The 72,089-nt window shown below is 46.6% G+C and overlaps 1 protein-coding gene and 1 pseudogene across 1 annotated transcript; one reads left to right on the top strand and one right to left on the bottom strand.

The window, feature by feature from the left end:
- Positions 1–14,357: 14,357 nt before the first annotated feature.
- LOC147891592 (pentatricopeptide repeat-containing protein At4g39530-like) lies at positions 14,358–54,243 on the top strand. Its single transcript, XM_087387997.1, has 4 exons — positions 14,358–15,176; positions 15,853–15,979; positions 50,160–52,552; positions 54,150–54,243. The coding sequence occupies exons 1-3, from the start codon at positions 14,422–14,424 to the stop codon at positions 52,545–52,547; spliced, it is 3,270 nt and encodes a 1,089-aa protein (XP_087244123.1). The 5' UTR covers positions 14,358–14,421; the 3' UTR covers positions 52,548–52,552; positions 54,150–54,243.
- Positions 39,681–45,777, bottom strand: LOC147891593 (uncharacterized; annotated as a pseudogene).
- Positions 54,244–72,089: the final 17,846 nt, after the last annotated feature.

The raw sequence follows: 72,089 nt of genomic DNA, 5'->3' as shown, positions 1-72,089 counted from the left end.
ATATCTTGATCCTGAAAGATAGTATGATAAATCTTAAGGATGAGGATAGCCAAAATCCTCTCTAGAAAAGATCCAATCATACTTGCAAAATCAAGATCTAGAGAGAGAAAAACTAAATCTAGAGAGAGAAATACTAAAAGCCTACACTTTCGGAGGTCCCTCCACTTTGTGTAGAGACCCAAAAGGTCCCCCCACTTTGTGTAGAGACCCAAAAGGTCCCCCCCAAAAGTGGAGAGACCAACATGTATAAATATCTCTCAAATGGAATGAAGCTCCCACTCTTTAGGATTCAGTGTTCAAGCTCACTATTGTGTTCATGTGATTGATGTCCATTGCGTCCATGCTCTCTTACACTATTGTGTTCTAACATGCCCTTACCCTTGCACTCTCTACCCTTGAACTCCCTCCTCCTCCTCCTTCCTTCCTCTTCCTTCCTCCTCCTCATCCTCCTCCCTTCCCCTCCTTCCTCCCTCCCTTGAACTCCCTCCTCCTCCTCCTCCCTTCTCCTCCATCTCCTCTTCCTCCCTCCCTTCTCCTCCCATCTCCTCCTTCCTCCCTCTCTTGAACTCCCTCCTCCTTCTTCCTCCTCCTCCTCCCTTCTCCTCCTCCTTCGAACTCCCTCCTTCTCTTCCCTCCCTTCTCCTCAACCCTTACCCCCCAAATCCGCAAAGGAGACTAGCTCTCCACTCCTCAACCTTGGACTCCTCCTAAACCCTGCAACCCCCTCTGAACCCTGGAACTCCTAGTTAACTATCTCAACCCTGTCCCCACTTCTAACCCTGAAATCCCCTTCTAAACCCTTGAACTCCCATGGAGGTGAGAGCCTCCATCAATCATTATAATCAAGCCCTCTTTCTCATTCATGTACGCATGAGATTTGCTTTCCATGCTTTAGCCTACACCTCTCAACAGAACATGACCCGAGGACCTATGCTAGAATTGTGAACACCTATGCTACAACGAGCAACAACACGACTGTAGGTGACCAAAACCCTCGGAACTTGCACTTGGGTAAAACAGAGACAACATTTGGCACCGCTGCTGGGGAGGTTAGTGCCTGAAGTGAAAGTGGAGCACGTGCTTGCATGTGAAAAAAGAACCCCCTACGAAAAACCATACAAGATACATCCCTCAAGGCAAAGGAGTGGGAAAATGCTTCCAAATAATGCAAAAGGATAATGTTGACTTACAAAATCACATTAATACACTAAAACACCCAAAATTAAGCCTTAATCCCCCCACATTCTATAAAAGCAACAGCAACCCCCCTCATTTCTTTCTCCACCCTTTTGCTTGCCACTCCCTTCTCCAAATTCTGTTAAGCTGCCATAATTTTCGTCTTTCTCTATTTTCCGTCCACCACCACCACCACCACTTTTTCCGTCACCCCCCACTTCCATCTCCATCTCCACCTCCCATCATCTTCCTCCCCACCACCTCCACTATTTCCTTCCATCCCCCATCTCCCCCACTCAAGGTAACCATCCTTTTTCCCTCCACCATTTCTCTACCTCTCTCTACACCCCATCTCCTCTTATTCCCCTCCCCCTCCATCTCCCATCTCCTCCACCACCCCCCAATCTCCACCATCTCTCTACCTCTCTCTACATCCCATCTCCCCTTTTTTCCCTCCCCCTCCATCTCCCATCTCCTCCTCCACCCCCCATCTCCAACTCCCTCCACTCCACTATCTCTCTACCTCTCTCTACACCCCATCTCCCCTTATTTCCCTCCCCCTCCATCTCCCATCTCCTCCACCACCCCCCAATCTCCACCATCTCTCTACCTCTCTCTACATTCCATCTCCCCTTTTTTCCCTCCCCCTCCATCTCCCATCTCCTCCTCCACCCCCCATCTCCAACTCCCTCCACTCCACTATCTCTCTACCTCTCTCTACACCCCACATCCTACTCCCCCCTCCCCCTCCATCTCCCATCTCCTCCACCACCCCCCAATCTCCACCATCTCTCTACCTCTCTCTATATCCCATCTCCCCTTTTTTCCCTCCCCCTCCATCTCCCATCTCCTCCTCCACCCCCCATCTCCAACTCCCTCCACTCCACCATCTCTCTACCTCTCTCTCTACACCCCATCTCCCCTTATTCCCCTCCCCCTCCATCTCCCATCTCCTCCACCACCCCCCAATCTCCACCATCTCTCTACCTCTCTACATCCCATCTCCCCTTTTTTCCCTCCCCCTCCATCTCCCATCTCCACCTCCCCCCCCCTTTTTTCCCCTTTTCCCCCATTTCCACCTCCACCCCCCTTCCCTCTTTCCCACCCATTTCCACCTCCACCCCCCCTTCCCTCTTTCCCCCCCATCTCCATCTCCACCTCCACCCCCCCCTTTCCATCTTCCCCCCCATCTCCACCTCCACCCCCTCCAACCCCCCCTTTTTTTCTCTCTTTCCCCCCCCTTTACCCCCTCCACCCCCCCTTCACCCCCTCCACCCCTCCCTGCATCCCCCTCACCCCCCTCTCTCTTTCCTCCACCCCCTTTCTTCTCTCTCTCTCTCTCTCTCTCTCTCTCTCTCTCTCTCTCTCTCTCTCTCTCTCTCTCTCTCTCTCTCTCTCTCTCTCTCTCTGCTCCCCCCTCACCAGCCCTCCCCCTCTCCCACTCTCTCTAAACCTCGCCAGCCAAGGTGGCGCCCGCACACGGAGCCCCGCGCCAGCGGCGGCGGTGCTCGCTTAAGGCAGAGCTCGCTCGTGCACCACGTGGCGACGGTGCTCGCCCAAGCGGAGCCCGCCCGCACCACCCTTAAGACCCCCCCTGAATTGGACTTAAAGTCCATTCACACCACCCTTAAGACCCCCCTCCCAAAAAATGCAAAAATTACCCCTACTTTAACCCCTCGTAACTCATCCGTTTGGGACCCAAACTGGTGAACCAGAATTTCACACACAGAAATACACGCTATGGGGTATTTTTCCAGCCCATCGCACACCATTTTAGCATCCCTAGCACTCGCTCATTTGCACCTCCGTGTGGGCCTCGTTTCGCAGATTCGCTCGTATCTTCACGCCGTGACCTCCGATTAATGATCCGTCTGCACCGGCACAATTCCCTACACACATAGGACAATCTTAGGCACATTATTAACACGATGGTCCCTACACAAACTAACACCACTCTAACCCTTCAAACAAAACTACATCAACACCCGCACTTACGGCGGAGACACCCTTTGCAAATCTCGCCCAATCTGCATGCAGCTACGTTCCAGCCAATGCCTCCAACTCCAACGCTCACCAAATCCACATACAACTAGGCTAAAACCACAGCCCTCGACAATCCTCTACCCCAAATCCCCCCCTGAGATTCAATCACTCCCTTTAACTCCTCCACGCCACAACATGGCTTGACGCCGTCGCGACAATGATGAGGATATCAACCTCGATGTAGAGGCTGACAATTTCTTTAATCAAAGAAATAATAACACTCAAGGCCAGTGCCCCTTAGGAAAACTAGAACTTCCCAAATATAATGGTAGGGGAGATCCAACCCGATTCCTCTAGCATTTTGATGCCGCATGTTGAGTAGGTGGAGATCTCAATCCCATGAAACCAAGGTGGCTTGGTTTCCCATGGCCTTAATTGATGAAGCATCCGAATGGTACTTAGACCTTCTAGTGGAAGAGCGCACCACATGGGACCTACTTCAAATAGAATTTAAACGATGCTTTCAAACAAAGAGGCTACAAGATGATCCTGCTCTCCAACTAAGCAAGATCGACCAAGGCCTTCGAGAAGATGTACGCACGTACCTGGGTAAGATGAAAAGATTAATTGCCAAATGTGACCCACGCCCCGATGCGAGTTATAGATCTCTGTGTGTTGGATTTCGTCTCTCTGTTATGCATTTTTCATTCTAAGGTTTTGAAACTTTAGATTTATGCCACATGGCAGTGGATAAGTGTTGACTCCCATTTCTCACTCATCGGTTGGGATTTCAGAGTTCCGGCAGAAGAGAGATATTTGCAAATTTTATTGCTGAGTCCGATTATGCAATGGCACCCATGTTTTGAGGCATCTCAGGTTCTATTTTCAGTAGCGGTCATTACCGTGGGACTATGATTTTTTGAGCATACCTTACACAGATCACTTTGGTTGCAGTTTGAGCAGTGTGCGCTCATTTGTGGTGTGCATTGGGTTGCAGTGGATGATTTATAGGCCATTTGGATGCATTGCGGTCCTTATTGGATGCGCTGATAGGCCCAAATTGCCTTGTGGGATGCTATTTTTATGGACGCTTTGCACATGGATGCTATTTTATGCTAAGGGACAGCTTTGACACATTGCAGGTGATGCACTGATAGTGCTATGCTCTCTTGGATGAGATATTATTAATGCATATGCCAGTGGATGGTGTTTATGCTTGAGTCATTTGGCACTTATTGGCATTTTGGATTGCCATTGCAGTTGGCATTTTCTTTTGGGCCAAATTTGCTCATATGGATGCATAGTATATGCACATGAGTCAGATGCTTTGAGACATGAGTTTTGGTGATATTTCACTCTATTGTGGCATACACATTTGGGTGCACCTGGTATTTGGTGTGATTCTCTCTTGTAGGCACTAGCATTTGGGATTTTTGGTTCATTTGCATCATGGCATCCTCTTCCATGTCTGAAAAGGAGTTTTTAAGCAATAAAAAGTTTAATGGGACAAACTTTTCTTTGTGGAAAGAACAAATAAGGGATGTGCTTATTCAAAAGAAGCAGTTTAAACCCTTGGCAGGGATTGAAGCTAAGCCTGCAAATATGTCTGAGGATGATTGGAATGAGTTGGATGCATTACCAAAATCTACTATTAGACTTCATCTTGCAGAGTCAGTTTATTTCACAGTAGTAAATGAGTAGACTATGGAAGATTTGTGGAAGAAACTGTGTGCCACTTATGAAAAGGAAACTGCCTCTAATAAAGTTTACCTCATGAAGAGGTTGTTTGAGCTGCAGATGAAGGAAGGGGTCTCCATTGCTTCTCACTTGAATGAATTCAATATTATTTTCAGCCAGCTTTAGGCTCAGAAGATGAATTTTGATGCGGAGACTAAGGCAATATTTCTCTTATGTTCATTGCCATCCTCATGGGATACCTTCCGTACAGCTGTCAGTAACGTTGCACCTGGTGGAGTACTGAAATGTGATGATGTTGTGGGTAGCTTGTTGGCCGATGAGATTAGACGGAAGTCTATGGATGGCAACAAGCAGGATGTAGCCTTAAATGTGCAAAGTGGTAGATCACAGTTCAGGAGGAAGTCCCAAGAAAGAGTTAAGTCTCGTAGGAAATCCAAGGCATAGAACATTGAGTGTTACCACTGTGGCAAGAAGGGCCATATGAAAAAGGATTGCTACAAGCTGAAAAGAGAGCAAAAGGATAAGAAAAAGAATGCAAATTGGGGTGCAAATCAAAAGGAAGAGAGTCCAAGGGAGGACAAAGGAAAAGTGAAGATCGAGGAGATCAATGCAGTCACACATGATAGTGACAATGACGTTCTCTTCATGTCTAGTTTATCTGCAGAGTTGCTTACCACTTCAGATGATGCATATTCCTAGGATTGGATTTTGGATTCTGGTGCTTCATTCCATGTTACTCCCCATAGGGAATGGTTCTCCACTTATGACAGTGGAAAGACAGGTTGTGTGCATCTTGGAAATGACTATGCATGTGACATAGTGGGAGTAGATGACATAAAGTTTTCTTTTGCAAATGGGTCTGCATTTATTTTGAAACATGTGAGACATGTGCCTAAGTTGACCAAGAGTCTTATTTCAGTGGGTCAGCTAGATGATGCTGGTTTTCACACCACTTTTGGATTTCAGAGTTGGAAAATTCAGAAGGGCTCTATGCTTTTGGCCAGGGGTGCCAAGTGTGGGACTTTGTATCCCTTACATGTATCAGGGGTATTTGATCATGTTGTTGCAATAACCGAGCAGCCAAGCACTTCTTTGTGGCATTGCAGGTTGGGGCACATGAGCCAGAATGGAATGAAACTCTTATACCGTTTGGGTTATGTACCGCATTTGAGTTTCTTTGATTTTGAATTTTGTGAGCATTGTCTCTATGGGAAGCAGACTAAATCAGCCCATAAAAGAAGGGGAAAGAAAGAGTTTGAAAAGCTTGATTTGGTGCATTCAGACGTACGTGGTCCCATGCCTACACGGTCATTAAGCGGGGCTGAATACTATGTGACATTCATTGATGATGCAACTAGGAAAGTGTGGGCTTATGCTATAGCTCTGAAGGGATGTGTTCCAAGTATTTTAGAAATGGCTGGCCTTGGTTGAGAATCAGTCAGGTAGAACGCTTAAATGCCTACGAACTGACAATGGTGGAGAGTATCTCTCTCATGACTTTCAGCATTTCTATGATACACGTGGGATTAAGAGGGAGCTCACATCCCCTCATACTCTAGAGTAAAATCTAGTTGCAGAAAAGATGAACCGTAGCATTCAAGAAAGGTTGCAATGCATGCTTTCCAATGCAAGTCTTTCTGGTGGTTTTTGGGCTGAGGCAATAAAGACTGCAGTGCATGTGATCAATAGATCACCTGGTAAGAGTTTGGATGGCGATATTCCTGAAGAGGCATGGAGTGGCAAGAAGCCCTCTTACTCTCATTTGCGTATATTTGGGTGTGAGGCACATGCACATGTGCCAAAAGAGCTTCGAAAGAAGCTAGATCCTAAGTCTAGGAAATGCATCTTTCTGGGTTATGGTGAAAGTGGAGAGAGGGGCTATCGTGTGTGGGATCCGGAAGCAAAGAAGATCATACGCAGCCATGATGTAGTCTTCAATGAGAAGAAGATGCATAAGGCACCCATGAGGGATGTGGAAATGATGAGAATCACTTTCCAGGATGTGAGTCCACCTGCATATGTTGATAGACAGCAAGCTGTCCATGCACCAAATGTGCAAGAAATGGTACCACCAAGTACTCCCACAGGTATACAATCAAGGGTAGATGATGAATCATCTATTAGTGGAAATGATGAGCCAAATATGGCTGATATGCAGGTGGGACAACAAGTTGAAATGCCCTTGAGAAGATCATCTAGAGTGTCTAGACCACCTGATAGGTTTGTTCCAGGGGTAGACTATGTGATGCTTATTGATTGCAGGGAGCCTGCTTGCTACAGAGAGGCTATGATGCGCGAGGATCAACGCAAGTGGGAGTATGCTATGCAATCAGAGATGAGTTCACTTATGAAGAATAAGACTTGGGACTTGGTTTCTTTGCCACATGGAAAGAAAGCATTGCCATGTAAATGGGTCTACAAAATGAAGATCATAGGTGATGATGTGCCTAGGTACAAGGCCCGTTTAGTCGCTAAAGGGTTCAAGCAAGAGAAGGGTGTGGACTTTGATGAGATATTCTCTCCAGTTGTGAAGATGACCATACTTAGATGCATGCTTGGACTAGTTGCATTAGAGGATATGAAGCTTATGCAGATGGATGTCAAGATAGCTTTCTTGCATGGGGATTTGCATGAGGAAATTTACATGGTGCAACCGGAAGGCTTTGAAGAAAAGGGCAAAGAGCATTTAGTTTGCAAGCTGAAGAAGAGTCTCTATGGTCTTAAGCAAGCGCCTAGAGAATGGTATCAGAAGTTTGATGCTTTCATTTGGTCCCAAGGTTATAGAAGGAGTGAAATTGATCACTGCCTCTACACTAAAAGGGCTAAGGATAATAGCTTGATACTCCTGACACTATATGTGGATGATATGCTATTGGCTAGCAAGAATACTTATGAGCTAGATGCATTAAAGGCCAAGTTGCATGAGGCCTTTGATATGAAGGATTTGGGACTTGCAGGTCATATTCTTGGTATGCGCATCACGCGTGATCGGAGTAGGAAACTCCTTTGGCTTTCACAAAAAGAGTATGTTACAAAAGTATTGCAGCGTTTCAATATGGAGGGGGGGAAGGCAGTGAGTACTCCATTGCCTCCATATGTGAAATTGAGTCATACAGATAGTCCCAAATCAGATGAGGAAAGGGCCATGATGGCCAAGGTTCCTTATGCATCAGCAGTTGGGAGTCTTATGTATGCTATGATAGCTACTAGACCAGACATTGCATTTGCAGTGGGAGTTGTTAGCCGGTATATGGCTAATCCAGGAAAGAGGCATTGGGAGGCAGTTAAGTGCATCATGAGGTACATGAAGGGTACCAAGGAGATGTGCATCTGCTTTGGTAGAGGAGACATGCATATACTTGGGTACATAGATTCAGACTATGCAGGGCATGTGGATAGTAGGAGATCCACTTCTGGTTATGTGTTCACCTTTGCAGGTGGTGCAGTGTTGTGGATGTCTCGCGCACAGAAGTGTGTTGCTTTGCCTACCATAGAGGCTGAGTATGTTGCAGCCACAGAGTGTATATGGCTTGATCGGCTAGTGGGAGATTTGGGGATTCATGCAGGTGTACCGACATTGCATAGTGATTCCATGAGTGCTATTCAGCTAGCATAGAATCCAGTCTTTCATGCAAAGACCAAACATATTGAGGTCAGGTACCATTTCATCAAGGAGGTACTTGAGGACAAGCGCATAGAGCTTGTCAAGGTCCATACAGATGATAACCCTATAGATATGCTGACGAAGAGTCTACCTAGTCAGCGGTTTGAGTATTGTCATGTATTGATGGGCATTGGATAGTATGCTCATTGATTGTTCTCCCTTAAAGGCACATTGTCCTTTAAGTGGGCGGTTGTGGGGGTTAACGGTCATTGTGCCTTTACCCCGGTTATGTACAATACTCAAACACATATATAAATGAATGAAAAATAAGATTAGGGTGTACTACACCCACCAATAACTTGTGTGGCTCTCTGTTTCTCTCTCTCCCTCTTTCGTTCTGCTTCCATTGAGAGCACTCTCATGGACAGAGTGTTAGAATTAATTAACAAATCCAAGTAGCAAAAACTTTACCTTCTTCTTGAAATGGCCTAAGTGGAGAGGATATAACCATATGAGGTTTGGAAACTCATAGAGAACTTGAAGACTATGAGTGACTCTATTGGAGATAAGATCGAGGTATTGCAAAGCCGTACTATTTGTCAAAATTGTTAGGTAGTACCCATACATTTGTTGTGGGACAGTACACAACTACACACCAAAGGGGGGGGAGGGGGGGGGACACATGAACATTCACACTGCCCCCTGGGGATAAGAATTGGGTGAGTAAAAGTGGACCTAATGGGGATGAGAGGCCTCCAAAACAACATACACTTTTTGAGCACTTTTGCTTTGTTATAGGCGCTATTATATTAGCTAATATTGTGCACATAGACAGCGACACAAAGCCCTAGGGTAGGGAGACAAGAACAACACACACACCCAAATACATACATGCAAATACAAGCACACACACTGCCTTGGGGAGAAGAGAGAGGTGTTTTATAGTTCAAGGGTTTTTGGGGGGGCGATCTAGGAGAGATGGGAAGAGAATGGGGAAGCGGAGGTGCATAGACAATATATTTTGATATTACAAAAGGCTTCCAAGGGGAGGTATATTAAAGACATCAAACAACTATGTTTTAAGATTGCTAAAGTTAGGTTATGACAAGCTGTTAAAAAGTAATTGAAGTCCCTTCCAAGTCTTTGTCCCCTTCTTCAAGCATCACTAGTGGGAAGCACGTGGCAAACCACGGAGTAAAGCCATTGCAGCTTAGGTTCCATCCTTGTAGCAGGCATCAAAATTATAACGCTTCGTTGAGCTGTTCAGGAACTTTAATCCATCGACTCGATCAGAAGCTGGAATAGTGCAAGGGCATGCCTGTTAGGTGATCTACAATCTATCTAATGAGATGAAAACAGAGCTGTGAAGTATGATGCAATGCTGAGGAAACGGATTTACTTGCACCATGCAATCATAGAAAAACAAGTGCAATGTTGATGGTGGAACAATGTCTGTCAGGGATGCCCATTGATTGATGGTTTGAGTGACAATAGAGACCACGTCGAGACACGTTTGTTGGTTTAATTCAGTGGAAAGCCCTTCGATATTGCATACGAGGGATTCTATATTATTTGCTCCTCGAATTCTCGTGAGGTTTTTCCCCTAAATTGTGAACCTGGCCGCTCTCATCTTCTTCTTGATGATGGAAGATTAACATGGCTTCAAAGTGAGCAGCAGGATGTCGACGAATGCAAAGCAGAGATGCAATGGGGTGATAGAAGAAACTGCCAAAAGCTAAACACCCAATTAACTGCCCGTTCATATAACGATCCAACGATCATAAATCAATCTCCCAAATCGTTATAATCCAACGAACTATATTAATCCAATCGTCCTCCCCCAAAGCTCTCCTTAAGAGAGAAAAAGATTTGTCTTTGATATAGATTCTAATTGAAAGTTACCATCTTGAGCCCCTTTTCTTTTAAATAGTAAATATAGAAAAAAGCTTACACACGCACACGCACACGCACACGCACACATAGATGCATGAGATATCTACAATGCTACGAAAAACTTTTTCCCAACTGAAAGCAATAACAAGGCCTAACATAGATCCAACTTTAAAATTCCCTAAGAAGCATTTAGATATGGAGTTTTATAAATAAAATCTTAAATTATTTCCTTGAAATGAAAAGGAGTGTATAATCCCAACCTTGAGACCTGACGGAGTGGGTCTCTAACCCGTCGTACATGGGTCATGCTACTCGTGTCTTTCATGGAGATGTTAATCAAGTAGCTTCCACTAAGAGTCACATAGAAATGACGACACATCAAAGGTTGATAAAAAAGGGACTTCAAGGGAAGAAATATACTATTGAAGATTATTAAGTTCCCTACAAGGGTAGAGTATATGTTGTAGTTAATAATGGCATTTTCTTAGTTCTTTATGAATGTCATGATAATCCAAAGCTGCACATCCAATAATTTAAAAGACTTATGTGCATGTAAAAAGGTAAATTTTCTAGCCTGAAAGGAATAGGGGAGCATCTTAGAGTAATTTTTCTTGCTTTATCTGAATAGGGCCATCCAAGACCACGTATTGAATTGTTAAAATGGCCATGTCAATAAGGTTGAATGCCTACAAGTAGGTGGGTTATTACATCCTTTGGAGATCCCATCTAGCAAATAGGAGTTTCTTTATGAATTTTGTTGTAGGATTACTTTGGACACAAGGAAGCATGGCACAATGTGGGCAATTATGGATTGATGTTCCAAATGAATCGTCTTATTCCAACTAACATAGAGGCAAAAAATTGTGAATTAACTAGATATTCATGGAACATAAGTTTATATATATGGGCTACCAACTTGGGATCACGATAATAAATACAAATCCCCAATAATTAACTAAATATATGGCCTACTAACTTGGGATCATGATAATAAATACAAATCCCCAATAATATGGCCTACCAAGTAATATAATTGGGGATTAGTAAAGACAAGCTAATTGAGAAAAATATCTACCCATGAGGTTTAGGTTGGCAGCTAACTGGAAATGAGGGGTTCTAGGTGATACTTCAGGTTTACCTTCCACACTAGTGGCTTATTGGTAGTACATTAGAGCTACGGTGACAAAGGTAGTTTGGTCAACTTGAAATAGGATTTGCATTGGAAAGCTATCTCCTCAAGGATTTACAGATTCAGCTTTGCTGGATTGTTGTAAGAGTACTCTGCTTGATTTTGCGAGTATCTCAGGCAAAAGAGATACATCGGTGGCTCAATCGTTGCAGGAGATTGCGGGGTTTTAACATGTATAGTGCATGCCCTCGTGGTAGTTGGGAATGTCTTGCCATACTTAGCGTAGGCCACGGGTGTTGACCCTTTTAGTTGGCCATTTTCCTTTGTAAGGGGATTTTGTTTGGGAGTTCCCCCCACCCGTCTTTGCAATATAAGTCTGCTTTTTTGGTTATTTAAAAAAAAGAGGCCTGCTCGAGTAAATTGAAAGTTGAGAAGAAGCAGAAGGGGAGCGAGAGAGAGAGAGAGAGAGAGAGAGAGAGAGAGAGAGAGAAGGGGGGGGAGAAAATGATGGGGCTGGTAAATGGAAATTTAGCTTCTTAGAGAAAACGCCATCAATTTGAGGGAGAAAGAGAGAGAGAGAGAGAGAGAGAGAGAGAGAGAGAGAGAAGGGGGGGAGAAAATGATGGGGCCATAAATGGAAATGTAGCTTCTTAGAATTAGGCCACTGCCTAGGCAGGCCAGGCCAATAAAAACTAGGAATTTTGCCCATCTCCAAGAGGAACTTCACTAAGGCCTACCAAGAGGAAGGCAGAAACCTTCACAATTTTGTTTATGTGAAAAACCACCAAATGAAGGAAGTACGAAGATTGTCGGCTTGCTCTAAAAGACAAGCCTAAAAACTACGAGTAAGCTCTCTTATAGAAGGACTCGAGTGTGTTGAAAGCCAGAAATGAAGTAATCGACAACAAGCACCCAACAACAAAGCCTGTTAATCGAAGTCCTCAAGACCGTCGTTGCTCAGCACAATGCAGACCGGCCTCAGATTTCGGCCTTGGGCTTCAACAATTTGCTGCAAACGGGCGAAGGAGTTTGATATTCTTCTGGATGACGTTCATCTCTCTTATGGACCAGCGTTCTCCAAGACAAAGCAAGTTGTCCAGCAAGAGGCAGAGAGGTCCAAGTTCCTTCCGGGCAAGCGGAGCAGGACCGGTGGCGGGCTGCCATCGTCCGTGGCGCAGAGGGCGAAAGGGATACAAAGCTCTGCCAAGCCATTGCCAAGGCCGATTGAGGCTGCACAGGAAATTTGTTTACGTTCGACCCAAAAGGTAAGCGATCTTTAAACAAGGTGAAATTTTCACTGGGGCGTGCCAAAGGAGATGTGACAATCTCACCCTTGTCCGTTTTGTTGGTTGAAAGATGGCGTGTCAGTGTGCTCGGCAATATCTGGAGATTTTTGACAAATTTTCGAGTTTTGGGCGGTTCACCGTGTCATCTTTCATTTCCGAAAGCCTCCTTAGACTTGCGGAAATCGTTGTTTTGGTCTTCTCTTCTTCCTTGATCTAGTACGTTCACAAGGCCAAAAACCAACCGAAATGGGGCGTGTGTTAAATGAAACAAATACTTTAAACTGTGCTCCACGTAGCATCAAGCGCCAGCTGAATTGACTCACCAGCAACAGTAGGGAGCTCTCTTGAAGCATCACTTTCTGCTTCGGACTTACGGAGATTGACATTTCTCTATCTCAATTACCAGCGAAGTGTTTGTATTGATGCTCATGAAATAATGTGGGATGAAATGTATATTCCCTTGATGCATTTTGGACAGCCATGAACAATTTTCGCCCTGAACAGAATCTAAAACTGTTTTGCCGAGACATTCGCCCAGAGATTCCAGCCTTTCTCAAGCTTCTTGGATATTTTATAGAAACATTAGAATCAATAGGGGGAATGCAACATTGATACGTCCAAATCGTCTGAAAGCATATCAAGAAGTATCCATAGCGCTTACAATTCATTTCCGGCAGAGACCTTCGCCCAGAGATTCCAGCCTTTCTCAAGCTCCTTAGATATTTGGCCTGCACCATATAGAAACATTAGAATCAATAGGGGGAATGCAACATTGATACGTCCAAATTGTCTGAAAGCATATCAAGAAGTATCCATAGCGCTTACACTTCATTTCCGGCAAAGAACTGCTATATATATATATATATATATATATATTGCTGCCACGGCAGCACGACGCCTTCCCCTCCCCCCGTCACCCACCCCTTCCCTCTCCTCTTAAAAAATCATTTCTCCCCTCCCCTTTCCTCTCCCATCCCCCTTCCTTCTTTTTTGTGTTAAAATTCTTGCTGCCGTGGCGGCGCAAGAGACCTCTCCTCCCTTCTCTCCTCCACTTTCCCTTTCCTCTCCTCTCTCTTCCCCTCCCCCCCCCCTCTCTCTCTCCTCCCCTTCCGTTCCCCCCTCCTCCCTCTCTCTCTCTCTCTCTCTCTCTCTCTCTCTCTCTCTCTCTTTCCCCCCCTCCCCTCCCTCTCCCTCTCCCTTCCTTTCACGAGAGCTACCCTACCCTCCCTTCCCTCTCCTCTCCCTCTCCCCTTCCCTTTATTGAAATGTATGTCAAATGTGGGAGCCTTCAGCATGCACAATGGGTATTTGGCAAACTGCCTGAAAAAAATGTTGTGACATGGAGTTCACTGATTGCGGGATATGCCCAAGCTGGGAATGGCCTGGAGGCCTTCCAACTGTTTCATCAAATGCAAAAGGAAGATATGGAGCCTAATAATGTCACATTTGTGAGCCTTCTGAAAGCATGCTCCAGCATAGCAGACTTAGATCATGGCAAGCTTACTCATGCTTTTATCATTAAAAGAGGCTGTGAGTGGGATGTCTTTGTAGGGAGCACCTTAATTGACATGTATGCCAGATACTACAGTCTCAAGGATGCCCGCAATGTCTTTGACAAATTGTTGCAGAGAAATTCTGTAAGTCGGAATGCAATGATTACAGGATATGCCAAGGATGGTCAGGGTCAGCAGGCTCTCCTGCTTTTTAATCAAATGCAACAGGAAGGTTTGAAGCCACACAATGTCACATACATCAGCCTATTCAAAGCCTGCTCCAGCATAGCAGCCCTGGATCATGGCAAGTTGATCCATGCTCAGATCATGGAAAGTGGATGCGAGTCAGAGTTGTTTGTGGGCAACACCCTTGTAGACATGTATGCCAAGTGTAGCAGCCTCAAGGATGCACGCAAGGTGTTTGATATATTACCACAGCGAGACGCAGTAACATGGAGTGGAATTATTGCAGGATATGCGCGACATGGCCTTGGTCATGAGGCTTTACTGCTGTTTCAGAAAATGAGACTGGATGGTCTGCAGTCAGATAATGTTGTATTTGTCTCCATCCTACAAGCATGTTCTAGCATAGCCCACCTTCGCCAAGGCAAAGTTGTTCATTCTCTTATCGTGGAAAGTGGTTGCGAGGTAGATGTCTTTGTTGGGAGCACTCTCATCGACATGTATGCCAAATGTGGGAGCCTTGAAGATGCACGTGAACTTTTTGACAAACTACCAAAACGAACTGCAGTAGTATGGAGTGCAATGATTTCAGGATATGTTCTGCATGAACTTGGTCAGGAGGCTCTCAGCCTTTTCCAGGAGATGCAACAGGAGGGTCTGGAGCTAGACTGTGTGACTTTAGTTAGCATTATGAAAGCATGCTGTAGTGTAGGTGCCCTACATCAGGCCAAGTGAATTCATGGTCATGCCATTGAGTGTGGTTTTGAGTTGAACTTATATTTTGGGAGTGCTCTCGTTGACATGTATGCCAAATGTGGGAGTTTGAAAGATGCTCGCAAGGTGTTTGACAGACTGCCAATGCGAAGCATTGTGACATGGAATGCAATAATTTGTGGATGTGCCCAATGCAATGATTACAAGTTCGCCTTGCAATTTTTCAGGATATGGTACAAGAAGGCTTGATGCCAAGTGATGTGACATTTACTTGTCTGCTCTCTGCTAGCAGTCAGGAGGCTTTTAGTTCATGATGGTTATCACATCTTTAAATCGATGCAAGATATTGGTATTAAACCAAACCCAGACCACTATAACTGTCTGGTTGACCTTCTTGGCCGTGCTGGGCACCTGCATGAGGCAAAAGACCTAGCCAGTGCAGAATATATGGAGATGCGGAAGTAGGACTGTGCTTTGATCATGTACTTATGCTGGATCATAGACATGCTGCTGGTTACATACTTATGTCATGCATTTATTCTAATGCTGGCATGTTTGAGGCAGAGAGAAAAATACAGGAGCTGAAGACTTGTGCACGTGCCTGGAAAATGCCAGGCAAGGCTTTTATTGAGATTAACAACAAAGTCCACAATTTCACAGTGGGAGATGGAACCCATCCTGCAACAGTTGATATATATGCATTGCTGAGAAGGTTGAGTGTGGAAATGAAGGCACATGGATACATACCAAAGTGGGAAGTTTAGGGATGCTCCCCCACCACAGAAAATGCCACACGCTGTTGTGGAATGTAAGAACTCAGGTACAAGCTCTGACTTGGAGTGCCATTTTTGAAAACATGGCTTTGTTCTGTTTGTAAAAAATTTGCAGAGCCCACAATTTTCTTGATTTTACATTGAAAGTAATCTGCACCAAGAAATCAACAAGAATTTGCATCCTTTCTTTTCCTTAGCACATCTTCTCAGATGCAATCAATATGTCATTTAATAGAAAACACAATAATTTTCAACAGTAGTAAAGGAATGAATATTTTGGCAAATGGCAAGAGTTTCCTCTCCGTTTTTTGCTAACATACACATAACCAACCAAGACAGTTTCCCGGGTGAAAGTTTGATTTCCCAAAATTTTCTTTTACCTTGAAGGCATCTCAATGTATGCCTCCTTGAAACATAAAAATCTATGGTTCTGTGTAAAGCAAAAACAAGTCTCATCTTCAGAGGTTCGTCCATCTCTAAAACTGTATTCTATATGTCTTTCACAAATGTTATTCATTTTATGCATCAGTGAACTTGCACTAGTCACTGACGTGATCATGTTGGGACCACAATGCTCTTCGTCTCCCAAGTGACCACAAAGCTCATGGTCACCCAAGTAACCAACACAAGACCAATGGAAAATTTGGTCACCCGAGTGACCAAAAAGTGCTGTGTCACCTTAGTGACCAGCATGAGACCAAAGGAAATTTGGTTACCCTAGTGACCATAAAGTGTTTGGTCACCTAATTGACTAGCATGGGACCAAAGGAAATTTGGTCACCCGAGTGACCACCAGTCACTTGAACACTTAAGTGGCCACGAGAGCAAAAGAGAGTTCGTACATGAATCACCCAACTCTATTCCTTATCATGCAAGTAACTTCAGCCAACTACGTGCAATGGTTGCCCCTCAAGACTAATGAACCCATGTTCGCAACCATACAAGTGGAGATACAAATGTAGTGACCAGCAATTCTTGAAACCTCTCCAAGTAGTTGGTCTCTGAGGCGAATCCCTCATGTATCGCCACCATGTGTAGGCATAGTCTTGCATATTCATACCTGGCAAAATGATGCGCTCCTCCTCAGACTTGGGGTAGTCTTCCAGCTTCATGAGCCACTCCTCCAACTCACTGGGAGTGCGAGTGTCCCCTTTAAACTCATGCATTGTGAGTTTGTCCTTGATATCCTTGGCTGCATAATTCTTGTGTGTGTAACCTCCAGAAGTGCGGGCATCATCGCGCCTGAGGTTCACATAATCGGAGAAGGGCATCTCAAGTTTGATGGCCTCAGGTAGGGCCCTGTATGAATGCAAAGAATCTGTCAAAAGTGGCTTGCTGCCCACCACCAACTCCCTGTTGCGTAGAAGCTGCTGCCATCAAGCTTATGTCTCAGCTGAGATGGTACATGGACATATGCAAGAGATCCAAAAACTCTCATTTGTGAAAGTGAAGCTTCCCGCCTTTCCATGCTTCATATGGTGTAACAGTCCATGCTAGGAGCTGCAAGCTGAGCTCCCTGTGAGCTCCTGTCGAGCCGCCGCGCCCCACCTTGGCTGCCCCGCTGCCTCGCCCCGTCCGCCTTCCTCTACTCCCCCTCTGTACGCCCTCACCCTCTCCGCCTCCCCGTTTGCTCCCGCCTCTCCTGCTTCCACCGCCCCTTTAGCTCCCACCTCCTTGCCCCGCCCGCCCCTCCCGCTTCCGTCTATGCTGCCCCCCCTCCGCTTGCTGCGCTCCTGCCAGCCCCGCCCGCTTCCGCCACCCCCATCTCCTCCTCCTCCTTTGCCTCCATCTCCGCCACCTCCGCCAGCCCTGCCCACTCCCTCCACCTCCATCTCCGCCTCCTTTCCTCCACCTTCGTCCCCCCCGCCACCTTTGCCTCTTTCGCCCCCGTGTCCTCCTCTCCCCCGTGGGCTACCCCCCCCTCTCCTGCCTCCTCTCCGCTCCCTTGCCCTCTCATTCCCTCTTTTTCTCCCTCTTTTTCTTCCTCCTCTGCCTCCCACCCTCCTTGCCCCCCTTCTTTCATTTCTATCCTTGCCCCCTCCTTCACCCTGCCTCGCCGCTGCCTCCCCCTTTGACATTTCTCTCCTGCACCCTCTTCTTCTTCCTCCCTGCAGCGGGAGCACTTGTGCTTGTTAAGGCGAAAGAAGAACCTTGGTGGTGACCCTTGGTCTGGCCAGAGGGGCTCTATGGCAGCACCCTCGAATCCTACAGCCGTTAAGGTTCTTCTTTCCCCAACTGACAAGCAACAGGTACAACAGGCAGTTCAATCCCTCCAGGACAAGGTGCTTGTGGGCAGAATTGTGGGCCTCATGCCTACACGGAGACAGGTGCGAGAGTGGATTGGCGAGCTTGGCATTAGAGGGAGACCACATTCAGGAGGTCACCATCTATGGATGAGGCGTTTTTCTCATCGAGCTGAGCTCCTCCGACACTGCCTCGACACTTGTGGAGCAAAGCCCATCCTCCTTGGCCCGCATCTTGTGTACCTCTTTCCCTGGTATCATGGGTTCACAGTGGAGGACATGGATACGACACATCATGTTCCACGTTTTTCGGTCACGCTCCGTTTCCCAGGGCTCCCCAAGGAGTATCGTGCCATCCTTCCTTCCATTGGTTGGGCATTTGGCACAGTGCTCGAGTCCCCGCTAGAGTCGGCCGCTTCTATTCTAGCATATGATGGAGTCCCCAGGATCAAGCTGGTGGTTGAGAGTCCAAAGTCCCTCCCAGAGTTGATCCTTCTCGAGACCCTGGAAGGGGGCACACTTCGCCCGAGGGTGGAGATCTTCGGGTTACCAAGCCAGTGTCTTTGGTGCAGACAGATGGGTCACCTCGCCAAAGATTGTCCCTATGGCCTCCCTCATGCGCCTCCTCCCCCTTCTCCGTAGAGTAGCCAGAGTCAGCAGGCTCGAGTTCAGCGCCCTCTCAGGCAGGAGCAACAGGAGTCTCAGACCCCATGGGTTACCCCCTTAGAAGGGAACTGGACACAAGTCAAAACGAAAAAGAAACCAAGCAAGCAGGCCCGCAAGCGCCACAGGCAAAGGGCCAATCGTAGAGAGAGGGACAGGGTTGACTGAGAGGCCTCGAAGGAGGAACAGCAGGAGCCACCTCCTAGCAGGGGCCTCCGCCCATCCAGCCGTTCCTCCAGCTTTGGAGGTTCAGCCTCCGCACCCACCCTTGCAGCAACAGCGAGCCCCAGGAGCTCCAGATGCGGCGATGGCGAATGCCACAGACGCTAGTCCAACGAGGGCCGCAGAGGAGCCGATCCAGAGTCGTGGCGAGCCTGATCAACAGGGGGGGCTTGAGATCGTCCTCTTCCCTTCTCCTCCCCCCCCCCCCCCCCCCCCCCCTCCTCTTCACTTCCCCCTCCCCCTCCAAGGTTCCCTCCGCCTCCTCCCCCTCCCTCAGCCCCCCCTTCTATGGTTACTCTCACCACCCATCCCCCTCCCTCTGTCCCCCGTGTCCCTACCCCTCCCTCTCCTGCCGCCCCTCCCTTCACTTCAGCAACAGCTTCTTCCACTTCGTCACCCCTACCATCCGGTAAGGGAACGATGCCGCCCCCTTTTGCTTCCTCATAGCAGCAGCAGGTCCGCTCAGAGAGGGATCCTGAGGGGCGAGGCTCATCCTCCCGGTCAGCAGCTCCTAACCTCCAGCCTGGGCGTCCCTTACCACGGGACTTCTAGAGGTTAGGACCCTAGAACTATCTGGAGATTCTGGACTCATAATTTCTACCATTGGAGGTAACGCTCATGGTCCTTCAGCCCTGGAAGGGGGGTTTGATCAGTGCAGTGGGATCTCAGACACACCCCGTTTGGAGATTTGCATTTGCCTCCACAGGGTTGGGTTCTCGGAAATGTTTGATGCTATTTTGGGTAACCAAATTACACTCATGATGGACAAGTGGATGGGGCCACAGGGACTAGATCTTTGGTACGCCCATGGCACGAAGGTGAACTTTCAGTTGAGCTTCACGCGCGAGGAGCCGGTGTGTGGTTTGGCGACGTGAGTTATCAAATTGCTGCTAGAGGCAAAGGTGGAGCAGGCACACTTCTGGCCCCTCCAGAAGTGCGTGGAGTTGTTCAGGGTGGAAGTCTCCTTCATGATGAAGTGGGCACGGAAGATCGGTATTGAGCCGGTATCCACCCTAGTACGGCGATGCACAGACACTGACTACTCGCCCTCTAAACCCTCGGCAAAATCACACAAGACAATCTTTCTAGGATAGGCACCCACTCACAGGAGAGCCTTGTTCTCGACTCCCCCATCCTCATGAGCTGGACCATAGTCAGTACACGGGCTCCACGATCGTGTTCGTAGCCAGCCGCAGTACTTGATACTCCGGCAGGAGTTGTAGAGGGCAGTGGTAGGGCGGGCAGTGGACATCCTTATGATTCAAGAGCACATGTTTTCAGCCTTAGACATCAGACGATGCCATCACCTTCTCCTAGGGAGAGGTCCAGAGGTGTGGTTCCCCGCAGTAGGACGGAGTGGAGGGGTCTGCATCTCAGTCTCATAGACTTTGGCTTCAGAGGTCTACGATCAGGGCGAGCTCATTCCAGGACGGGCAATTTGGATGGGAGTTCGGACGGGAGAGTCTAGGATTGGGATCCTGAGTGTGTATGCGCCAGCGTGTAGACAGCACCGCCCGGCCTTTTGGAGGAGGTTGTCAGAGTGTCTCCCAGACGTTGACTCTTGGATTGTTGGAGGTGACTTCAACAACCTGGAGTTTGGGGAAGACAAGCAGGGCGACACCTCGTTCTCTAAGATGCCAGCAGCAGAGCGTAGCACTTGGGAGCAGTTCATTTTCGTGATTAGTGACAAAGACCCGTGGAGAGAGCCAGAGTTCAGTAGGACTTCTAGCAGCCTTCTCTTCTCCTTTGGACAGAGGAGACACGATGGATTGCTAGAGAGATTAGAGCGCTTCTATGTTGGGGATTGGGCACTACACAGAGGCGGATCTACCGGGATTCTGGCAGGTACCACGATGTCAGACCACTTTCCAGTGGTACTTCACCTGGATCAGCCCCGCCGAGGTCTCCCCCAGAAGGGGGTCCGCATTCCAGAGGACCTCTTGTAGGACGAGGAGATTTAGCAGGTCATGGCAGGGATTTGGGAGCAGTCAGAGATGGCACCGTATGAGGGCTGGGCTGCGTGGGTGGCCGATGCGATTCAGAGGAGCAGTGAGGAGCTGTAGGCTCACGCCCTTAGGCGAAGGAGGACCCTTTAGGAGCGTGAGTGGGCTTTGCGGAGAGACCTTGCCTCCATCGAGAGGCTCAGGGAGCAGGACCCAGCTTCCTAGTGGCTTAGTGACAGATTTGAGAGTGCTCGTCTCGAGCTTCAGGACACGGAGCTGCGGCGGTTTGAGTTCTCCTATCACGCCTCCCTGGCCCGTTGGGTGCATCAGGGGGACAGGATGACGAAGCCGTTCTTTCAGACCATTGGGCCCCGATCGACAGGCACACAACTACAGCATCTCCGAGACTCGCAGGGTATCATGCACACTGACCCGCAGGAGATTCTTGACTTGACCACCGGTTTTTACAGCCAGCTCTTTCAGACGGAGAAGATGACTCCAGCTGGTCTTGTGGCACGAGAGCTAGTTTGGGATCATGTTCCGACAGTAGTCTCGTAGGATTTATGCAGCAGACTTGAGGAACCTTTCACAGATGAGGAGCTCTTGGAAGCCCTCAAGGTGCTCCTGACCTAGAAGTGCGCGGGTGAGGATGGCTTGACTCCGGCCTTCTTCCGGAACTTCTGGGAGATTATCTCCATCCCTTTTCGGTTAGCTTGCCGGGAGATTTTTGACACAGGCCTTCTCCCTCAGTCCTTGAGCAAGGGGTGGATTTGTTTGATCCTGAAAGGGGGAGATAGGTCAGATATCCGACAGTGGCGGCCGATCACTCTGCTTGATACCGCATACAAGATCTTGGCCAAGGTCTTAAGTATGCGGTTACGGCCCCATCTTACCGACATCATCCATGACACACATACTGGGTTTGTCCAGGAGCGCAGCATCTTGGACAACATCTTCACTTTCTAGGAGGCAGTGGATTGGTCCAGGGAGGAGTCATAGCCGCTGGCCGTCCTTCTCTTGGACTTCGAGAAGGCCTACGACAGGGTGGAGTGGTCTTTCTTGGAGGGCACCATGAGTAGATTGGGTTTCTCAGACAAATGGGTCAGAGGAGTTTCAGCAGGGAGCTCTAGTCAGATGCTTATTGGAGGACACACAGGCGAGGCCTTTCCTCTCTCTCGCTCGGTCCGCCAGGGCTGCCCACTAGCTCTCTTCCTCTTCTTGTTTGTGGCAGAGGCTCTGGGCTACTATCTGAGATCACAGGGTTGAGGCTCCCAATCAGACAGGAGGAGGAGCTCCTTGACTCGGAGTTTGCAGATGACACGGCCTTGTATGTTGAGGGCACCACAGCGAGTCCAGAGAGAGTCAGAGGTGCCCTGGCTATCTACTGTGAGGCCTCGAGGGCATGGATCAACTGGAGGAAATCCATAGGCTTCTCCACGGGCTTTGAGGAGACACAAGAGATCTGGGAGTGACTTTGGCTTCATATGGATACTGCGGGGCCAGACAGCGAGATACCTCAGATGCCAGGTGGGTATTGACATCATAGCAGAGCAGCAGATTGCCCCGGTCCTTGAGAGTGTTCGGCGCAAGCTTTTTTATTGGAGCTCAGCCAACCTCTCCTAACAGGTCGCACCTTAGTGGCAAACCAGGTCCTTGCCACGGTCTGGTATATTGCCTCCTGTTGGTGCTTTCACAGAGGATGCATTTGGCAGCTCCGACGGTTGGTACGGAACTTCCTCTTGGCAGGTTCAGGCAGCACGAGGAACACTAGGGCCCGAGTAGCTTGGCAGACGGTGATCATGCCGCAGGCACTGGGAGGCTTGGGTATCATAGATCCGGAGATGCAGAGCAGGGCCCTTCTAGGCAAGTTGGTGGTTCATGGCCTCACCCTAGGTGCAGAGCCTTGGAAGCTCCTCTTACAGCGAGGGCTTCTGAGGAACACCCCACGCACTGGGGGACAGTGGCAGCCTTCACATAGATGGATCTTCTCAGAGGCCCCCCTTACGGGGAAGGGCTCCCCCTTGATCAGGAGTCTTCACAGGGTTTGGCAGAGATTGGCAGGGGGTCTCATCCGTGCTCCGCTCAGATGCAGAGAGGAGTTTGAGTGCTAGCCCCTTATGTGGCACCTAGAGGTCAGAGATTAGGAGGGACGTATGCTCGGACAGCGGACTCACATTGGTTGGGCACAGTGGGACAGTGGTCTGGCAGGGTCTTTTGGTCGTTGGAGCAGACTACCTCTGGAGACAAAGGTGAGGCTTGACGCCCTAGCACATCTGCGAGGGGCAGGGCAACGGATGGGCGAGATTGACTTAGCCATTCTTGAGTCTTGGTGGGAAGGACTTCATGTTTGGATAGACAGAAGATGGTTGGGGCAGTTTTCCCGTACTGGTGCTCCCTTGAGGATGTTGATGCAGCGCGGCAGCATGCACCCCGGCTTCTTCCGTGTAGGACCTGGAGGCCTATTTCAGCCACTCACTAAGAGTGACTCTGAGATGGATTGCTCGTGCTGCATGCTACTCTCGTCCAGTACCCGGTGCCCGCTGTGTGATCACCACCATCCACGTTGCGTGCCGCCTTCGTCTCGCCTTTCGCCTCCTGCAAACCTTAGCCAACAAAGTTCTAATTCTTAGGTTAGATTTTAACCAGGGTTAGTTTAGTTAGTGGGTTAGGTTTATGTTTAGTTAGTTGGACCTAGGTTAGGTTAGCGCTAACTAGGGTTAAAGGGATGGTTAGGTTAGACTAAGTGAGTGTACTAATTGTCATAGAGGTCTTAGGTTAGTGCTCTCCTAACAGTCCTAAAGCCCGCACTTCTGGAGGTTACACAAGAATTATGCAGCCAAGGATATCAAGGACAAACTCACAGTGCATAAGTTTAAAAGGGACACTCGCACTCCCAATGAGTTGGAGGAGTGGCTCACGAAGCTAGAAGACTATTTTCGCTTCTACCCAAAGTTTGAGGAGGAGCGCATCATTTTTGCGGGTATGCATATGCAGGACTATGCCCACACATGGTGGCGATACATGAGGGATTTGCCTCAGAGACCAACCACTTGGAGGGGTTTCAAAGAATTGATGGTCACTACATTTGTATCTCCACTTGTATTGGATCAATACTTGGCTGAATTTTATGCCTTGTCACAGACTGGCACGGTCCAAGAGTACTTGCAGCGTTTTTGGAGGCTTTCCCTGTTTGTGCAGGACTTATTTGAAAAGGGAAAACTGTTGCGTTTCATCCATGGGTTAAATTCTTCTCTCGCTGCAGATGTGAAGGCACACAACCCTCAAACAATTGAGAGGGCAGCTCAGCTTGCAGAAGTATTCGAGCCTAAATATGCTGGCAAGCACAGAAATGCCATGGGCAGCTCGCATGCTACGGGGTATGACGTTGAGTCAAAGCCTAAGTTTGCTGAGTGGACTGACAAGAAATCTGCAGCAGCACCATTTCCTCGCTTTCCTACTGTCTCAGGTAGTAAGATGCCGTATGCCTGGCCTTACAGGTATCCTGATGCCAAGCCTGGAGGCAAGCCTACTGCTGGAAATGAGCAGGCTGAGATAAAATAGCATACACAGGCAATAATGGACAGCAGAAAGAAGGCCAATTTATGTTTTAAATGTGGTGAGGAATGGACTCCTGAGCACAGGAATGTGTGCAAGATGTGCAACAGTGGTACTACCAAGCTCAGCATGATCATTGACCTCTCAGACGAGGAATTGTTTGATGCCCTAGGTTCTTTGGATACGTCTCAAGATGAGATGGCAAATATACATGATGTAGATTGAAAAGATATGCACAATGCAGTGTGCAAATGTCCACAAGATCACGTGAGGGAGAGAGGGAGAGAGATTGAGCGAGATGTAGAAGGTGAAGCGTAACTGAATTCCACGCTCCAAATTTTCTATTACATGTATGTTTTGCACCTTAGACATTTATGGCCTTAGTCTTAGACTCATTTAATTCACACCACTCTTGTACCTTATAAATTGGTACTCACATTGTTCCACACATTTATTAATGTCCTTGCACATTGTGCACATTAGATTGACTTCATTAATTCTAACACTCCCCCTTAATGATCAATCTATTTTCTTTTACACCTAACACATTTCTGAATTTTTCAAACTTATCTCGCGCCAATGCTTTGGTGAGAATATCTGCTGCCTGCTCTTCAGTGGAACAATAAATCAGCTCTATTTCCTTTGCATGCACCTTCTCCCGCACAAAGTGATACTGGACTTCAATGTGCTTGGTGCACGCATGAAACACTGGGTTCTTTGCTATTTGAATACAACTTTGATTATCACAATAAATTGTTGTAGGATCATCCTGTTTCTTCATCATTTCATCCATTATTCTTCTCAGCCATAAAGCTTCACACGCAGCAGTCTTTGCTGCAATATATTCAGCCTCCGTTGATGACAAAGCAACGGTAGGTTGCTTCTTGCTTTTCCATGAAATTGCTCCACTCCCAATCATGAAGCAATAACTTGTGGTTGATCTTCTATCTTCCACACTTCCTGCCCAATCTGAATCACAGTATCCATACAAAGTAAGATCACAAGCTGATACATATTCAATGCCATAGTTGAATGTACCTTTCAAGTACCGTAGTACTCTCTTTGCCGCCTTCAAATGTGACTCTTTAGGATCAGCCATGTATTGGCTGAGTACTGTGACTGAAAATGAGAGATCCGGTCGTGTTATGGTTGCATAAATAAGGCTGCCCACAAGCTGCCTATATGTTGTACCGTCCACCTTCTGTCCATGCTCATTCGTTGTAAGCTTTTCATTCACTTCCATGGGCGTTGGTAGTGGCTTTGAATCCATCATTTCTGATTTTTCAAGCAATTCCTTCACATACTTTGCTTGAGTAAGAAACAAACTGTTTTCATTCCTCCAAACCTCAATGCCTAAACAATAGTGAAGCTGGCCAAGATCTTTCATGTCAAATTCCTTTGAAAGACTCCTCTCGATCTTGTCAATGAGTGAGCTATTTGAACCTGTAACGACTAAGTCATCCACATACACGATCAGCAACAACATGTCTTCATTATAATGAAATACATACAGGTTTGGATCATTTTTACTTCTCTCAAAGCCATCAGAAAGTAGAAACTCATCTATTCTTAAATACCATGCACGTGGAGCTTGCTTCAATCCATACAATGCCTTCTTGAGCTTGCAAACTTGCTCTTCTTTTCCTTTGACTTCAAAACCTCTTGGCTGCGTCACATACCCTTCCTCCTCAAGAATGCCATTAAGAAAGGCACTCTTGACGTCCATTTGCTCAATCTCCCAATTGTTGTATGTTGCAAGTGCCAAAACAGTTCTGATTGTGTTCATCTTTGCCACAGGAGCAAAGGTCTCTTCATAGTCCACTCCTTCTTGTTGTACATAACCTTTGGCAACCAATCTTGCCTTGTACTTCTCAAGAGTACCATCTGCCTTATACTTGATTTTGTACAACCATTTTGTGTCAATTGCTTTCTTCCCTTTAGGTAGATCAACAAGCGTCCATGTTTGGTTCTTAATGATGGAGTTATACTCCTCTTCCATTGCCTGTCTCCACGCTGCGTTTTGACTTGCTTCCTCATAAGTCTTTGGCTCTTCATTACTTAGCACTCGTGACACAAGTGCTAAATTGACACATGCTGAATTCTTTTGCTTCAACCTTTGACTTCTTCTTTCACCATTAACACTTGACTCGGGCTGCTGCGGTATTATACCTTCTTCTATGGTCTTGATGTACCATTTTGGAAGCTTCTTCACTTGCATAGGTGCTGGTTCACCTGCCAACTCACCTCCCCCATCAATGGAGGTCCTTTTGAGACTGTTTGGGACAGCAACTTCACTTTCTTTAGTGACTGGTCTTTCTGGTCTTTTATCACTTTGCTGAATATCTTCCTCTAATTGTGTACCTGTGTCTTCATCTACCTCATAGAATATGAGGGGGCCATCAACTTCCTTCAATTCTTCTTCATGGACAGCAAACATATCTTCATCAAACTTCACATCCCGGCTGATTATTATCTTACTATCAACAGGGTCAAATAACTTGTAGGCTTTGGAGTTAGAAGCATAACCAACAAAGATACACTTCTTAGATTTATCATCAAGCTTTTGTCTTCTTTCTTTAGGTACATATGCATAAGCATCACACCCAAATATCCTCAAATGAGATACATTAGGCTTGTAACCGGTATATACTTCATGAGGAGTTTTACTATCCAAAGCTTTTGTAGGTGCTCTATTTTGAAGGTACACTGCAGTATGAACAGCTTCTGCCCAAAATCTTGATCCCAAATTAGCATCCTTCAACATACTCCTTCCGCCCTCCACAAGGGTACGATTCTTTCTCTCAGCCACCCCATTTTGTTGTGAGCTATATGCGGTAGTCAATTGCCTAAAAATGCCATGCTCAATACAAAAGGAATCAAACCTTTCGGAGTTGAACTCGCCACCACGATCAGTCCTCAATCTTTTTATCTTCTCTCCTGTTTCATTCTCCACTTGTACTTTCCACTCTTTGAATACTTCAAATGCTTCTGACTTGTGCTTCAGAAAATACAGCCAACATCTCCTTGAGTAATCATCAATGAAGGAAAGAAAATATCTTGAACCACCCAATGAGGTTCTTTGGGATGGTCCCCACAAGTCACTGTGTATTAGTTCCAATTGCCTGAGCTCTCCATGAGCTTGCATGAGGAAAAGGTGTCCTTGAGTGCTTGCCGAGTATGCATGGCTCACACATTCTTGGAATTGCTTCAATAGGAGGTAAACCAATGACCAATTTTTTATCAAACAAATATTTCAGAGCATCAACATTAAGATGCCCATACCTTCGATGCCAAAGCTTAGTCACTTCACTCTTCTTTGCCATGAGAGCTTGCTGCACGCTCATTCCCATGAGCTTGTATAACCTATCTTCACTTCGTACACCACAAGCCACATCTTCTCCTTGCTTCTTGAGATCCTTTATGACAAAATGATCATTAAAAAATTCAACTGACATGTGCTGGTCTGTTATACAGCCAACACTCAAGAGATTCCTTGCAAGTTTGGGTATCCACAACACATCTTTAAGTGTGCCTTGATCACCATTAGAAAGCTGTATTTGAACATCTCCATGTCCTTTAATCACTTGGGTGCTGTCATCACCTAAAACCACTTTACTTGGACTGTTTTCTTCCACATAATTGACAAACCAATCATTATGGCAAGTCATATGAGCTGTAGCACCGGAATCAACGTACCATTCACTCTTGAATTGTGACTGAGTTGAATCAGCCATTAACAAGAATTCTTCTCTGCTTTGTCCTTCATAATTGTGAGCATCTCTCTCCACATAATTGCTGTTTTGACTTCTTTGGTAGTTGGAGTAACCTCTCCCCCTACCTCTCATGTTTTGTGCATGTTGCTTAATTCTACATTCTGCTTCAATGTGACCATCCTCTCCACAATAAAAACAAGGTCCTTTACCTCTTGAGTTGGAGCTAAATCCTCCTCTTGAGCCACCTCTAAAATTGCCTCTTGCACTTCCTCTATAGTTGCCTCTTCCACGAGCATTGAATGGTCTTCTATCATTCCCAAAGTTACTTGATTCACCCATTTCTTCTTGGCTGGTGGACTGATTTTGCCTCTCTTGATTCTTCCAATTGCTTCCTCTTCCACGGCCTCTCCATTGCTTATTTCTTACATTAAGGGCTTCATCTTTGCCTTTGACCCTCCTTGTGCCGCTTCCTTGCCTTCTCAGCTCTTCTTGAAGTAGAAGAGCACTTAGTTCTTCATAAGTTGGAGTAGTCTCTTTTACCATCAAAGAGGTAGTTAATTGCTGCCATGGAGAGTTAGTTTCATGTGATGTAAGCCCATTAATTGCAATGCTTACCATATCAACATCACTTACCATTTCTTGAACGGAAAGTAGTTGATCACATATGTCCTTCAAACGTGTCAAGTAGCTTGTGATTGGCTCTCTTGACTCCCATTTGAATGAGTGCAATTTCTGTTTTAGGAAGAGCAACCTTGTTGTATTCACTGACTCAAACAAGCTTGACAAAGTAGTCCATGCTTCATCCGGCCATTGTGCTCCACTTATTTGTGGAATAATGTTGTCTTTTACATTCATATTGATGTAAACAAGAGCCCTTTGTGCTCTCTTATCAAATTGCTCCCTTGCTTTCAATTCAGCTTCATACCTTTCATCTTCAGTGCCTCTTTGTTGACTTGTTGCCTTTTCAGCATACACGGGCTTCCTTACTTCGGGTCTCCCCTCTTTGCCTGAAGTTATGTCCCACAAATCCTTCATTTTGAGGATGTTCATCAATTTGAACTTCCATATAGGATAGTTCTTTCCATCAAGCTTCCCACTCTCAGGTAGGAAAAGCATATCTGACTTTGTTTCTGCCATTTCAACCTTAGGACAGCAAACAATTAAAGAAAGGTATTCTCCACACAATTAGGGATTATATGGCCACCAACCACACAAAATATTGGGACAGCAATTACTGCTCACAATGAACCATCAATCTTGCTCATATTTTAAATGAAAAGTACATTACCATTGGCTGCAATTTTCCTTCACATTCAACTCTTCACTTTGCTGGTCAATTTTCTTTGCCTTCTCCTTCAATTGTGCCCTCTTCATGGGCTCACGAACAGGCTGGAAATTTTCCTTCCCTCAAGTCCCTTGACATTCATTTGTCCTTGGATGTTGGATAGCATCAATATGCTTCCCATTGGACACACAAACAGGTCCACAAACAAATTCGACACTTCACGCATGAAATGCCACACAATTGCTTCAACAAACAGCAGCAAATATCCATCTTCCATATCTCACACATGGCTGGGACTGTTTTCTCTTGACTTGGGCATCGTTTGCCTCAACTTTTGCCATCATTTTGGGACTCATGCACACGGCCATCATTCAAGCTTGCTTTGCACAACCTTGGGGCTGTGTTTTCTTCACTTTTTGCACAAAAACCAGGTGTGAAAACCTAATTTCGTGATTACATTGGAAAGGGAAGCCCATTTCTTCAATTCTGAGTCAATTTTGAAGACTTTTTCATGTCTGATTTTTCTGCAGAAACCCTAATTCCGGGACTGCAAACACTAATTTCGAGATTTGTACCTCGAAAATTTCTCCGTTGGCCACCAAAATTCATGGAGAGGATGCTGAGGAGGTCTCCTACATGGCTGAACAGGGGCGTTTTGAAAACGCCTAGATTTGAGAGTCTTTTTCCCAAAAAATCAGGATTTTCTTCATTTTGGGATGCTTCACTGCTTGCTGAAACTGGGTGCCTTGATTTTCTTCACTTTGGGGACTCCGATTTGCATATTCCGCTTCAAAAATGGTGCATCTTCATTGCTGGCCTAAATCTCCTTCCATTTGACTCATCATTTGATGGATTTGGCTTGATTCTTCGCGATGAAAGTGTCTCTTTTGGGGCTGCTTCACTTCAGATCTGATTTCTCCACATTTGCTCCATCAACTCTCACTCAAATTGGCTGAAAGTTACATCAATGCGTGTGTCTCCTTCTCCCGATCATGACTGCTCTGATACCATGAAAAGATATGCACAATGCAGTGTGCAAATGTCCACAAGATCACGTGAGGGAGAGAGGGAGAGAGATTGAGCGAGATGTAGAAGGTGAAGCATAACTGAATTCCACGCTCCAGATTTTCTATTACATGTATGTTTTGCACCTTAGACATTTATGACCTTAGTCTTAGACTCATTTAATCCACACCACTCTTGTATCTTATAAATTGATACTCACATTGTTCCACACATTTATTAATGTCCTTGCACATTGTGCACATTAGATTGACTTCATTAATTCTAACATAGATGAGGCTCCTGACACTGGAGCCACGAAGGGCGCTGACTTTCCTTTTGATCCTGGTGGGGCTACTGTGCATGACACTCATGCTTCGTAGTCGTATGAGATTCTGCCCACTGGTGGCATGAGAGGCCGTAGGCCAACACTCTTTTCTGTGGTGCATCAGGATGTGATACCTTTTTATTGAAGATGCAAGTGGTGATGCTCCTGTGAACGAGGATGAGGTTTATTGGGATGCCCAGCCAACACTCTATACTATTTCCATGCATGCCCTGATGGGTGCCAAAAGTGCTGATACTATCAGATTAACAGGGATGATTAATGGCAGGATTGTGCATGTGTTGGTGGACAGCGGTAGCACCCATAATTTTGTTAACTGCAAGACCTTACAGAGGGTTGGATTGATTGCTACTGAGATAGACCATGGGCTGAGAGTAGAAGTGGCCAATGGACAGCATATGATCAGTAGATCTTGTTGCCAAGATGCAAGGATTAAGTTCTCTGATGACTATACTTTTGCAGGTGATCTCTTGGCACTTGACATGGGCTCAATAGATGTTGTCCTGGGCTGTGATTGGTTGCGATCACTGGGCAAAATCAGCATGGACTTCAATGCCTTAACACTCAGCTACATTGCATGGTATTGCAGCTCCTAAATTGCAGGTCATTTCAGCAAGGCAATTGGCCAGAGAGCTCAAGAGGGGCAGCACCATATATGCATTAAATGTGTCAATAACTAAAGAGGGTGGCACTCCTCGTGTTGATGACTGTGATATGCAGAGATTGCTCTCAGAGTTTGCAGATATGTTTGCTGATTTGCCATCACAGTTGCCTCCGAGAAGAGATGTAGATCATGCCATAGTCCTAGAACCTGGCAGAAAGCCAATCAATAAGGCCCCATACCGACTCTCTAAGGTAGGACGGGAAGAAGTGGCAACTCAAGTGAGGGACTTACTTCAGAAGAGTTTCATCACTTATAGCACTTCTCCTTTTGCATCCCCTATGCTCTCCTGGTGAAAAAGAAGGAACAGCTGCAGGGAGCATAACAAATGCCTTTTGAGTAGGCCACACATGAAGCTACAACTGAGCTCAACGGTGATACTAGTTCTAGCAGTGAGTCAGATGATGCTACTATGTTGAATGCACAGCTTGCAAGTGGAGTGACTTCTTTGACTCAGCTGACTCAAAATTTGGCTCAGATTGTGTAGACAAATGCCAAGAAGAAGAAGAAATCAAGAAAGCACAAGCACGGAAAGAGTGAGTACACACATGCATCAGCTTCTCATGGTGGACCGCACACTCATGCATCAGTTTCCCATGAGGGACATCCATAAAAAATGACTTTGAAAGTGACTTCAGAGGAATCCCCCAAAAGAGTGCTTGAGAAAGAGGTACAAAAAGTACAGCCAGTGCAACAGTATGAGCAGCCAGCACAAGGCCTTGGTTTGGGTACTTCTACTCCTCAAAATAATAATGTGCAGTCCATAAATGTGGCTCAGCCACCTCAGCCATATTTGAGGTAGCAACCTGAATATTTTGGTACAGATTCTATCTTTGACGCTATGTTGATTTCACCGCCAACTGGGCATAGAAAGCAAGCCATGTATGACAATGTGGGAATGCAGCCAGGCATGCAAGCCACAGTATATGCTCCCATGCCTAATGTTCAGCCAAGCATGGCTCTCCCTAGTGAAGGGAATGCTGCAAAAATACAGCCATCTTTGGAACAGCCAATATCAAATGTATATAAAGAATTTAAGGATGGTGGTTCTCATGTCAAGTTTGAGACATATAATGGAGTACAGGACAGGTACAAAGCCCTCACATTCCTTCAACAATTTGATGCTGCATTTCTTGGGGGTTTGTTTACAAAAGCATCCAAGATGAGGAAGGTTGCCACATTTTTGAAAGGCAATGCACTTAAGTGGTACACCAACCTTATGCTTCATGGAGATGCACGTGCTACTTGGCTGGAATTTAAGCAAGTGTTCTCTTCTACTTGGTTTACTCCAACTTTTGAAGTTGAAGTACTTTCACACTGGCATGACTTGTCATACAAACTTTGCAAGAATCTTGATGATTACACCTAGAGGTTTTGGGATGTTTTGCTGCCATTGAGCTCTTAGAGGCATGTTTCTTTGAAAGAGCAAATAGAGAGGTACTGTTGTGGATTGCCTAGTGAGCTACGTGATTATTGCATCAAAACCAAGGTGGGTTCTATGACTCAATTAATTGAGAATGCAAGGACAGCATATGCATGGATGCAGGAGAAGAATTTGGGCTTTATGGACAGCAAGAAAGAAGACAGCAAACGGGCTGCCAAACACAAGGATAAGGACATCAAATCTGAAAGTAAAAATTATGGCAAACGACCGTTTCAAAAGGGAGGAAAAGCCCAATTCAAAGCTGGTCAAAGGCGTGGACAGCCTAATAAACAGCCCCGTACCAAGTTATCTGATGAAGAGAAAAAGTCACTCATGGAGCAAAACAAATGTTTTATATGCAAAGGAGAGGGACACCGCTCTTATGATTGCCCATCCTAGAAAAGAGACAGGTCAGATGATGATAAACAGGCTGATCGGAAGGGCAAAAGGCCTAAACCTTCCGCAAGACTTCTTTGAGATGTAATTGGGAGTTTGCCACATGCACATGATGAAGAGGAAACGAAAAAGACTGAAGACGTGGACAGCAGGAGATCAGTGACAGGTTACTGTTTCTCACTTGGATCTGGAGCTGTGTCATGGGTCAGCAAGAAGCAACCCATAGTTGCTCTTTCTTCTACCGAGGCTGAGTACAAATCAGCATGTTTTGCTTCTTGTGAGGTAGTGTGGTTGAGGAGGATTTTAGGGGACATGGGTGCAGTGCAGAACAAGCCTACGCTAAATCAACATGTTTTGCTTCTTGTGAGGCAGTGTGGTTGAGGAGGATTTTAGGGGACATGGGTGCAGTGCAGAACAAGCCTACGCAGTTATCATGTGACAATCAGAGTTGCATGGCGATTGCAAAGAACCCTGTGTTCCATGCTCGCACAAAACACATTGAGATTCAATATCACTTGGTACGCGAGCTCATCATGGATGGAGAGGTCGACTTGGTGTACTGTCCGACTACAGAGAATGCTGCGGACATCTTCACGAAGGCTCTTGGAAGAGACTTGCTGGAGAGACATCTTCATTGTTGCCACAAAGTACGATAATGAGAACCCAAACCATACTGTGTGGCTGCCAGAGAAAAGGGAAGCATAGAGCCATCATCATGAATAACATCAGCAACAGAAGAATGGCGAGGTTTCTGTAAAGCAAGCAGAGGTTAAAAAACTTTTGACCAATGATGCTTTCAGCCTGCAAAGAGTTACCCATCAGAGACTGTGGACCATGCCATTCTAGGACATGGGAAAAAATCAGAAATCAGAATTGTTTGTTTTTCTTTGATTCTGGGGCAACGGCGAATTTCATAACTCCTGATATGGCAGGAAGGCTTGGTATCAAGCCTGAGGAAATGGGGCCATCCGGCATGTGTGATATGGCCAATCCTGAACTGAACACACCTGTCACTCCTATCATTGGCAAGTTTTTTTTTTTTCCATGAAAAAGACTTCTATTAAGTAAGAACAAAAACCGGCGAGAGCAAGCTCAAGGCGGAATACATCATGAAATCATGAGGATAAATAAAAAACCCCTCAGAGTGAGGTGGAAAGAAGCCAAGGCTGAGGCTGAGAGTTGCCATCTCAACCCTGTAGTAGATTCAGAGAAGAAAGGAGAATCCTTTCATTCCCTGAAGAAAGAAGCCCTCCTAGCTGAGGCCGCACGGGAGTCCCCCTGCATACCCGTCCAAACGGCCATCAGAGTGTGTACGATGTCTGTCCAGATACTAGCCAATGTGTGCGAGGGATGAACCTGAGTACCCTCCATAGCCTCTGTGCATCTGGCTCTCCAGATATGCCAGGCTGCCATGCTCGCTAGAATCTCCCAAGAAGTATCCACAGAGGCATGTACAGCTGTAAAAGGACGGTGTGGTACCACATCCAACGAACAGAACTCAACCCGATGACGTCGAACCGAAATGGCCCGAGAGGAGTCAACTCCCTCATAGAAAACCTGAGGTCCTGTAAGAGAAAGCCAAGCCACCGAGCCCCAAGTCATAAAAAGTGGGGAATGGGCAAAGTGACTGAAGATCCTGGCTATCCCCATCCAAATCAATCTCGCCTGTCTGCAATCCCATAAGCAATGCTGAATAGACTCCGAAGCAGAAAGGCAACGAGGGCAAGTAGGGTCGGCTCTGAATCTGGACCTCCAAAGGTTCACTGCAATCCCTCCATGGATAGAAAGCCAAAAGAAGATAGTGATCTTTCTATTCCTGTGGGATTTCCAGAACCTCCTCCAGAAGTACCTCTGCTGATCCGCAGTAATACCAAAAGTCTCCCAATGAGGAACTCTGGAGGGTCTCCAACCTCTACTACTGAGCTGAGATCTCCTGGCATTACTGACCGTGTAACGAAAGAAGGGGATGCTCTTCTCTCGATGCCCCGCGTCAATCCACTCCCACTCTCCGGGGTCCCACTGTAAATACCTGATGGGAACTCCTCCATAGAGCCAGAGCCTCCAAGACCCAGTGGAGAGTAGCTGGGGGTCAAGGTCTAAGAACCTCTGAATCTGATCCCTGCATCAAAAATCATTGGTAAGTTGAGGATGCATATCTAGGGATATCAGGATGCAAAGGACTTCTACATTATGCCTTTGCCAGAGTGTGATGCTTTGCTTGGGATGCCTTAGATGTACAGGGTGGGGGCTGATGTACAGATGAGAAATAACTCATAGAGGCAAAAATCATGTACTTGATGTAAAGTTGAAAGGGGAGTCCATTCCAGTAGTTTCAGCTTCTTGTATTTCCCATGTAATAAAGCGTCATATTTCAACGTACTTGATTTTTGTCAAAGAGGACAGCCAACCAGTTGAGGAAGGCTCTACTCTTTCTGTTTTGGATAGAGAAAGGGCTGCTTTTATTTCAGATTTTCAGGATTGTTTCTCAGATGCACTTCCTCAAGAATTACCTTCCAAGAGGCTCGAGGATCATCAAATTGATACAATTCCACGAAGCTCACCGCCTAATATACCTCCCTATTGTGTCAGCAAGGCACAAGAGGAAGAGAGAATGTCACAAGTGAAGGAACTCTTGGAAAAGGAATTAATACAGCCAAGTAATTCTCCTTACTGTTCCCCTGTGTTGCTTGTGCAAAAGAAGGATGGCAGTTGGAGAATGTGTATTGATTATAGGGCTTTGAATAGAGTCACAATTAAGAACCATTTTCCAATTCCACGCATTGATGATATATTGGATCGGTTGGAAGGTTCCTCAATGTTCAGTCGTATTGACCTTAAAAGTGGATACCATCAGATAAGGATACGGCCTGAAGATGTCTACAAGACTGCCTTCCGCACTTCATTTGGCTTATATGAGTTCCTTGTGATGCCTTTTGGTTTGACTAATGCACCTGCCACTTTCAATAGAATGATGGACAGAATTTTTAGAGCACACACAAAGTTTGTGGGCACCTTCTTTGATGACATCATTGTGTTCTCTAAAAATGAGCAAGAGTATAGGAAACACCTTACGATTGTGTTTCAAGAGTTGAAAAGACACAAGCTAATAATAAACACCAAGAAAAGTGAGTTCTTTATGCATGAGATTCATTTTCTTGGTCATATAGTGTCAAAGGATGGAGTCAAGATGGATCCTGCAAAAGTTGAGGCCATAAGGAGTTGGCCAATTCTGAAAAATCTGCATGAAGTCAGAAGCTTCCTTGGGTTGTGTTCATACTATCGGAGGTTTATAAAGTACTTTGCAGAAATTGCTTCTCCCTTGCATGCTTTACAGAAGAAAGCTGTACTGTTTTGGTGGGGACCAAAGGAAAATGCAGCTTTTGAAGAGCTGAAGCAAAAGTTGTGTTCTAAACCCGTTATTATCTTGCTAGATCTTGCAAAACCCTTTGTTGTAACTTGTGATGCATGTGGGAACAGCATAGGAGGCACTTTGATGCAGGATGGCAGAGTGGTTGCATATGAGAGTAGAGTTCTCGAAGATGCTGAATTGTACTTGCAGACATACGAGAAGGAAATGATAGCAGTGATACATGCTTTGACCACATGGAAACATTACTTTCTTGGAGCTGATTTTTATGTGCAGACAGATCATCAGTCACTTAGATATTTTCTCACGTAGAGAAAATTATATGAAAAGCACATGAGATGGGCTAACTTCCTCTCAATGTTTCATTTTCAAATTGTACATGTGCCGGGTAACGAAAATGTCGTGGCTGATGCACTTTCCAGGAAACCATAGCCTGAAGCAGTCTCCAAGAAACCCAGTGTTTCAGCAGTGAGCATTGCTTACAACAATGTGTTAGATGTGATGAAAGATCAGTATGTTAATGATGCTGATTTTTCAACTATTTATGATCAGCTTTCTGATGGTCAAAGGCATGATCACTATATGTTGAAAGAGGGTTTCATTTTGATGCATGGACGACTCTGTGTCATTAATTAGATGCGACAGAAAGTCATAATGGAAAGTCATGCTCCTCCATATGCAGGACATAGGGGAATTACAGCAACAATTACAGCAATGGAGCAATACTTTTACTTGCCATCTTTGAGGAAAGATGTGAAAGAATATGTGAGAACATGCATGGTTTGTTAGAAAGTAAAGTTTGACACAGGCAGAAGGCACCTAGGTTGTTACACCCTTTGTCAATTCCAGATAGACCATGGCAAAGCATAGCTATGGATTTTGTGTTTGATCTTCCACGTACTCCTACTGGACATGACGGATTGTGGACAATAATTTGCAGGTTTAGCAAACAAGCCCACTTTGTGCTAGTAAGAAAGAAAATTACAGCAGATCAAATGGCCAAATTGTTTTTGCAGCATGTCTTCAAGTATCATGGGATGCCTGAATCCATAATCAGTGATAGAGATCTGAGGATGACCAGCCTCTTTTGGAGAGGGCTGTTTGAAAATATGGGCACTACGCTGAATTTTTCGTCATCTTTTCACCCTCAGTCTGATGGACAATCGGAGCATGAAAACTCTACCATCTTGGATATGTTTAAATGCTATGTCTCAGATCACAAAAGCAAATGGGAGCATTATTTGCCTTTGCTGGAATATGCTTACAATAATACGGTTGCACATAAAATAATAGGTACCTTTTGGGCATTAACTAAGACGCCTAGCCTGGTACCCTAGGCCAAATTCAGTGATAGTTAGTTTAGACACTTCCCCATCACCACCACGTCCCCGTGACATACCCCCTCTTGAAACAGCAAACTATCTTGTTTGCTATCCCAAAATTACAGCAAATAGAAAAGGGTGTCACAATAGGCATAAAATAGCCCATAATCAATAGTAGTACATCACATGAAGTACCAAAAATACAATATACATACAGCTGGACTGTAGATCCATCCGTATGTCAATGTATAAACCAATTGGAGTGTCATGATCACTCATCATAGAAGTCTCATGGCAGAAACATTGTCTGTATAGATATCCTATGAGCTTGTCTACACTTGGGTGCGGAGGTGCTACCGCCCCCATGAGCATCCGGTAATGCTCTAGACATATGCTCTGCTGAACCGGCATGAGAGACTACCGCAGTAGGCTCGAGACTAAATGCCTCCAGATAGAGCTGTAAAACCTGAGGTGAATCTGCCAATTCACTCTCTTCCATCCAGATTGCATCATTCGCAGGATAGTTCTTGCACTTCATTGGATAGCATCTGGCAACTCTACCATTAATTTTCCATTCCTTGTGTGCCACAATCTGCTCAGGAATCAAGACCTCAACATCCTTCCGTAGTGAAGGCCAATAAAAGTAGTGCTCTACTGCTTTAACTGTAGCCTCAATACCTCTATGCCCTGCATACGGTGGGGCATGACTTTCAGTGAGCACCTTATGCCTCAATGGCTGCGTTACACATAGCTTTCCATGCATCATCATAAATCCCTCCTTAAATGTGTAATGATCATGCCTATTGCCCTCCATAAGCTGATGATAAATACGTGCAAAGGCATCATCGGTAGCATACTGCTCCTTCATGGCATCTAGCTCATTGTGATAAGCAATGGTAATTTCAGATACCTATGGTTTCTAGGACATAGCTTCCGTACGTGGCCTTCTTGAAAGTGCATCAGCCACTACATTTTTCTTTCCAGCCACATGTACAATCTGAAAATGAAAAATGGAAAGGAAGTTTTCCCATCTCATGTGCTTTTCTGATAACTTTTTCTGAGTGAGAAAGTATCACAACGATTGATGATCAATTTGCACATAAAAATCAGCACCTAAAAGATAGTGCTTCCACACAGTAAGAGCATGAATTATAGCTACCAACTCTTGCTCATATACATTCATGTTGTGTTCAGCATCTCGGAGCAGCCTGCTCTCATATGCAACCACTCTGCCTTCCTGCATAAGTACTCCTCCAACACTATTGCCGCTTGCATCACATTGAAGAACAAAAGGCTTTCGCAAGTCTGGCAAAATGATGACAAGATCTGAGCATAGCTTTTCTTTCATCTCATTAAATGCTACAATTTCTTTCTTCCCCCAATGGAAAGGCATTGCCTTCTTTTGCAAAGCATGTAAGGGTGAAGCTATCTCAGCAAAATAACGAATGAAGTGCCTATAGTATGAACACAAGCCAAGAAAACTACGAACTTCTTGTAAGTTCTTCAATGGAGGCCAATTCTTGATTGCCTCTATCTTGGCAGGGTCCATTCTCACTCCATCTCGTAAGATGATGTGTCCCAAGAAATGTATCTCTAGCATGAAGAACTCACTCTTTTTGGTGTTGACCAGCAAATTGTGTTTCTGGAGTTCTGCAAATACAATTGCCAAGTGTTGCCTATGCTCCTCTTCATCTTTCGAGTGCACAATAATGTCATCAAAGAATGTACCCACAAACTTCTTGTGCTCTCTGAAAATGCGATCCATCATACGATTGAAGGTAGCAGGAGCATTGGTCAAACCAAATGGCATAACAAGAAACTCGTAACGCCCAAAAGTGGTCTTGAAGGCAGTCTTATGTACATCTTCGGGCCTGATTCATATCTGATGGTAACCACTCTTCAAGTCAATGCGACTGAAGATGGCTGATCCCTCTAATCGATCCAAGATATCATCAATGCGTGGAATAGGAAATCGATTCTTGATAGAGATCTTATTCAAAGCCCTGTAGTCAATACACATTCTCCAAGATCCATCCTCCTTTTGCACAAGTAGGACTGGAGAACAGTATGGAGAAGAGCTTGGCTGAATCAGCCCCTTTTGTAGCAATTCATTGACCTGACACATGATCTCTTGCTGTGCCGCACTCACCCTGTATGGTGGTCGGTTAGGTGGAGAACTGCCAGGAATGATATCAATAATATGATCTTCTGGCCTCTCAGGAGGTAACTCGTCTGGGAGTTCATTTGAAAAACAATCTCGAAACTGAAATAAAAACTCAGTTTGCTGTTTTTCCAGCTTGGACAAATCAGAGTTATCCTCATCAGGTTCTTTTTCTTTAACAAAAATCAAATACGCAGAAAGATGCTTTTTCATTGTAGAGGAAAACCGCCGGAGCGGATACAATTGGGACTGATTCTCCCTTCGAATTTACATCAATGACTTGGGTTTTACCCCTATAAGTCAAGGTAAGCTTCTTGTTATGTGTATCTATGATAGCATGCACACGGTACATCCAAGGCATCCCCAACAAAACATCACACTCAGGTAAAGGCATCACATAGAAATCCTCATAGTCCACATATCCCTGAATGTGAATCCGTAGCTTCCCTATGATAGGAGTGATAGGGGTACTAAGCTCCGGATTAGCCATGTTGGCCTCACAAAGAGGACCAATCTCCTTTGGTCGAAGACCCAACTGAGCTGCAAGTTCAGGAGTAATGAATTTTGCTTTGGCTCCTGAATCAAAGAAGTAGAGACAATGCTGATCCCGTAGTGCTCACCCCCAATAATGTCAGGTATATGGCCAGCACTTGGCTTGGGCTTCTTGCCTCTGGGGTCCTCTCTACGCCCCTCGCCGCCCGACGCCCTACCTTCCTCCTCCTTGCAGTCTACTCTCACTGCTCGACGCCCTACCTCCCTCACCGCGACGCCCTACCTCCCTCACTGCTCAACGCCCCCTCGCCGCTCGACGCCCCTCGACGCTCAGCCCCCCCCGCTCGACGCCCCTCGCCGCTCGACGCCCCCCCTGCTCCCTCGCCGCTCGACGCCCCCTCGCCGCTCAGCCCCCCCCGCTCGACGCCCTACCTCCCTCGCCACTCAGCCCCCTCCCTCGTCGCTCAGCCCCCTCCCTCGCCACTCAGCCCCCTCCCCCCCCCTCGTCGCTCAGCCCCCCCCCCCCCCCCCCCTTTCCCACCCCCTCGTCGCTCAGCCCCCTCCCCCTCTTCGCTCAGTCTCCCCCTCCCTCGTCGCTCGCCCCCTCCCTCGTCGCTCAGCCCCCCCCTCTCCTGTAGCTCTACTCTGCCCCCCTCCCGTAGCTCCACTCTGCCCCCTTCCTCCCGTAGCTCCACTCTACTCCCCCCCCTCCCGCAGCCTCTGCACCACCCCCCCTTCGCGTAGCCTCTGCCCCACACCCTCCCGTAGCCTTCCCGTGGTCTGAGGGCCCTTGTCTGCTGCAAGCCTTGGCTTGCCACTGGCCTTGCGCAGGCCTGCGCACCCCTACAGCAATGCTGCACAAGATCTACCTCCCCTGGAAATCGTGCACTTGAACAAGTCCTACAATGGTCCACAAACCCAAATAGTCTCCGAAGCCAATTGTGGGAGAGATCACCAAGCGCATCTCCAGGAGTGGATTAGCAATTGACAGCCAACCAGCCTTGAAAACATCGGGTGCAATGGACACCAATGCAGTTCTTTCTCCTGTAGCCATCATCTCTACTCCAATCACTGCCCCCCCCACCACTGTACCACTCAGCCTGCCCCCCAGAGGAGAGGGTCACAGTCCCTCACCCCCCACGCAGCTTCCTTCTGTCTCCACCACTCTTATGTCCCCCCTTCCCCTCACCCAGCAGCCTTTCTCCACTCCTCTGCCATATACAGCTAGCCTATCGCCCACGCCTCCACAGCCATACGCCATGTCCCAGTTTGCACCCCCCCGGGTCCCACCTGAGACGATAGATTACATCTTTGCGGAGCTACATCGACTACGGGATCACACCGTAGCACAAGACCAGCTTATTCAGAGCATGCGCCAGGAGATCACTCACCTCCGTCAGGAGGTTGTCTCTCTCACTGCTACAGTCACAGCGGCCCCGCGCACTACACCAGAGGTAGAGGAGCGGATCGCTACTATCCAGACTGCTATTGCGGAGACTACTAGATGGGTGGACGTTGCGAGACGGGCACCCAAAGCAGCAGTCTCAGCCACCATCGCCGAGCAGGAACAGAGGGCCAGTAAGGCTCTCAACATCCGAGTACGAGGTATCCCCCGCGCAAATTCACTCACCCCCTTAGCGGACGCGACTGCTTTTGTGACCTCTACCCTCGGCCTCGTCGAGCATGGGATCGAGCATGCATGGCGCACAGGACGGGATCCCACGCGCCCACAGCCACTCATCATCCGATTTAGGGATACTCAGGCTCGACTTGCAGCACTCAGGCAGCGTGCTACACTACGGGACCACCCTACTATCTTCATGGATGAGGATCTCACACCTATGGAGGTGGAAGAGCGGCACACCCTGCTTCAGTAGCGAGATGTAGCCCGTCAGGAGGGGAAGTGGGCTGTCGTCGGAGATGGCCGCCTGTTAGTTGGCCCCCGCCGCCGAGCCCCACTAGGTACTCCAGACATGGTAGCAGACTCCCCCCCCAAATAGGGAGACATGGTCTATGAGACTCAGACTCAGCACACAGTACCCTTGGCATGCACCGTATGGAACTGTAATGGTACCCTCTAGTCTGACCCTGGGAACTTCTCAGAGTCATACACTGGACTTGACATCGCTTTCTATACAGAGACACATGAGAGCCCCGAGCGCCCTCTCCCCTTGGTCAGTGGCTATACCCGGGAGTCAGTATTCCGTGAGGAGACCAGATATACTGGGGGGGTCAGAGGGTCAGGCGGAGTTGCAGTACTCCTTCGCTCAGCGCTCACGAGCTTGACATCTGTGGTTAGACGGGATGCCCATGCCCGTTACCTATGGCTCCGATTCCGACGCCCCTCCACACGTGACCTCTTTATTGCAGTCTGCTATTTTCCTCCTGAGACGTCACATTTCGCAGGGATGCTTCGCGAGGATACGGGGGTATCCCCCTATCTAGATCTCTACTCAGACATTGTGGAGTTCTCCAGACGCGGAGAGGTCCTCCTAGTTGGGGATATCAATGCAAGGACAGGTGCACGTCAGACATTACTCCTGGATTTCCACTCAGATCCGGTCCTATTACCTGAGATGGATACAGAGGACTCGGGCTTCCCTCGCTCCTCGGCTGACAGTCGTGCTCCCGTTACTGGGTATGGGCAGGCTCTTTTGGACCTTGGACGTATACATGATCTGGTCATCTACAATGGACTAGATCGGTGGCCTGCCTCCTCTGGTTTCACATGTTTCCCACGGACACTTTCCTCTGGCACACCTACGCACGCACACTCTATGATATCCCTGATCAGCCCCCTCCCGACCTCTCAGCCACCCCCCGCCCCAATTCTTGTATCCTCTTCACATCCCAGGGAGTCACCCACGCAGCACATAAGCTTCATAACGGTCGAGCTAAGGATCATGAGGGCCTATGCACAGAGTTTGTTGCCTATGGCATCAAAACTCTAGCCCCCATCCTGGCAACACTGTTCAATGAAGCTGTCTGTCACGGTTCCCCAGAGCCTGGACCCTGAACACTATCACACCCATCCACAAAGCAGGAGATCCCATGGATCCAGGGAATTACAGGACCATCATGGTTGGACATGTTATGTCCAAGATCTATGCATCAGTGTTAGATGGCGAGGTCAGTGCTCGCGCAGAGATACAGGGGCTCAGGGCATCCGGACAGGCCGGCTTCAGGACGGATCACTCGACTTACGATCACATTTTTACACTTAGAGGGATCATTGAGGAGGCCAAACACAGGAGACAGAGAGTATATTGTTGCTTTGTGGATTTCCGCAAGGCATTCGACACCGTTCCCCGCGCCCGACTCATCAGACGTCTGCAGGAGTTAGGCTACGACTCGGCGATTATCTGGGCAGTAGTAGCTCTCTATGAGCGGGTGACGGGGCAGGTCAGGATTGGCACCAGCTGGACCCCAGAGATCACGAGCACTATCGGAGTCAAACAAGGATGTCCCGGGGCGATCTGCTGCTCCACTGTAATATCAATACCAACCTGGCAACCGAGGTATCTCGCTGTCTGACCCCTTGGTATCCATCTGAAGCCAAAATCACTCCCCCACTCACGGATCGCGTGTGTCTCCTCCTGGCTCATGAAGAAACCTATAGAATTTGTCTAGTTGATCCGCGCACCCGAGGCCTCGCAGTAGATAGCCAAGGCTCCCCTGACTCTCTCCAAGCTCCGTGTGGTGCCCTCAACATACAAGGCCGTGTCATCTGCAAACTCAGATTCAAGCAGTTCCTCCTCCTGGCGGATTGAGAGCCTCAACCCTGTGAGGCCTGCTACCTGTGATCTCAAATAGTAGCCCAAGGCTTTTGCCATGAAAAGGAAGAGGAAAGGAGCAAGTAGGCAGCCTTGGTGGACCGAGCGCGAGAGAGGAAAGGCCTCGCCCGTATGTCCTCTGATAAGCATCTGGCTAGAGCTCGCCGCATAGAGCGTTGAAACTCCTCTGACCCATCTGTCTCAAAAACCCAATGTCTGCATAGTGCCCTCCAAGAAGGACCACTCCACCCTGTCATAGGTCTTCTCAAAATCCAAGAGAAGGACGGCCAGCGGCTGTGACTCCTCCCTGGACCAATCCACTGCCTCCCAAAAATTAAAGATGTTGTCCAGGATGCTGCATTCCTGGACAAACCCCGTCTGTGTGTCGTGGATGATGTCCGTAAGATGGGGCCGTAACCGCAAGCTCAAGACCTTGGCGAGGATCTTGTAAGTGATATCAAGCAGAGTGATCGGTCTCCACTGCTGAATGTCGGACCTATCTCCCCCTTTTGGGATCAAACAAATCCAACCCCTGCTCAAGGAGTGCGGGAGGGAGCCCGTGTCAAAAATCCCCTGGCATGCTAGTTGGAAAGGGGTGGAGATGATCTCCCAGAAGTTCCGAAAGAAGGCTGGAGTCAAGCCATCTTCGTTGGGACACTTTTGGGTCGAGAGAGCCTTGAGGGCTTCCCAGAGCTCCTCATCGGTGAAAGGCAGCTCTAGCCTACTGCATAAATCCTGTGAGACCACTGTCGGAACGTGATCCCAAACTACCTCTCGAGCCACTAAACCAGCTAGAGTCATCTTCTCCATCTGAAACAGCTGGTTGTAGAAATCTGTGGTCAGGTCTAGTATCTCCTGCGGGTCAATGTGCATGATGCCCTGCGGATCCCGGAGACGTTGTAGCTGTGTGCTTGCCGAGCGAGGCCCAATGGTCTGAAAGAACTACTTCGTCATCTTGTCCCCCTGCTATAGCCTATACCCACCGGGCCCAGGTCGAGAGTGATAAGAGAACTTAGCCCGTCGGATCTCCGTGTCCTAAAGCTCAAGGCGAGCGCTCTCGAGCCTGTCTCTAAGCCACTAGGAACCTCGGTCGTGCTCCCTGAGCCGCTCTATGGAGGCGAGGTCCCTCCTCAAAGCCTGCTCACAATCCTGAAGCATCTTTCTCCGCCTAAGGGCGTGAGCCTGTAGCTCCTCACAGCTCCTTTGGATCGCATCGGCCACCCACGAAGCCCAACCCTCGCTCGGTATCATCTCTAAGTGCTCCCAAATCTCCGCCATGGCCTACTGGATCTCCTCATCTTGCAAGAGGTCCTCTGGGATGCGGACCCCCTTCTGGGGGAGACCTCGGCGGGGCTGCTCTAAGTGAAGTACTACGGAAGAGTGGTTTGACATCGTGATACCTGCCAAAATCCCGGTAGAGCCGCCTCTGTGCAGTGCCCAATCCCCAACGTAGAAACGGTCCATTTTCTCAAGCAGTCCATTATGTCTCCTCTGTCCAAAAGAGAATAGAAGGCTGCTAGGTATCCTGTTGAAATTTGGCTCTCGCCACGGGTCTCTGCCACTAATCATGAAAATGAACTGCTCCGAGGTGCTACGCTCTGCTGCAGGCATCTCAACAAATGAGGTGCCGCCCTGCTTGTCTTCCCTTAACTCCAGGTTGTTGAAGTCTCCTCCAACAATCCAGGAGTCTATGTCCGGAAGACTCTCTGTCAGCCTCCTCCAAAAGGTCGAGCGGTGCTGTCTGCATGCTGGGGCGTACACGTTCAGGATCCCAATCTTGGACTCTCTTGACCTGACTCCCATTCAAACTACCCGTCTAGGGATAAGCTCGCCCTGGTCGTAGACCTCTGGAGCCAAAGTCTGTGAAATTGAGATGTAGACCCGTCCGCTCCATTCGACTGCAAGGGACCGGGAGGAGGTGGTGACGCCGTCTGATGTCTGCTGCTGAAAACAATGCTCCTGGATCAAAAGGATATCCACGGACCGTCCTACAATGGCCCTCTGCAACTCCTGCCGGAGTATCAGGTATTGCGGCTGACTACGAGCACGGTCGTGGAACCCGTGCACGTTTTAACTCACTATGGTCTAGCTCATGAGGACGGGGGTGCAACAAACAAGGCTCTCCTATGCGTGGGTGCCTGTTCCAGAAAGACTACCCAAGTGACTTGGCTGGGGGTTTTGAGGGCGAATAGTCCGTGTTTGTGCGACGACGTACTAGGGTGGATACCGGCTCAATGCCGATCTTCAGTGCCCACTTCATTGTGAAGGAGACTTCCACCCCGAACTGATCTGCACACTTCTGGAGGGGCCAGTAGTATGCATGGTCCACCGTGGTCTCAAGCGGCAATCTCATAACTCTTTGCCACCAAACCACATAATGGCTCCTCTCATGTGAAGCTCAGCTGAAAATTCACCTCTGCCCCAAGGGCGTACCAAATGTCTAGTCCCTATGTTCCCATCCACTCATCCATCATGTGTTCTATCTCGTTTCCCATAATAGCATCAAACACCTCTGGGGTCCACTTCTCCAACCCTGTGGAGACAAACTAGATGCTCCAAACGGGGTGTTTCTGAGAGCCCATTGCACTGATCAAACCCCCCTGCCGTGGCTGCAAGATCATGAGCATTACCTCCAACGGTAGAGAATAGGAGTTCGGGATCTCCAGGTAGTTCCAGGGTCCCAGCCTCTAGAAGTCCCGCGGTAATGGATGCCCCGGCTGGAGGTGGGGGGCGGCTCACCTAGAGGACGAGCCCCGTCTCTCTGCCTCCCTCCCTGGATGGGCTTGATGCTACGGTGAGGGAGCAGAAGGGGGACGTCTTACCCTTGCTTGATGGCAGGGGTGCGGGGAAGGGGGAGGAGGCACTTGGGGGTGGCCCCAGGGGAAATCTGTGGCGATGTGACCCATCTGTGTGCACCGAAGACACTGGCCTGGCAGCCCAGAAATCTCCACATGTTGGCGAAGTGTGCCCCCCTCGAGAGTCTCAAGGAGGATCAACTCTGGGAGGGACTTTGGGCTCTCAACCACCAGTTTGATCTTGGGGACTCCATGATCTACTACAACTAAGGTGGCCGACTCTGGAGAGGACTCGAGCACCGTGCCAAATGCTCGACCAATGGAGGGGAGAATGGCTCTATACTCCTTGGAAAGCGGAGCGTAACTGAAAAATGGGGAACATGATGTGTCGTGTCCATGTCCTCCATTGTAAACCCGTGATACCAGGGAAAGAGGTAAACTAGGTGCGGGCCAAGGAGGATGGGCTCTGCTCCACGAGTGTCGAGGCAGTGTCGGGGGAGCTCAGCTGGATGAGGAAAATGCCTCTTCCATAGATGGTGACCTCTTGAATGTGGTCACCCTCTAATGCCAAGCTCCCCTGTATCCACTCTTGCACCTGTCTCCGTGTAGGCGTGAGGCCCACAATTCTACCCATGAGCACCTTGTCCTAAAGGGACTGAACTACCTGCTATACCTATTGCTTGTCTGCTGGGGAAAGAAGAACCTTAACGGTTGTGGGAGTCGAGGGTGCTGCCATAGAGCCCCTCTGGCCAGACCAAGGGTCACCACCGAGATTTTCTTTCACCTGAACAAGCACAAATGCTCCCGTTGTAGGGAGAAAGAAGAGAGAAGGAAAAGGAAGAAGAGCGTTCGAGGGGGGAGGCAGAGGCGAGGCGAAGAGGCGGAGGAGAGGGGTGGAGGAGGCGGGGGGGGAGGTAGAAGGGAGAAGGGAAAAAGGAGATAAAAGAGAGGAGAAGAGGACGATGAAGTGGAGGAATGGAAGGGGGAGCGCCTGCGGGGAAGGAAGAGGTGGAATAGGAAGGGGGAAGCGGAGGAGAAGGATGGAGGGGGGAGGTGGAATGGCGGGGGGAGGCACTCGAGCGAGAGAGGCAGGGAGCAGTGGGAGGTTCGAAGCGAGCGGGGAGGCGGAACGGCGGGAGGGGAGGAGTGGGGACAGAGGAGCAGCAAGGGGGGCGGGAGAGCGAGAGGGTAGAGGAGGCAAAAGTGGCAATAGACAGTTTGTTCTGTCCAAGAAAGATGCAAAGCACTTTGTGATGCCGCCTCAAAAAACAATGCAGTAAAAGATAATGCTTGAATACCTCCAAGGTGCCATCGTACAGGGACCCAAGGTAAAAGGATCTACACATGATGCAGAAATTGCACAGGACAAGGCAAAACATACAACCTTGGTTCACGGTCGTACAGATGAGAGAGGAAGTGGAGTGGCTGAGACACATGCGGTAGCCTTGGATGAGGGTATCACACACATGGATGGTCACTTGGATGATGTAACTCAAGAAGGTGATGGGATGCAAGAACAAGTACAACCCTTGAGTACACTTAAAGTGTAAGAAATAGAGGAAGAAGCAGGGTGGTCTAAAGTAGTTTTGATAGAGCCTCTAAAAAGTAAACCACAACGCCAAATGCTGAAGGTGAGTACTTCGCGAGCTACGATACCAAATACTCAAAAAAGAGGTAGTTCATCTAGGGTGGAGCGGAGGCTCCACAATCAAACTGTTGAAGGTGCACAGATCAAATTTGATCTTCCACAAGCTATCACACACCATGTTTCTAACAGAGTCTGCTCCGAACATTGACCCACACTGGTTTACTGCAATCCCTCAGTGGATAGAAAGCCTATTCCTGAGGGATTTCAAGAGTCTCTTCCAAAAGTGTTTTTGCAAGCCAACAAAAGTCTAAAAATTCTACCAATGAGGAGATCTAGAGGGCTTCCAGCCTCTAAGACTGAGCTGAAACTTCTTGGCATTACTGATTGTTGAGCGAAAAAAACACCAGAAAGGCGATGGGTGAGGTCCGAAGTAAAGCCGCACGCATCCAATCCCTAGCTTGTAATTTGGCTGTGTGGGACCCATGAATGAGTTCGAAGAGGGTGGTGAAGCTCTCAAAACTCCACACCTTTTTGCAATTGCAACAACTCATATTTTCAAAAGATGCACGTTCTTGGGCTGGTGTAAGTGTGCGGGATTGACTGAATGGGTCACCATTTGTCAATCGAGAGTGGAAGGCCGATTCAAACAGTTGTCCATTGCTTGGAAAAGGTTGAAGGGAGAGATTCTAAAGGAGGTCTAAGGAAGATGAGAGGGCTAGAGCTAGAGATTCTAAAGGAGGGCTAAGGAAGATGAGAGGGGAGCGGCTGAGATAGGCTGAGAAGGGGAGAGGAGTGAGGAGGGGAGAGGGAGTGGCTGAGAAGGAGAGAGGGGAGGGGGCTTAGGGCTAGCAGCAAGAGGGAGGGGGATGGAGCTGCTGTAGAAGAGGGGCAGCAAGTAGAGGCAGCTGTGGGTGGTAGGAGTGCAGTTGCTTGGGGAGGAGAGGCTGGCGAAGTGGCTGGAGGAGCTGGGCAGTGCGGGTGGAGCAAGGCAGCTGCAGGGGAGAAGAGGACTGCGGGTAGTACAGCAGTAGCCGCGGGGGTAGGGCGGAAGTACGAATCAGGACGGGCGAAGGGGAAGCTGTGTGAGGCAGCTAGGAGGGCGGGGAAGGCAGCAGGGAGAGGCTGAGCACGATGGGGAGGAGCTGCAGATTTCCAATTGCTGTCTGTATTTTCATGTTTTTTGCAAGGAAATCTGTTTTTTTCCTCCCAGCAACTAAGGCTGGTTATTTAAAATGTTTTGTGATTGGCCTTGCTAACCATTCTTTGTTTGAATGCAGAGTGCTAGGAAACGTATATTTGTTGCAGTTCTCAAAGCTTGTTCCAGCATATCAGCCCTAGATGAGGGTATGCTGATCCATGCAGATATCATTGCAAGTGGCTGTGAATTAGATTTATATGTTGGGAACACTCTTATTGACATGTATACCAAATGTGGGAGTCTTGACAGTGCACACAGGGTGTTTGACACATTATTAAAGCGAGATGTTGTTACATGGACTGCTATGATATCAGGAAATGCTCTGCATGGGTGTGGTCATGAGGCTCTCAAAGTTTTTCACCAAATGCAAGAGCAGGGTCTAGAGCCTAACGATGTCACACTTGTCTGCATTTTAAAAGCATGTTCTGATATGGGAGTTCTACATTGGGGAAAGCTAATTCATGCACTTGTACTGAAAAAGGGATTTGAGTCCTATCCATCTGTCGGGACCTCCCTTATTGAAATGTATGTCAAATGTGGGAGCCTTCAGCATGCACAATGGGTATTTGGCAAACTGCCTGAAAAAAATGTTGTGACATGGAGTTCACTGATTGCGGGATATGCCCAAGCTGGGAATGGCCTGGAGGCCTTCCAACTGTTTCATCAAATGCAAAAGGAAGATATGGAGCCTAATAATGTCACATTTGTGAGCCTTCTGAAAGCATGCTCCAGCATAGCAGACTTAGATCATGGCAAGCTTACTCACGCTTTTATCATTAAAAGAGGCTGTGAGTGGGATGTCTTTGTAGGGAGCACCTTAATTGACATGTATGCCAGATACTGCAGTCTTAAGGATGCCCGCAATGTCTTTGACAAATTGTTGCAGAGAAATTCTGTAAGTTGGAATGCAATGATTACAGGATATGCCAAGGATGGTCAGGGTCAGCAGGCTCTCCTGCTTTTTAATCAAATGCAACAGGAAGGTCTGAAGCCACACAATGTCACATACATCAGCCTATTGAAAGCCTGCTCCAGCATAGCAGCCCTGGATCATGGCAAGTTGATCCATGCTCAGATCATGGACAGTGGATGCGAGTCAGAGTTGTTTGTGGGTAACACCCTTGTAGACATGTATGCCAAGTGTAGCAGTCTCAAGGATGCACGCAAGGTGTTTGATATATTACCAAAGCGAGACGCAGTAACATGGAGTGGAATTATTGCAGGATATGCTCGACATGGCCATGGTCATGAGGCTTTACTGCTGTTTCAGAAAATGAGACTGGATGGTTTGCAGTCAGATAATGTGGTATTTGTCTCCATCCTACAAGCATGTTCTAGCATAGCCCACCTTCGCCAAGGCAAAGTTGTTCATTCTCTTATCGTGGAAAGTGGTTGCGAGGTGGATGTCTTTGTTGGGAGCACTCTCATCCACATGTATGCCAAATGTGGGAGCCTTGAAGATGCACGTGAACTTTTTGACAAATTACCAAAACGAACTGCAGTAGTATGGAGTGCAATGATTTCAGGATATGTTCTGCATGAACTTGGTCAGGAGGCTCTCAGCCTTTTCCAGGAGATGCAACAGGAGGGTCTGGAGCTAGACTGTGTGACTTTAGTTAGCATTATGAAAGCATGCTGCAGTGTAGGTGCCCTACATCAGGCCAAGTGGATTCATGGTCATGCCATTGAGTGTGGTTTTGAGTTGAACTTATATTTTGGGAGTGCTCTCATTGACATGTATGCCAAATGTGGCAGTTTGAAAGATGCTTGCAAGGTGTTTGACAGACTGCCAATGCGAAGCATTGTGACATGGAATGCAATAATTTGTGGATGTGCCCAATGTAATGATTACAAGTTGGCCTTGCAATTTTTTCAGGATATGGTACAAGAAGGCTTGATGCCAAGTGATGTGACATTTACTTGTCTGCTCTCTGCTAGCAGTCAGGAGGCTTTAGTTCATGATGGTTATCACATCTTTAAATCGATGCAAGATATTGGTATTAAACCAAACCCAGACCACTATAACTGTATGGTTGACCTTCTTGGCCGTGCTGGGCACCTGCATGAGGCAAAAGACCTATTGAAAACTTCACCATTTCAAGGCAATGTTGTGGGATGGATATCTCTGCTTAGCCAGTGCAGAATATATGGAGATGCGGAAGTAGGAGGACTGTGCTTTGATCATGTACTTATGCTGGATCATAGACATGCTGCTGGTTACATGCTTATGTCATGCATTTATTCTGATGCTTGCATGTTTGAGGCAGTGAGAAAAATACAGGAGCTGAAGACTTGTTCACGTGCCTGGAAAATGCCAGGCAAGGCTTTTATTGAGATTAAGAACAAAGTCCACAATTTCACAGTGGGAGATGGAACCCATCTTGCAACAGTTGATATATATGCATTGCTGAGAAGGTTGAGTGTGGAAATGAAGGCACATGGATACATACCAAAGTGGGAAGTTTAGGGATGCTCCCCCACCACAGAAAATGCCACACGCTGTTGTGGAATGTAACAACTCAGGTACAAGGTCCGAATTGGAGTGCCATTTTTGAAAACATGGCTTCGTTCTATTTGTAAAAAATTTGCAGAGCCCACAATTTTCTTGATTTTACATTGAAAGCAAACTGCACCAAGAAATCAACAAGAATCTGCATCCTTTCTTTTCCTTAGCACATCTTTTCAGATGCAGTCAATATGTCATTTATTAGAAAACACAATAATTTTCAACATTAGTAAAGGAATGAATATTTTGGCAAATGGCAAGAGTTTCCTCTCCGTTTCTTGCTAACATACACATAACCAACCAAGACAGTTTCCCGGGTGAAAGTTTGATTTCCCAAAATTTTATTTTACCTTGAAGGCATCTCCTTGAAACATAAAAATCTATGGTTCTGTGTAAAGAAAAAACAAGTCTCATCTTCAGAGGTTCGCCCATCTCAAAAACTGTATTCCATTTGTCTTTCACAAATGTTATTCGTTTTATGCATTTATTGTGTTGAAATCATCAGTGAACTTGCACTAGTCACTGACGTGATCATGTTTGGACCACAATGCTCTTCGTCTCCCAAGTGACCACAAAGCTCATGGTCACCCAAGTAACCAACACAAGACCAATGGAAATGTTGGTCACCCGAGTGACCAAAAAGTGCTCAGTCATCTTAGTGACCAGCATGAGACCAAAGGAAATTCGGTTACCCTAGTGAACATAAAGTGTACCCTGGTGACCATAAAGTGCTTGGTCACCTAAGTACTGATACTGGTCTTGGCACTGGTACTAGACTAGTCATGGTACTGTATTGGACCTATTATGGACATTCCTCAAGTATAGCTAGTATCTGGATACTCTCTGTACAAGATTGTTGGTACTTAAGTGACTTCTACCTATTTGAAGGTTCAACGAATTGCCATTATGCTAACTGACACACCTATGTGTCATTGCAATAATTTTTTTAAATGTAAAAGTAAGAAACTAGCAACTGTAATATATGTACAACAATTCTAACCCAACTAGAGTCACCAACTTGACATAATACTGGTCGAGAAGAGTGTTCTTTTTTCACCTGTGGTCCATTGACAGGTGCATTCAAAAGTTTTCCTCTTAGGATTGCCAAGTAGATGCCCCCACTTGGAATGATCTTGGCGATAAAGAAAGGGCCTGTCCAGCCACTAACTGAAACCGGGCTTCGGGAAATCCAACCAACAAATACTTGACTTTCAGCCATAAAGAAAAATATCCACGACACACAAAACAATTCCAAAGCCAATATTGAGGAGCTAGAGTGTTCCTCTGTCTTTGGTTGTTCCTCATGAGGCAACATCCTGTGCTTTCACTAGTCAACATCTTGGCTGAATTCCCTTAGCAACCGGTGGCCTCACCTCTTGAGAGAGAAGGTGATATACCTAATCCCAGCATCATCCAGAACAACCACAAGTCTCACCCCCTTGAGAAAGGTTGTGATATCCCGGCAATAGAACCACTGAAACCGGCCTTCGGGAAATCCAAGGAGCAATGAACAGATAACAACTAGCAAATACTTCACTTTCAGCCATAAAGTAAAATATCCACCACGACACACAAAACAATTCCAAAGCCAATATTGAGGAGATAGATTGCCCCTGTTTGCACTAGACACCAGATTGGCCATAAAATTTAGTGCCCCTTTCGGTATTTCTTTATCTTTTATTCAGAAGGCAACTTTTTGTCCTGCTATGCAAACAGTTCTAGTCTCATAGCGACCTTTCTTCCGTATTTGGCTTACAAGTTCTAACCTGGCAGCTTCAAGGGAGTCCTGGCAGGAAAGAAAATCAGCCAAATTTGTACTGGCAGCTCCAAAGGAGTCCTAGCAGGGAAGAGACCAGGAAAACAGTCAACCCTGGCTGATCCTAGCTCACAGAAAGGTCAGCTGCAGCAAGGCGAGAAACTCTCAAGGTTCTGAGACAAGTATAGGGCTTGTAGGAGGCAGATAATTGATGAGAGGGCTCTGGAAACCTTGGAGCAGAAGCAAGCAAGTAGGCAAATCGATCTAGAGTAGTTCCCAAGCAACCTGACAATCAAAATTACATCAATAGCCCAAAAATGATTTCCTTTTGGTACCCTTCTGACCCCTGGTAATCCAATCCTTGAAGGCAAAATTACCTCCCCAAAAGCCTACAACAAAGATTTTGTCGAGTTCTTGAGGCCCGCAACAGCTCAAACAGGTGCGAATTTCTGAAAACGACTCGTTTGGTTACCTTGGAGTGGATCTAGAACATCAAAATCAGATATGCCAGCCCTGGAAAGCCTCTAGTAGGTGCGACTCAGCAAATCCTCCTGCCTGGAAGAAAATCGAGTTGCGTGGAAGCTCCAAACTTCCTGAAAAAGTGCGATTTTGATAGGTGCCTGGCCTGGAAGGCTCCTCGAAGAAGTGTGAATCAAATTTGGGGCTCTGGGAAGGCATGAACAGCAGGCATGCAACAAAAACGTACTGCTGTGGAGGCTCCTAGCACAAAAACGAATTCTTCTAGATGCTCCTAGCACAAAAACGAAATCTTTTTTGGGCTTCTCAACAACCCACAAACTGCGTTGGTAGTCGAAAATCAACAAGGCAAAATTTTGACTTTTTTCCTTGTCCCACAAGCCAACTTGCCAAACGTGGCTCCTCGAGCTATTTTTAGCTAATGGGATTTTTACCCCTCTCTAATCTTCAGTCCCTTGCATTGGCCCATGGAATTAGTTGCACGGAAGTGCCCTTTGAATTGTTTTAATCAGTTGAAGGCTAGGGCAGTCTCACTATAAATTCCTAAATCTTAGAAATTGATGTCCCCGTGACACTAACAACTTAGTCTTGTGTTTCAAAAACTTATTGGAATACAACAAAACAAGTCACCCACGTTGAACTCCCGAGTTTTGAGATGTCATGCCATGCTTTTTGCTTGTTCTGCCACACTTCTTGAGCAAAGATAGCCTCCTACCAGTGCACCTCTAGGGCTTCGAGATCCCATAGTCTTTCAAGGGTGCAAGCCTTTAAGTCGTTATTCATATCCGCCATCACCCAACGGCCTCCATGTGAAACTCATAGGGCATGATTGACTACAGAACGTACACCAACTCAAACACTGAATACCTATATTGACCTTGTAGGGGGTCCGATATGCGAATAAAGCAGCAAGGAGTAACACATCTCAATCTTCCAAGCAACTAAGGCAAAGTTTTGTGATGATACCACCAAAATTTTTGTTACTACTCTCCGCCATGCCATCTCCATGAAGGTAATCGGAAGTGGATGTTTGATGAACAATTTGCATTTGTGCAACTAACTCGACAATGACATCATTTAAGAAATTGGAGCCTCGACCACTCATCAATTTTATCAGGTGGAACGGGGAATAACACATCCCAATCTTCCAAGAAAGTAAGGCAAAGTTTTGTCATGATACCACCAAAGGTTTTGTTACTGCTCTCCACTAGCCCATTGCCTGAGGGTAACGCAACTAGAGCATACTTGTTTCCTCATCTTGTGGCAGGAGCAATGGGTCCTACAAAATCCAAACACCATTGATAGAAGGGTGGCATGGGGTCGAATGGCTTCAGGGGACATTGCCAGTGTTTAGAGGCAAAGAGTGAAGTAAAGGGTCGTATAGGAGAGAGATCTTATGTAGAGCGGTTTTGATATCCTTGAAGGAGCGAGTGAGAGAACCGGGAGGTACTCAAGAAGAGTGGAGAGAAGACTTCCTGCAGACGAAACCCGATACAAGAAGCATTACATGTGATAGAAGTTCATGAAGTCCTCAGGCCAAGCACATAATAAACCCATCGGAGAAGTAGCCAGAGCTAGTAACTTCATTGAAACACTCATTGATCTGCACCAACAAGCTCCCTGGTGGTCAAATCGACACTCCAACAGACAAGGAGAAGTGCAAAGTGCAGAGCAGGTGAAAGATGAAAGTGCAAAGGACGAGGGCTTGTCAGGAGCTCATCAAGGTCACGAGAACCTTCCTTCTTCTCTTCCAACGATGTCTTCATGAATTAGCTACTTCAATGGGATTAGTGATTGCTTCAGCACTAGAATGTACATCCACTGGCCAAGCTGTAATTTGGTCTGTTATGCATAACTCGGGTCTCATGTCAAGTCTAGCTTCTATATCCATCGCACCCGTGGGTTCTCATTTTGCTTCGATCATGTCTCTACTATCCATGCCTCTTTTACCTCCTTTCTCATCTACGCTGTCTTTTCCACTCTCTCTGTCCTTTCCTACTGCTTACCCACCATACATGGCTTCATTTCCATCTCTCTCTTCCCCTATTGCCCTTGTATCTTCATTGACTTCTACATCTTCTATGTTCTCACCATCTGCTTTTGCAACAGTAGTGTCTCTAGCACATAGAGTTCCATCTATATACACTTTCTCTATGGCTACATCAGTAGTAGTGACTTCTCCATTATGGTCCTCTCTAGTAGGCATTGTCTCATGAGTCTCTCTACCACATGTCTCCATGGCACCCATACTACTACTGCTGCTCCAGCCCTTCAACTTTTGTAGCTCTTGTAACCCCTGGAGTGGGTAGGGGTGTTACATCGGCCAAGGCAGTTCTCTTTTTGTAGGCACACACACTTACTACTACTGCTCCATCAGGAGGCCCTTCAACTCTTGTAGCTTCTGCAAGCCCTGGAGTAGGTAGGGGTGTTACCTCAGCCATGGTTGTTTTCAATCCTACAAAAAGACGTCGGCTTCTTAAGTTACCCACGACAAAGTCCATGTGAAAAATTAGAAGTTCAAAGGCCACCTGCATGAGGATGTAGAAGCTCATGTGAGAAAATTCCTCACGGCATGTGAAGCTAAGGGTGTGGAGAAAGGACATTCCTTTCTACATATCTTTCTGTGTATGGTACAAACAATTTCCCCTTGATCATTTCCAACTGGATAAACCTAAAGAAGGAATTCTTGCAGACTTTTAAGATGAAAATTTTTGTAACACATGATTGTCCAAGAGTTGTCCACAGACCCCGTGAAACTCGGAGAGAGCATCTCTAAAATGTACACCTGGATGAGGGTCTTGGCTGCTAAGATGTCTTGTCCCACCTAATGATTGTGTGGTTCTTGATGGCATTACGTCCCCCCATTGCAATGGTTGACAAATTTCCTGAGCATGCCTCACTGCAAGAATTCCTAAGGGAAGAGGTTGAAGACGTAATGGTCTCAATTAAGTTTTGCACCATCACACCTTTCCACCACCAAGCTTCCAAGAGAGGAGGGATCATCAGAATGGCAACATCTTAAGGAGGAGTTGGAAGAAATTAAAGAAGGGCTTAAAGAAAGAACAGGGGTGGATGGACCTTTATCCTTTTAAACTTAGGTCAGAAGTGGTCTCTGGTACACTAAATGCAAAGGTTTTGATCATGGTCACTGGGAATGTCCATCCAAATTCTACCTCTTTTTGTACATTTTGTGAAATTCATAGACATGATGCCTCCGAATGTAGGTACCTTAAAGGATTAAGGAAGCTTCTGCCAGAGTATCAAGGTGCAAAACCCCGATTGCACAATAGAGCTGCACCGACCACTTTCGGTCCGGTATCCATACCTTCTACTCTTGTGAAGGCATCTGGATCACTTACCCCTCTTACTATTTCGTCTCTAATACTTTCTAAGTCCCCTTTGCTTCAAGCTCCTACACCCACTCATGTTAGGGCCCCATACTTCTATCCTCAACCCGACTATGCACCATACCACCCACTCCAGGGAACCGTCCCTTGCGCTGAAGTTTATGCAACCACATGAGATGAAATCACAGGAGATGAGAGTTGTGAAGGGGAAGGATTGGACGCAGGAGGAGGGATTTTATGGCTCATAAGGGATTGTATGGCTTACGAAGGAGGAGGAAGGAGATTTGATAAGAGGAGGCTGATAGGAATAAAGTTGAGCTGAATACCCCTAGATCGTCCCCTGTGCTAAAGCTTCTAGAACATGAATGGAAGAAGGAAGGAAATGAATGGCAGAACGGAGATGGCTTAAGAGGAGGCTGATAAGAAGAAGGGAAAGTTGAACTTTTGATAGGAAGGGAGAAAGCGTAATATAGACTGAGGAGGTATGGTCGACCCATAAGGTAGGCTCTTTATATGGAGAGAGGTGTCCCTTGGGCTAGCATGATGGCCAAGAGCAAAAGCATGAAAAGCTAGCACAGGGAAGAGAGGGAAAGCTAGGAAAGCAAAGGAAAGTCATCAAAAGCTTAGAAAGCAAGGCAAAGCTACGAAAGCACGGAGAACAGGATAGAAGAAAAGCAAGCGCAACACCTTGGTCATGCAACGTGAAAACCAATGCAGGACTGGTGTGGTCTAATAGGTGTTCCATGGAAAGTGCGATGTGGATCCAGTTGGATGGTTGTCGTGTTTGACGAGGTAGATTGGGTACGTCCACCTCTTGTACCCATCGGTTCTAGTCTCACATTCAGATCTTGGTCACGTCAGCACCACATGGCGCTTGGTCACAGTGTACCATGGAGGTTCTAGTCCCGCACCATTTGGCTCTTGGTCACCTTGATACCGTAATGACCCGGGAACAAGACAATGGACAGAGAAGACACAGACTTGCAAGCAAGATGGAAGAAGGCAGGCCCGGCCAAAAAGCTATCCAGCCGATTAGTTGTATTCCCATTTATAAGTAGAGTGCTTGTTACATCAAGAAATGCCAATGTTTCTCTTGGCTGTTAACCATCAAGACCTGGAGACTCTTCTTGTGAAACGTTCAACCTTCGTGGCTGCCTTTGTGGCTGCCTACGTGGCTGTCTGTCCCATCACGTCTATCCCCCCCTCGATTGGTTGAACAATACGTGCATAAAATGGTTTTATGCATGAAATGTGTGCAGTTGTTTTGCTGTGAGTAGAACAACGTTCTATAGCATAAGTCGTTTTACCCACAGGCTTCAGAATTTGGTAAGGACCTACCCACTTGGCTAAAAACTTCTAAACGAGGCCCTTTTTTCTTATTGGGTAATGGATCATGACTAAATCCCCAGTGTTGAAGGTAGTTGATCGATGCTTCTGATCATAATTTTCCTTATGTCGGGCTTGTGCTCTCCGCAAGTATTACTCCGCAAGTATTAAGTTGCATTCTATCTTACAAATGGAAGTACAGCTTGAAGTTAATCCGCCCAATTTTTGCTTCCTTTGCCTTGATCTTTTGTTTGTTGATGAGTCCGACTTCGGGGGGGAAAGTGGGAGGTCTCCCATAGAGCGATTCGAAAGGACTCAGGCATGTAGATTCCTGCAATGCCGTATTATAGGCTGCCACTACATAGGGTAAGGAAACACCCCAATTGGGTAAGGAAACACCCCAATTCGTGTGTTGGGATTGACATACATGGCCAACATGAGCTTTATTGTCCGATTTAAATGTTCTATGAGCCCGTTGCAGTCAGGGTGATGGGGACTTGCGAACTGTTGTTTGATGTTGAGTCTGTCGGCAATAATGCGGATCACTTCGGATTTAAAATTAGAACCTTGATCAGCCAAGATCTGCTCAAGACACCTGTGCAGGAGGATCAGGTGTTGCAATAGAAAGTCGGCAACTTCAGTAGTAGAGGCATTTTTTAATGGTTGAGAAATGGTCCACCATGTGAGATAATTTGTTAAGACAACTATGTATTTGTTGCCTTCCGTTGACATTGGGAATAGGCCCATTAAATCATAAGCAACTAGTTCAAACGGGCGGGACGCAGAGATCGAAGTCATGTTTCCAGTGGGTTTCAATGTTGGAGACTTGAACCGTTGGCATACGGGACAAGAACTTAGATAATTATGGATTGAGCAACGGAGTTTGGGCCAGAAGAATTTGGTTCGGAGTTTGGACAAAACTTCTAAAAATCCAAGATGTCCTCCAAAGATGCCATCATGGAACGAATGCAAATAACGCTCCTGGTATTGTTAAGGAATGAAGATGCGAGGCTGAAAAGGAGGGCGGTGGTGAAGTAATCCTTCAATCAATTGGAAATAGAGCGGGTTTTTGCCGGCCTGCTCCAAAATTTTCTTTCAGTCGGGGATCTTGTTGTTGAGCAGCAATTAATTCAGATCTTGAAGGGAGAGAGTTGTGCATTGAGGGAACAAGAAGAGGGGTGCAGGAAGCCGTAGGAAGAGGCTGATCATTTTGTGCCGATCGGATTGTGGAGTGAGACAGAGCGAGACAGAGCGTCAGCAACCTGATTAAGCCGTCCCGGACGATATGATATGGTAAAATCATAATCTTAAAGTAGTAGTGCCGATCTCGCCAGACGACCCTGCAAATGACGCTTATGCATCAAGCTTGTAAGTGCAGCATGGTCCATTTGGACCTCAAAGTGCTTTCCATGGAGGTAAGGATTAAGCTTGCTGATAGCCCAGACAGTTGCTAAACACTCCAATTCTGTGGTCGAATACTTAGCTTTGGAGTCCATTAGGGATAGGCTGAGATAAACGATAGGGTACCAATTTTTTTGATCATCTTGTTGAAGAAGCATTGCTCCTAAACCATCTTCACAGGCATCGGTGCGGAGTAAGAACGGTTTGGAGAAGTCTGGATGTCGCAGCAATGCTCCTCTGTTAACATGGTCCGAATGTTTTCAAATGTTGAGTAGCAAGTAGGATTCCATGTGAACTAGCGTGCTTGCGTAGTAAACGCCTTAAGGGAGCAGAAGCTTTGGCCAGTTTTGGCATGAATCTTGAGCTAAAACATGTTAAACCAAGAGAACGCTGCAAAACCTTGACATTAGCAGGGATATTAAACTTTCTTAATGCTTGGACTTTTTCTGGGTCTGGGCGAATTCCATCTTCGAAAATGATGAAGCCCAAATATTTGATCTGAGACATTGCCCATTTACATTTTTCGGGATTCAAACGGAAGTTATAACGTTGGAGAAGTTGAAAAACTTAGAGTAATACATGTTTGTGCTCCTCCTAAGTATTTGTATGAATCAAAATATCATCGAGGTACACAACTACTTTGCCCAACAGGATGAGATCATGCTAGATAAAATTCATGAGTCGTTGAAAAGCGCCGGGGGTGTTCTTCAGGCCGAAAGGTATTACGTTGAATTCATAGAGGCCAAACGGCGTCCGGAAATTAGTTTTCTCATGATCCTTGGGAAGAAGAGGAATTTGCTAGTAGCCGAATTTTAAATCCAGGGTAGTAAAAAACTTCGATTTGGACAAAGAATCTAGAATGTCATCCAAACGTGGCAGCGGATATTCGTCTCGAACAATGATCCGATTTAGAGGACGGAAACGGACACAAAAACGGAAGTAGTGATCACCCTTTTTGACCAAGTGCGGCTTGCAAACACAGGGACTTCTTGAATGTCGAATAATATTGTCTCTAAGCATGGTTTCAACATGAGTCCGCAGGACTGTGTTACGCTCAAGTCGAGGTAACATGATCTCGGAAGGGTTAGTCGACATTTTCCTTTAAAGGATCAATGTTTGTATTATATTTGTTTGGGCTTCATGTAAATGATCAAAAAGGAATCAAGGTCAAGGTCCTTGGTGAGGGTGACATGGCACTAGACTAAGTGGATCTAAGGCTAAGGGGCCTAAATGCATGAAATGTGCCAAGGGGCAAATGGTTTTAATGATATCCGAAGAGAGGGGTAAATGATGCATTAAGGAAGGACCCTAAAATGAAGACATGTGGCATACTAGATCCATCTAGGGAATTTTGGGGCTTGGTGGAAATTAAGTAAGCAAGAGCTTCAACGTAACGATTCTAGGGAGAAGAGAAAGCTTACTACCACCGAGGTTGGCTGGGAGGTGATTTTGTTAGAATTATAGATATAATTCAGCAGTGACCAATGTAATTTAATAAGCTAGTTAGGGGCACTTTTCCCTCTTTAAGAGGTTTTTCCCCCTAACCGCAGTTAGCTCACTAACTATGGTTAGTGACTACTAAGGTTTTGTCACTAGGAGAAAACCTTATCTCTCACTCTTTCATTTGTACTCTTAACACTCTTCTATTGCAACTCAGCTCTCAAGCTTTCAACTCTCAAGCTCACACTCTCTTGCTCTCTCTCTCTCTACGCAATCTCTCACATTTGGTATCAGAGCACGCTGATCCTGCTCCCTACTCCTTCCTCGTTGAGCTCTTGCCTTCAGTCCAAGCTCCTTGTGCCCGTACAGTTCGTGCTCCTACTGCTTCATCCTGCCGTCCATACCTGCTCGAAGCAGTCAAACGACTGTCCGTACAGTCTGTATGACTGTACGGAATCCGTACCCTGCGCCACTCGCCTGTACCTGCCCGTACTCAGCCGTACCCACCGTACATGTGCATTCCGTATCGGTCGTACCTTCTACATCGTCGTCCATACGTTCGCCGTACATTCCGTGCAGCTTTTGCGTATAAGTCGTCCGTACCAGCACGTACCTCTTCCGTACTGTACCCACACGTGTCGATCTTCCGTACTAGCTCGCCCGTACTAGATCTGCGTTTCTGTACCGCACGTGTGGCGCCATACATTTGCAGTCCTTCGTACTCGTTGGATGCTGCTTGCCGTACAGTACGTACGGTTGTTCACACATCTTCCGTACATTTCCGCACAAACTGCCATACAGACAGATTGATAGTTCCGTACTATCTGTCCGTACAATTTGCAGGTGATCTTAGGTAGGCACATCTTGCAGACAGCCATTGTTTGGCTCAGTTTTTTGGAAGAATTTGGGGCATCCTGTTTGTTGCAGACATTGCAATCAATTTGTAGATTCGGAGCTGCACTTGGAGCAAACATTGCAGATTTGGTCTGAAATTTGGGGCTTTCTGCTGAAATTGCAAAATTTGGGGCTTTTGAGCTTTTGCCCCTTTTTGGTTGCAATTTCAAGCTCGAAATTTGGGGCTTTTGATTCTGCAGTACAATTTCTTGAAGAAATTTGGGGATTTTGTAATTACACTGCAATTTCGCAGTGAAATTTGGGGCTTTTGCAGACAGAGCGCAATTCTTGCAACATTTGGGGCTTTTGATCAAATTGCCCCTTTCCGGTTGCAATTCCGGGCCTATTTTGGGGCTTTTGTGTTGGGAGAGCAATTTCTGGAGATTTCAGTTCATACTGCCTTTCTTGAAGTGTTTTGCAGCACTTTTGGCAGATTCTGGAGAGCTTTTGATGCTTGGACAGATTTCTGACAGTGCAAGTGCAGAAATCTGAGTTGCATTTACAGCCAGTGCTTGGCTGTGTTTTTTGGGAGTTGTGCATTTCATTCCCAGTAAGGGAATTCAGTTTTGTATCTGCTTAAATCTCTTTCTCAGATATGGCCCAGCAAAATCAGAATGACTTCCAGTTCGGTGGTCTTTCACAGGAAGACAAGTTGGATGGTACCAACTACTCCCTCTGGAGTTTTATGGTACGCAATATTCTGATTTCTCGCAATTTATGGGATTATGTGAATGGGGGTGAGATCCGACCAGCAGGTATGGCACCTAATACCCCTCCTCAGCAAGGAGGTGGAAGAGGTCGTGCACAGGGTGCAGCTGCAGAACAAGTTGTTGGTGCAGCTATAGCCACTACTCCAGAGTAGAAGAGATGGGATTCACGGGATGCCTTAGCTTTGTCATGCATCTCTTTCAGTGAAAAGATTTATCATTCCGCATATCCGGTCGTGTAAGACCTCGAAGGCAGCGTGGGATATTTTAGAAAGCATGTATGCAGCCCGGAATGATGCAAGGGTATCTTTCTTGAAAAGAGAGTTAAGTAATACACATATGGAAGAGGGTGACTCCATGTCAGTTCACCTCACAAAGCTATAGGATGTCAAAGAGAAATTATTGAACATAGATGAGATTATTCCTGATTTAGAGATGATCACTACCACTCTGAATTCTCTTCCTGAGTCTTATCTTAGCTTTCATACCTCGCTGAACTTATCATTGAGGGGGGGTGCAAATCCTCTCACCTTTCATGAGCTGATAGGACTTCTGCTTCAGAAAGAGCAGACCAGGAAAAACTTGGCTTCACGTGCAGGTGAACAAGCTATGCTCTCAAAGTTTAAGTCAAAAACAAAGGGACAGGCAAAGACATCAGTAAATCAGCCTTCCAGTGGGTCAGGACGGCCTTGACAAAAGGCTAAAAATGATGCAAGTAAGCCCAAGAAGAAGGGTTTTTGTCATTACTGCAAAAAGCCAGGTCATCACATTGCAGAATGCAGGAAAAGGCTTGCAAAAGAGAAGAAAAACAGCTCCGGTATGGCTGTTTCAGATTCAGCTCCTCATGCATCTGACAGTGGGGATGCTGCAGCCAACTTTGTTGGACAGGATTATGCCTTTTTATCTTGCATTCCAGATTCTAGGCTGGCTGCTCGAGATGCTCGGGATAGTACAGCCACTTGTAATGATGATACATATGCATTTTTGACTTGCAGTTATGACTCTTCTACGGATGCATCTGCTTTTAGTGTCAATGAAACACTGAACACTGGGTATTTTGACAGCGGTGCATCCAAGCATATCACTTCTAGGAAGTGTCTTTTTACTTCCTTGCATCCACCTCCCGTTGGTAAGAAAGTCACTTGTGCCAACAACTCGTCATATTCAGTACGTGGCACAGGACAAGTTGAGCTCACTGCCATTGATGGCTCAGTTTTCAGACTTTCAGATGTCTTATATGTGCCTGGTATCACCAAGGATCTTCTTTCAGTGTCCACTCTTAACAGAGATGGATTTCAGGTCATCTTTGAGGATGACAAATGTGCTGTCCGAGACAGGGAAAATGATTATGCCTTGAGATTATTTGGTACTCTGCTGCGTGGGCTTTTTCAGCTTGATCTTTTTGAGAAAAGAGCAGCCCATGCTCTTGCAGTTTCTACCCCTACTGCTGCCATGCATAATGCAGAATTATGGCATGCCCGATATGGCCACATGCATTACAACAGCTTGATGACACTTCAGAAGCACTCTATGGTTGATGCATTGCCACCTCTTGAGATACCTCCTCCACATGCTTGTGAAGGGTGCATTTTAGGCAAGATGCATAGATTCCCTTTCAAAAAGGATGGTTCAGTTAAAGCTGTCCGCAAATTACAGCTTATACACAGTGATGTCTGTGGTCCCATGAGGACTCCATCATTGGGTGGTCATCTCTACTTTGTTACCTTTATTGATGATTACTCCAATTTCACTTGGGTCTTTGGGCTGAAGCGCAAATCAGAAGTATTCATGGTGTTTAAACACTTTTCAGCCATGGTTGAAAATGAAACCGGACTCAAGATACAGACATTGCGCACAGATAGAGGTGGGGAATACTTGTCTGCAGATTTTGATGCTTTTCTGAAAGGCAAGGGGATTGTGCATTAGCTCACAGTGAGGCTGACCCCTTAGCAAAATGGCAAAGCTGAGAGGAAAAATAGAACTCTTATGGAGATGGACAGATGTATGCTGAAAAGCAAACACATGCCTCACAAATTCTGGCTTGAAGGTCTGATGTGTGCCAATTACATTTTAAATCGGGCTCCCACTAAGGCTTTAAAAACAAAAACTCCCTATGAGGTCTGGAATGGGAGAAAGCCTTCAGTGGATCATTTCCGAGTCTTTGGATGCCTTGCTTATGCTCATGTGCCAGTTGAATTTAGGCACAAGTTGTCAGATAAGGCAATTAAGTGCATATTTGTTGGGTACAGTGCAGAAAGCAAGGGGTGCCGTCTCTACAATCATGCTACACGCAAGATCATTGTCAGTAGAGATGTGGTATTTGTAGAAAATTCAGCTCACACTCAGGCTGAATTTTAAATGCCTTCTTCTTCAGAGGATGTCTTTGAGGGGTTGCTACCCATCGCCTTGGGTTCCCCTACTAATATTTCTGATGCAAATCAGAATTTACAGCCACCTCCCGATGCTTCAGTTCAGCCACAGGATGTCTTGCCCTCCACAGGCAGTGGAACAGGTGGTGCAGCAAGAAATTGCAGACATACATGTAGCAAAAACAGTCCCAAACTGGCTGTTACAGACTCTCAGGGAAAGTAAAATTGATGCTCCATTACCTGGCAGGACTCGCAGTGCAGCAAGGCACATGGAAGGTGCTGATTCAGTGGAATCAGCGTATGCAGGTACTCTTCTTGATGAGGAGGAGCCTGCCACATTCGAAGAAGCAAAGGACAATGTGCATTGGATGAATGCCATGCACAATGAGTTGCAGTCCATTGAAAAAAATCAGACTTGGGATGTTGTAGACTTGCCACCAGGTAAACATGCCATTGGCACACGATGGGTTTTCAAGGTCAAACGAAAGCCAGATGCCTCCATTGACAGATACAAGGCAAGGCTGGTTGCTAAAGGCTATGCTCAGAAAAAGGGCATAGATTATGAGGAGACATTTGCTCCTACATCTTGGATGACCACCATCCGATCAGTTATTGCAATGGCTGCACATTTTGAGTGGAATGTTCATCAGTTGGACATAAAAACAGCCTTCTTAAATGGAGACTTGCTGGAAGAGGTGTATGTCAAACAACCTCCAGGCTTTGAAATTACAACAAATGCACTTCAAGTATGCAAGCTAAAGAGGCCCCTCGTGCATGGTCTGAAACAGGCCCCTCGTGCATGGTATGCCAAGATTTATGCCTTTTTGACCAGCAAGGGGCTGCACAATAGTCCTACTGAGAGCACCCTCTACATCAAGATGGATGGGGGGGAAATTTTAGTTATCCTTCTTTATGTTGATGACTTACTGCTCACAGGGTCCAATGAAGATAAAATTGCAGATTTCAAAGCTGATTTGCAGACCACCTTTGACATGTCAGATTTGGGGCTGCTTCACTTTTATTTGGGGATCGAGTTCTCTCAAGAGAGACGTGGCACTGTTATGTCTCAGTCCAAGTATGTGCAGAACTCTTGGACAGATTTAACATGCATGATTGTAAGCCCATAGCCACTCCCATGGAGCCGAGGCTGAAACTCACAATGCATGATGCAGGAGAATCAGTTGATGCCACATCTTACAGTCAGGCTGTTGGATGCCTCATATATCTCTGCAACACTAGACCTGATATTCAGTTTGTAGTATCTCAGGTGAGCAGGTACATGCACAGCCCAAAAACTATGCATTGGCAGGCAGTTAAGCGCATCTTCCGTTATTTGCAGGGCACGAAGTCTTTTGGCTTGTTATTTCCCAGGGGGGGTGACTTGCAGATGCATGCCTACAGTGATTCAGATTGGGCTGGTGATTATGACACTAGGCAGTCCACTAGTGGCAATTGTTTCTTTTTGGGTAAATCTTGCATTTCATGGCTGAGCAAGAAACAGTCTACAGTGGCTACCTCATCATGTGAAGCTGAGTACAGGGCAGCTTTCACAGTAACATTTGAATGTGTCTGGCTGCGACGTCTATTTGCTGATCTTCATCTATCTTTGGAGGGTCCTTCTCCAATTCTCACTGATAGTCAGAGTGCCATTGCAGTGGCAAAGAATCCAGTGTTTCATACTCGCACGAAGCACATTGAGGTTCACTATCACTACGTCAGAGAGAAGTTGCATGCAGGAGAGATCAGTATGATCTTTGTGTCCACACATGACAACGTTGCAGATATTTTCACCAAAGCACTACCACGTGAAAAGTTTGAGGCATTTCGCAGTGCCCTGAACTTATATCCGTTTGGTGATTGATCAGCCTTGTACATGACATTGGCACTGCAGGGGGGTGTTATAATTATAGATATAATTCAGCAGTGACCAATGTAATTTAATAAGCTAGTTAGGGACACTTTTTCCTCTTTAAGAGGTTTTTCTCCCTAACCGCAGTTAGTTCACTAACTATGGTTAGTGACTACTAAGGTTTTGTCACTAGGACAAAACCTTATCTCTCACTCTTTCAGTTGTACTCTTAACACTCTTCTATTGCAACTCAGCTCTCAAGCTCACACTCTCTTGCTCTCTCTCTCTATGCAATCTCTCACAGATTTCGTGTGCCTGTGCCGGTGATTCAATGTAAAGCTAGCAGTAAGCAGTTCTGGATGTGTCATTTGGTATCAGAGCGCATGATTTGGTGATTGCCATTGCAGGCACTCTCTAGCAAGGTACTGTGGACTTGTGCAACCTGCAGCCCGCCTCCGCCTTGGATAGCCACTGCCTCGAGCTTTCTTCAGCACTCTGTCTCCCCTCTTTTCGTTCCCATTCTCTAGAAGTTCCTCTCAAATCATTGGCGGCAGATTACGGGAGGGCGAATGCATTGGATTTGCAGGCGAAGCTAGGATTGGGCTCCTCTCTTCGATGCTATGCCAATGTCAACTGCCTTCTCTCAAAAGGCCATTAGTTATTCTTGTGGGCAGCAGCATTTTAGCTGTACTTGTATGGCAGCAATTGTGAAGTGTCGGAGGCACGATGTGATCGATCAAGACGGAAGCTTTCCACCAGCTGTTGGGCAAAGGAGGCTTTTGATCAGTACCAACACGCGCCGGTGGCAGTGAAGAGGACCTCCAAACACTCCAACCAAGGTTCCTTGCCGAGGTTTTCATCATAGGCAGGCTTAGGTATCGGAACCTCGTGCCTCTCATCGGTTGGTGCAGTAAAGGGACCTGGGACATAAAGGCGAGCACAGTGTATGTATGATTACCAAGGAACATGGGGCTATCTCGTGCCTCATTTTTGCATCACTAGAAAGGCATCCGACTAGACGGACGTGTATACTCCTGTACAACATCACCCGTCTTCAATCGATGGCTACGTGGGTTGGGTTGCAATTTGAAGATATTTTTGGCCATGACGACGTGAAGGCGTTATTATTGGTGGGCTGACGGAATGTTTGCTACTGCGAGTTGCTGCTCTACTTGTAACTTGGCTGAATAAGATCGCTCTGGGTTCAGCAATAGTTCATCAACGTTGGAGCTGCGTGAAACATCAGGGTGGCGCATGCGTTGGTCACGGTCTATTGACCTCTGGCTTCTTGGCATCGCGAAGCGGCAGTTATTGCTCACAGCCTGATTAGCTGGCGTTGTGACGAGCTGTTGGAACTTTGGTTAACACCAAAGGCTGAGCGGAACATCATATGATTGGGCTGGCTGCTGCCTTCATGCGTAGGACTCTCTTCATTTGAAGGCGAGGTTATAGGGGTGTTTTGGGTCTCCAACGAGGGTGTAGCTGAGCCACAGCAGGAACAATTTGATCTCTCTATGCTACATGAATGACCAGGGGGTTTTCTATGCCTTCTAAGTTTATTGGTCTCCGTGTTTGAGTTATTTCGGATTGCAGGAGTTTCCCTAGTATAGGGAAAAGTGGGTTTGGTTATAGTGTGATATATGCTTGGTTAGCTGTACATTTGGAAGTTGGGCTTTTGATTTGTAAATACAGTTTCAAGCGGTGTTTTATTATTAATCCAAAAAAAAAAAAAACCACCCATCGACCTAAATGGAAGTAGAAGAAGAAGCTTCTAGGATGGATCCCGTAGAGTCGGGAGTCCGGCCGACCCCGCAGGTGTCGCGCCTAGTAGGTCATACACTATCTGGCAGAATTGCAATGTTAGAGGATGTCTTGCAACAGATTTTAGCGCAGCAGTTACAAGCAAATGTAGGGCAATCTGAGCTCACAGATTTTAGCGCAGCAGTTACAAGAAAATGTAGGGCAATCGAAAATCTGATTTGGCAGAAAGGTGACTGGAATGTTGAACAATTGTCCTCCCAATTGGAGCTGAACATCTGCGCCATCAGAACTTTCGAGTGTAGTTCGATTATCACCGAACGTTATACGGCTTTTGGGCAATGAATAGAGGGGAATCTTTTGATGAGAGATGAATGGTGCAAAAGCAGAAGTAATAGAGCTACCTGAGTTGACCAATGCCAATAACGGTTGATTTTTATATAGAGCCTCGATCACGAACGCGATTGGTCGTGGAGGATTGTGCACTCCAGAAGTCACTTCCTCCTCTACAACTCTAGCTGTCCTTTTTTCGCCAACACCAACACTTGATCCGTAGCTTGAGCATTTTGGACGTTCAATAGCATCCGGCAATATCTCTTCACATGGCCTTATCGATTGTAGTGAAAACAATGTGGGCGACATTAGGCGTCCCTATCCGAAAGTTTATTGCGTTTTGTACTGATGGTCGTTTTGGGCGGAAACCAGCGAACCACTCCTTGAGCATTTTGCGTATGGTCTATCTGTTGCATAGGCATAGGAAGAGATGTAGCGGTCAGAATAAGCAGCAATGGAGGTAAGGTCGGTGGTTTGGAATCATACTTGTGGTAAACTCGATACATTGCACGATCAAAAGCACCTCATGGAGAGTTTTAGGCCCTTGATCTTGGGTGCGTCTTGAGATGCCGGAGTTCAATGGGGGCCACAACAAAAAGAGTTTCAAATCCTCCACCATCTGAGGATCGATCCGGAGCAGCAAGTGTGTCAACTTCACGCCAAATTGAGAGACATACTGATTCGGAAGATGTTCGAGGCTCTGAAGTTGTGTGAGTGCATCCTTCACGGTATTTGTGTTTCCAAAGGCCGTCGTGAGGGCATGCTGCAAGTGAGGCCAAAAGTTGTTGACACCATCATCAAGCTAGTGGTATCAGGCTGTTCCCAGCCCTTGGAAGGACGGCTTGATCTCTTCAACTTTTTGCGGGTCTGACCACCTATGGTATTCGGCCAGATTATTCGGCCAGATTATGGAAATATTCCATCCACAAGTAACCGAGAATGCCTTTGGCGTGCTGACATGAGCATCGTGTCCCAACACAGAAGATTGTTGTAAAGTTAGATGTACCGTGAGATTTGCATGCATGTACGGTTGGACAAGTTTTGATAGTAACGTTGCCTTCATGTCGGTAGGCTGATGTGATCTCGTTGGTGAAGATTGTTCTCCCGTCTCAACGTCCATTGTGCCCGGCATCTCCACCAAAGACGTAACGACCCGGGAACAAGACAATGGATAGAGAAGACACAGACTTGCAAGCAAGATAGAAGAAGGCATGCCCAGCCAAAAAGCTATCCGGTTGATTAGTCATATTCCCATTTATAAGTAGAGTGCTTGTTACATCGAGAAATGCCAACGTCTCTCTTGGCCGTTAACCATCAAGACCTCGAGACTCTTCTTGTGAAACCTCCAACCTTCGTGCCTACCAGCGTGGTTGCCTATGTGGACGTCTTCCTCATCAGGATACCACCTAGATCTTGGTCACGAACAATCTGAACCTGGTAGTCCTATCTCGAACCAGGTCACCTCAACACCACTTGAACCCGAGTATACCGAACCTAGAGATACATGTAGTTGCCTTAGCCTTGTCTTATGCCTAGCTCAGCTCCCTCAAGCTTTGCGGGTCCCTTGCCTCCTCCTTTCAACGCCAGAAAGGTACTTCCGGATGGTCTCCTCAAGGCTGCATGCGTCCAAACCATGCCCGAATCTGCCGCTAGATCTTCTCTCTGTGCTCCATTGAATGTTCCTCCCTTCCCTGCTCTTTCGTTCCTCTGCTTTTTCTTTGGTTTGTCCCTTCTTGCTTCAAGCTCAGAGCTTCTTACATTTTCATTCAAGAGCCCCTTCTCATTTTTTATAGAGTCGATGAAGGCTAAGATGCACGTAATCATTGATATTGAGGAGATGCTGGAA

The sequence above is a fragment of the Dipteris shenzhenensis genome, chromosome 17, assembly GCF_047967505.1.
Source record: "Dipteris shenzhenensis isolate YYH24624 ecotype China chromosome 17, Dip_SZ_1.0, whole genome shotgun sequence".
In the NCBI taxonomy this organism is placed as follows: domain Eukaryota; kingdom Viridiplantae; phylum Streptophyta; class Polypodiopsida; order Gleicheniales; family Dipteridaceae; genus Dipteris; species Dipteris shenzhenensis.
This window is presented reverse-complemented; position numbering and strand designations above follow the sequence as displayed.

Bases quoted from the DNA above. Each gene is read 5' to 3' on its own strand.
- LOC147891592 (XM_087387997.1), top strand. From the start codon at position 14,422: ATGATTACAGGATATGCCAAGGATGGTCAGGGTCAGCAGGCTCTCCTG. The intron at 15,177-15,852 runs GTGAATTCATGG...CAACAGTTGATA, and splicing joins GGTGCCCTACATCAGGCCAA to TATATGCATTGCTGAGAAGG. The intron at 15,980-50,159 runs GTACAAGCTCTG...GTTTGAATGCAG, and splicing joins TGTGGAATGTAAGAACTCAG to AGTGCTAGGAAACGTATATT.